Consider the following 72,089-nt stretch of genomic DNA (forward strand, 5'->3'; position numbering starts at 1 on the left):
CAGTAGAATCGCAGAACAATTAAATATGGAAAAGACACCAGTGTAAAATTGCCAAAAGGCCAATTATTGAATGAAAGTTACATTTTTATAGCACTTTTCAAGACACCCAACGAGCTTCATAGAACCAATGGGGAATCACTTCACCCAGAACCACTGTGTAGCCCCCACGTGGATGATGCAACAGCAGCCATTCTGTGCCAGTATGCTCACCATACACCAACTAAGGTGGTGAAGGGGCAGGAGAGAATTCACCAATTAAATATGGGGGATGAATAGAAGAGCAGATTTGACAGGAAAATAGTGGGCAATTTCAGCCAGGACATCAGGGTACCACCCCCATTCTTTCATAAGATACCCAAGGATCTTTCATGACCTCAGAAAGTCAGGACTCAGTTTTATATCCCATCCAAAGGATGGCACCAATTTATATAGCACAAAGACCCAATTACTACACTGGGATCCATACTTCCCACAGGGTGGGTTAACCTGTTGGCCACACCTTCCAGCAACAACACTGCTTTCCTAGTTGGTCTCCCATCCAAGTGCTGGTCAGGCCCAACCCTGCTTAGCTTCAGATGGATTACCTGGTCTGAACTGCAGGTGGTATGACTGCTGAACCATAAAGAAAAAAATGAAACACATTAAAGGAAGTGCTGACGGGACGAAGGCTTGAGGGATGGGCTCGTTGGCTGTGAAACTTGCCAAGCTTGCCGGCACAGATTAGCAGAATGACATTATATCATTTTTATTATGTGGAAAATGAAAGACTGATCTGCGCCCCAGATTAAATAATAAATTATAAACATGTCACGGGCTGGTACTTTGAGATGTCTTCTAAGTGGTGAATAAGTCGATGAAATCCCTCATTGTCCCTATGAAAAATGACTGATCGTTTAATGCAATCATCTCCTTTATTTTAGTAGTTGTACCTTTAACTCTGGTGGTGTTAACTCTGAATATTAATTAAGTTTATATATTGGACAATAATATCAACCAAGACTGACACATCGGATCATTGCCAATACCTTGATTTTTAATGAATATAGGCTGATACCAATATGTTAGCCAGTATGTCGTGCATCTCTAAAGCAAACATTACATATTTATCTAGCTTGTTAGCTACAGTACATCAGAGTCATGATCATCACTACCATAGCTTGCAATAAGAACAACTTCCTTTTATGAATATTAATGAGCCTCTGTCTGCAATCCTACATTTCAGAAATTTGTACGCATGCCCTGATATTCTGTGCATTTACCTAAAGCATGTGAATGCAAGGGCATGCAACCCAGAAGGTCGGAGTATCTTTATTTTCCCCCAAAAAATTGATTCTGACATTACACATCAATGCACCACTTTAATAACTGATTCATCACAATGCATTGATACATCTTTTGTCATCTATTAGGCACCTCAACACAGTACCAGGTATGACACCCTTTGTCTGTATGTATTCAGCTCCACGATTTGCTGACCTTTCCTCAGATATTTTCACCATGCAGGCTGAACTCCTCCAGTATAATCACTGTGGTTTATGAAAACAGATACTTTCCCCTCTGCTTCACAGTGAGGCCTGCAGAGTAATTTATTTTTCTGAGTGATCGATAGGAGCTCTTCACTGTAACAGAAAAGGATGTCACGTTCTCTGGACCTTCCTTTTCTAAATGGCAGATGCCTCACAAGTATTTGATTTGTCCATTATGTCATCCTTTACGCTGGCTGTAAAAACACAGTTATATTTTGACATTGAAACACTACAAATCTCAGTATATAGATACACAGATTTAAGTGTGGTTTTCGGTAGATAAACCCCATAACATTTTTAAAGAAGTTAACATGAATGATGCTCTCTGTTTAGCAAATCATGCAGGCATACAGGATGTAAATAAGCCAATGTCCAGGTGATTTTATCTGACGGACAACCAATCAGGAGGAACCATATGCAATCAGGAGGAGCTGTAATGACATGCAGCACTAGGTCTTGCCATGCACTAGCTCCCCCGGGGGGGGGGGGGGGGGGCGTGGCAGACAGGTGGGGGGAGTGGGTGTGTTGTGAGTAGGAATGCTGATTACATCTTACCGGGCTGTGATCGCTCTGTGTTGTCCTCAGCCAGTTGACACAAGTACACTAATCCTATTGGACAGCATTTCCCAGAGGCAACATCCTTTATTTCAGTCCTTTTTATTATGAATATGGGACTGAATTTGAGATGGCAGTATTGTCCTGCAGTCTGGAGACAGGAAACATGTAATTTCGAAACATGTAAATGTCTCTACTGAATATAAGTACCAATACATCATTTTACATGCAGGTATTATCTCATAATTCTTATGTCTCTATAAATATTCTTTTATTTATTTAAATTCAGCAATGCAAAAAATACAAAAAAGAATAATATTAATTCTGGGTGTTCTCCTGTCTTGTGACCTGATCTGTCTGGAAGACACAGTAAACCTGTACTGAAGATGTGATTGGATGATGAAAGAATGGATGGATGGATAGACGGATGGAGGAACATCTAGCCTAATATGACATATCTATATTGTTACGTTTCGGTCTAGGATCAGGCCATAACTGCTTTGGCCTGTAAGTGTAAAACACAATATCATTTAAAAAAACTCAACAATAACAAAAACACAACATTAAGGTAAACATGGGGGTATTTTTCGTACGTGGATTACTCGTTTAGCCGGATGTAATTATTGACGATTTGGCATGATCCTGGATCCGATTTTTCCAAACTCTTGTTGGATGTGTTGTCATAGCAGCACATCCAAATCCTCAAACCTGCTCGGAGCAGATTTGTTCTGTGTAAACAAGGATTACCTCCGCACATGTAATCATGCAGTGTCCGTCCAATCAGAAATCCAATCAGTCATGGCCTCACCATTCATGAATGAGCGACCAATTGATATCGGTGTGCAAATTATAAGAGAATTTCATACAGAGAGGGTTTTGCGCGTGTCAGCCTTCTAAGTACAATAAATCCCAGTTGCCTGACGTCCTGGCTGATTCGCCTGCTTCCCTGTTCGCCTCCGTTGCCGAACGTAATACATAGCCCTACCACTTGACATGTTTTTATATTTCATCTTGACTTGCTGCCACGTACGCTTTCCACTACTATTGCATTTGAAATATGATCAGTTATTGTTAACATTAGGTTTACATTATGAGTAACATTACAGTAATGGAACTTCAGGGAGCATTACATTACTTAGCAGCATATAATGGGTAACTTCTGAATTGTGTCGCATCTATTAAGCCTCTGTAATTATTAACAGTATTTAAATTCTTTTCAGAAAACACGTACTTCATTGTCTAATACTCGGTCATGAGATATTTTAGACCACGTTTTATGACTGTGAAAATATACGTATGCATTTTCTCCGTCGTCAATACGTTGCCAACAAGCCTGCCTGTTTTTGTTGGCTGCAGTGGTATTGGACTTTCTTTATAGCGTTGATTTAAACTCCTCATAACCCTGCATAATTAGTATGAAGTCTTCCTCCGTGTAACATATGGATATTGCGCTATGAGTCAAACGGTGCCTTGCGTTGCCGAACGTGTTCCATATATGTGAATATGTTTTAAAATTAATTAAATTTTAATACATTATTATTTAATGAAGATTATTAATTAATTGATATGCCGAATGGTCGGCTCCTCCAAACTCAATTGCAGTATCCCCGTAAGTCTGTTAATGTGAAACTTCAATGTGATTCACTAATTACCAGTATCGCTTAGTAACCTGGGTTAGAAGGTTCGTCCAGTGAGCTGCATCACCAGGTAATGTAAACAATTGGTAGCGAAGCTCCTCTCACGGCCAATGAGAGTCTCGCGATATTTCAGGGATAGTTCAGGGAGCAGAAATATAAAGTACATATATTTTATGGGTTCCACTGAAATAAAGGTAGCTGATTACGAGAAAGATCTCGGTGTGTATGGTGATGCTTCCATGTCCCACTCTCGCCAGTGTGGGGAAGCAATAAAAAAGGCCAATAGAATGTTGGGTTATATCTCTACCCAGCCAACACATCCATGTGGGGCCCGCATGGGATGCACTTGGGCTGACATGGGAAACCCAAGTGGGGCCCAGTCAATTTTATCCGCAGTTTCCATGGTGGCCCCAAATGGGTTAGCCCACATGGGCTAATGATGAGCCCTTGATGGGCTCCATATACACTGAAAAAAAGAACATGTTGGATTTACTTAATTCAATAGTGGACAGTGGTTGCACAGATGTTTTGCTTTGGCAGCAACTTAAACAATTGAGTTAAAGTATTAATCTTTATTAACTCTAATAGTGTTTCATTTACAACACAAGGTAAGTCAAGTCAATGAGTCTCCACCTCCAAACATCTGCCCCATTTTAATATAGTCATGAGGATCAGAAGAGCCAGCCCAGATTTACCCACCATCATGAGAAAGACTCTGACCAAAAAGGACCTTACAGCTTTTTCTTGTTTTATTTTGAAGCTTTGTTGGTTTAGTTCTGATTGTTCCTGGAGATTAGAAAGCTGTGGTCCTGGTGATTTTTTTTTTTCCTGATGTGTGGTTTTATCTCATATTGATGTTAAGTCAGAGGAAAAACTTTAGGAAACGTACTGGGCACGTCTCCTGAGTGGTATATAGTTTAAATGGATAGGCGTGTATTTGGTTGCTGGTCCTGCCCTTAGCTGATTAACATATGCAAAAAGGTGTCAGGACATTTGTAATACCCTTTCTGTAGAGTTCCTGGAACCGCCTACTCCCCTGTAGACCAATGGTGCTGGGTGTATATTTGCATAGCATGATACGGTACTGTCTTTGAGTGAATAGAGTTTTTTTTTTTTTTAACCCACCACGATTGCGATGAATAGGGCAAGAGAATAAAAACCACAGAAATGGCTCGTGTGTGCTACCTGGTGACTAGACTAAATGGTTTTTGCCTCTATGGCTTAACTAGAGAATGCATGTTACTATGAAAAATCAGTTATTTTGTTTGTAGGCTCTCTAGAAAAAACATTTGTACCTCTACAATTGAGGTTTCTGTGGGGATGCACATAGATAAGTACTACAATACTCAGACAAATTAGCATACACAGATAACCCAGAACAACTAATAATAAAATGTGGTAAAGACTAAATATCAGTGCCATACCATCCTCAATTGTGGTGGGTTTCTAAAAATGAAGCTTAATGAAGATCTGAAAATTAAATGAGCAAAGTGATTAGATTTGTTCTTCTATCCCAAGCTGTGGTCTAAAAGCAATAAGGCCACCACACATTATACATGCTTTACCAGAAATACACTCCTTCGACCATTAAGATAGCTCTCACCTTTCCTCAGCCCTTTTATACCAGAGATGGTTCTCAAGAAAGCTGGTTCTTTCATACCCTAACTGAAGACACCTTATTGATGCTTGAATAAATACATTTATAACAACAGCTTTTCAATATACTCCAACTTACATGAGCACAGTTCTTTGGGTATAAAGAGCTGAACTGGGGGGTGGACTTGCATAAAAAGAGAAAAGGCTATGTTGGTCTGAATCTTTCTCATGATGGTGGGTAAATCTGGGCTGGCTCTTCTGATCCTCATGACTTGTGTGCATATTAAAATGGGGCAGATGTTTGGAGGTGGAGACTCATTGACTTACCTTATGGTGTAAATTAAACACTATTAGAGTTAATAAAGATTAATACTTTAACTCAATTGTTCAAGTTGCTGCCAAAGCAAAACATCTGTGTACAACCACTGTCCACTATTGAATTAAGTAAATCCAACATGTTCTTTTTTTCAGTGTATATGGAGCCCATCAAGGGTCCATCATTAGCCCATGTGGGCAAAATTGACTGGGCCCCACTTGGGTTTCCCATGTCAGCCCAAGTGCATCCCATGCGGGCCCCACATGGATGTGTTGGCTGGGTAGGTGTGTGGAGATTTAGTCAAGGGAGGTGATGTTACATTTATATAATTCCTTGGTAAGACCCCACCTAGAATATTGTGTGCAGGTTTGGTCACCATACCTTAAGAAGGACATTGCTGCCTTATAAAAGGTGCAACAGAGAGCTACGAGAATGATTCCTGGTCTTAGAGGAATGTCTTATGAGGAGAGGTTAGCTGAGCTGAATCTGTTTAGCCTTGAGCAAAGGAGACTAAGGGGGGATATGATTCAGGTCTATAAGATTCTAACGGGTCTAGATGCTGTTCAGCCAAATGGCTATTTCAATATTAGTTTAAGTACTAGAACTCGTGGCCATAAGTGGAAATTAGGCGGTAAGGACCGGAAATGCGATAAGTGACATCAGACGCCGGAGACTTGGTGGAAAACTTGAATGAACAGCGAGGACAGCGAGGGGAATTTGGAATCACTCGAAGAATACATTGACTGGTACTTCGACGCTATAGTCATGAAGAAGAACCTAAATACATCTTCCCCGGGCAAAAGCGAGACGCCGTCATCCAAAAGAAGTCACCCGGCAGACTCCCCTGGAACAACTTCGCCGACTAGTAAAGACTTTGCTGACATCCTGGATTCAATCAACAAGCGATTGTCCAGCTTCGACGCGAGGTTGTATCTGGTCGAGATTTTACATCAGGAGTTCAAATCCCTGAGGGAGTCTTTGGAATTCAGCCAGCAACAGGTGGAAACACTTGCTGCTGAAAACACCTCACTACGGGACTCCGTTAAGAATGTGGCTCATCTAAATGAAGACAATAAAAAAATAAAAGACTGTCATCGATCTCCAAGCCCGTAGCATGAGAGATAACCTGGTGTTTTCAGGCATCCCGGAATCTGCTGAAGAGGACACAGAAGTTACTGTTAGAACATTTATCAAGACCCACCTGAAGCTTCCGGAGGACACTGTGGAAAACATCTGCTTTGAAAGAGTCCATCGGCTGGGAGCTAAGAGGCCTGGTGCCCTGAGACCGTGTCCTATCGTGGCTAAATTCGGAAGCAGCAGGTGAAGAGTCGCGGCAGGGAGCTGAAAGGAACGGACTTTGGCATAAACGACCAGTTCCCCAAAGAGATTCTGGAGCGACGCAAAGTTCTGTTCCCAATCCGACGCAGCTCCATTCAGAAGGGCTCCCGAGCTGTCATCGCCGTGGACCGGCTCTACGTGGATGGGCAGCTCTACAGCGACCCTAACATCACTCCCTGGTTATATTAACGACATTCCAGATAAAAACCCGTTATATTTTTCTTCTTTTCCCTAATCCTCTTCCATTCATATCAATCTACCTTATACATGTTAATTCACTAATTTAATGTTATGTCATAACATAACAAATACACTACTGTCAGTCTCCGTAGCGCTACAGTGCTAACAATGTTTTCGTTTCTCTGTCTTTCACTTACAGTATACCCTTACCCGCGTGCCCCTTTGTATGTCTTTTTCACTTCTCCCTGCTTTCACTGCACCGATCACCTGCTTTAAATTTCTACTCACAACACCCTCGATCTGTACACATCTGCACGGCACGACCATGTTTATATCTACTAAGCGTCACCACAACCACTCCGACCTTATAGTGCACACAGACATATAGGATACACACACACACAAGCGCTCACACGCTTGCTCAGATCTCACTCATTTGCACGTGCAATATTAGCTACACACACACGTCTATGGGCACACTAAGGCTTGTCTCATGGAATGTTCATGGCGCTGGCTCCAGAGAGAAGAGGTTAAAAATATTTAGCCACCTTGAAAAACTAAAGGCAGACGTTGTTTTATTACAAGAGACTCATAGCCCTGCCACAGCTACAGATGAACTTAAAACACCTGAGTTTCCTAATGTGTTCTCAGCCTGTTATAACTCTAGGCAAAGGGGGGCAGCAGTTTTAATACATAAAAATGTTAATTTCACAGTACTCAACACAATTATAGATCCAGAGGGTAGATTTATAATCATTAAATTATCTAAACTTAACAAAAAGTTATGTATTGTTAGTATATATGGTCCAAATGTTGACAACCCTTCATTCTTCCACGTTTTCTTTACCGCACTCTCTGAACACCTAGATAGCGCACTCGTTGTTGGGGGCGATCTGAACTTCGCACTAAACAAAGAAATGGACAGGCTCAGTACAGCTGCTCAGCGCAATTGGGAATCCATAAATATAGTTAAGCAGTACATGAGCGACTATGGTCTTCGTGATGCATGGCGTTCTCTTCACCCCAACCGTAGGGAATATACTTTATTCTCACACGTCCATCACTCGTATTTCCGTCTGGATTATTTCCTAGTCAGCAGCTCACTGCTGAGTGACATTTCAGACACTGAGATACACCCTATAGCTGTCAGTGATCATGCTCCTGTATCTTTAACCCTAATAAATAAGAAGGCTCTATTGCCCCCCGCCACACTCCCTGCTGGTGGATGAGGCCCCCGGCTGCCGATGCGTTGGTGGTTCTCGATGTCCAGGGCTGGATGCTCTGGTGTGTGCTGGCTCACTCTCTGCGGTTGCCTGGCGGGGCCTGGTCCTTCCGGCTCTGTCGGGCCCCGGCAGGGGGGTGGGGGGGCCCTTGGACCTCTGAGCCCGGGGTCCGGTCTGCCCTCGTGTGGCCGGCCGCCGACGGAGCCTGCGTGCTCGCCGCCACGGCCCCCTGGGGCTCCTGTGATGTGGCTGCCGGATGGCCCCCCTCCGGAGCGCTCCTCTGCCCTTTTCTGGGTGGGGGCTGCAATTGTCCCTGTGGTGGTCCTGCTGGGGTTCCCGTGCCCTGAGGGACCTCTGGAAGTCTGGGGCCCGGGTCTCCTCCGTGTCGGCTTCATGTCCTGGGTGGGTGGGGCTGTGGCTCCCCACACACACTACTAGACATTTACATGGAGAAACCTTAGGAACACCAGCGCGCTGACACACGCAGGTGTGCACACAGGTGCTCATGGACACGTGCTCACGGACACACACTGTCTTGATCGGCTGTTGCTTCTGGGCATGTGTTGTAATGCTGGTTGTGTGTGCTGTTCAACAACATTTAACGTTTGATGGTCGCTGTGATTAGTACAGATGTTGTATATTGTCTTTCTCTTTTCAGCAGACATGGAAGCAAATTATCTGTTTTGTTTTTTTTTCTTTTCTCCTTTTTTTCCCCTCTCTCTCCCTCTCTCTCTTTCCCCCTTCTTCTCCTTTGTTCCCCCCCCCCTCTCCCTCTCCTTCTTTTGAGGAAGTAAATAAAAATATAAAATAAATAAATACAAATAAAGTAGTCCTCCGCAGAGGGGGGGTGGAGGAGGGAATATAAAAAAAAAAAGTGGAAATTAGCGGGAGAACATTTTAAAACAAATTTGAGGAAACACTTCTTTACACAGCGTGTAGTTAGAGTATGGAATAGTCTTCCTGCTAGTGTAGTGGAAGCTAAAACCCTGGGTTCCTTTAAATCAGAGCTAGATAAGATTTTAACAACTCTGAGCTATTAGTTAAGTTCTCCCCAAACAAGCTTGATGGGCCGAATGGCCTCCTCTCATTTGTAAATTTCTTATGTTCTTATATAAGTGTTCCAGTGTAATTGGTAAAATAGGTGATACTCCGTGAACATGGTTATAAGGGTGGCACACAAAACACTAAGATTGTCTAAGGACACATACAAACATAATCTATATGTATATTGAGACTAGTAGTCATGAGTAAATCAATATACAGGGTATACAAAAGCCAAACTTTAATGAAACTTTCTTTAGGGTGTTTGTCTGTTGGGTGAGTGGTATGCAAGGCAGGATGTCTGGGGAGGGGGTTGTGTACCAAGTCGAGGGACCCCTGTCCATTAGGTCCACTCTGCTGTCTGTAGGTCCCTAAATCTTTGGGCAATAAAAGTTGGAGTGCTGGCCTCCCTTGTTATCTGTGTGTGTGTGTGTGTGTTTGTGTGTGTGGGGTCACTAACCCCCATTTGGTGCCTAGGCCAATGTGTACCTCTCATACCAGGCTAGGCCTTGTCTCAGGCCACCTGAAATGTAAGCTCTGTCATATTTGCATGTGTGATCCTACAATAACGAACGAATCTTGGCAGGACCAATCAGACTTGCTTTTGTGGATGATGTGCACTTCTGTTATCACAACTAATACGACCAGAGGTCAAACAATATACAGAGGGGAAAATAAGTTTTGAACACGTCACCATTTTTCTCAGTAAATATATTTCTAAAGGTGCTACTTACATGAAATTTTCACCAGATGTCGGTGAAACCAATGCATGTCAGGTGATTGGCTGGTCCATTCATGCAGCTTTATTTTCTTTCTCTGAGACCAAGTGAGAGTTTCCTTGGCTGTGTTAGGGATCATTGTCTTGCTGAAATGTCCACCCTCGTTTAATTTTCATCACCCTGGTACATGGCAGCAGATTTTTATCAAGAATGTCTCAGTAGATTTTTCCATTCATCCTTCCTTCAATTACATGAAGTTTGCCAGTGCCATATGCTGAAAAACAGCCCCACACCATGATGTTCCCACCTCCAAACCTCACTGTTGGTATGGTGTTTTTGTGCTGCGCCATTTGACCTCCAAACATGGTGTGTATTATAGCATCCAAAGAGTTCAATTTTGGTCTCATCTGACCAGACTATATCCTCCCAGTATTTCACAGGCTTGTCTAAATGTCTAAATGCAGCAAACTTTAACCGAGCTTCAATATGTTTCTTCTTCAGCAATGGAGTCTTGCGTGTGAGCGTGCAAACTTATTGTTTTCTTTGAAACAATTGTACCTGCTAATTCCAGGTCTTTCTGAAGCTCTCCACAAGAGGTCATTGGCTCTTGGACAACTCTTCTGATAATTCTTTTGAGTCCTCTGTCAGAAATGTTGCGAAGAGCACCTGGCCGTGGCCGGTTAATGGTGAAATGATGTTGTTTCCACTTCCGGATTATGGCCCCAAAAGTGCTCACTGGAACATTCAGAAGTTTAGAAATCCTCCTGTAACCAATGACATCAGTATGTTTTGCAACAATAAGGATGCGAAGGTCTTGAGAAAGTTCTTTGCTTTTACTCATCATGAGATGTTTCATCAGTTGGGACTGAACCAGCTGATATTAATTTGCACTGAAAAGGGGCAGGATTGCTTTCTGATTACGGATAGATTTCAGCTGGTGTCTTGGCTTTTGTTGCCTTTTGCAACTCCATTTCTTCATGTGTTCAATACTTTTTCCCTGTGTCATTCCATTTTATTACACATAAGTTAATTTATGGACATCTAAGGTTTGATGTCATGGATAGCACTGAGGAATCCCCATCGTCGTCTCAGCCACGCCCCTCCGGGGGTTCCGATCGATAGGGCTTCCCCGAGGTTTCGCGTCCTGTCAAGCAGTTTTTCTGCCCGTACCGGTTGCTCCCGTTCCAGACACTCCACTCCCAGCAGTGTCTTGTTTTCCCCGGTTTCGGTTTCACTATATCAGGCAACTCGGTTCTATGATCAGTGCGAGATCTTCATGGTGTGCCCTGAGTTCGAGCGTTTTCTCCGGTGTGTGTTTCCCTGTGTTCTGACCTCTGCTATGTTTCCTAGACTCCGAGTTTCTGCCTGCCCCCTTTCTGGACCGACGCCAATCGCACAACCTCAGCCTGGACCCTCGACTGTGTTTTTCGCCTATGCCTCTTTCTGGACCGACGCCGATCGCCCGCCCCCTGCCTGGATTCTCGACCGTGTTTTGCGCCTCTCCCTCGTCTGTACCGAAGCTGATCATCCTATCTCCCCGCCTGATTTTCAGCTACGTTCTCGGGCTCAGCCCCGGGTACCTCTGACTTCTCTGAGGAGAGTATTAATAAAACAACAGGACTTACAGCTTTGCCGCGTCAGTGTCCGTCTTATTGCCTTCACAACAGTTTGATTAATATATATATATATTATGATACTTCTGAACAGCATGTAAACATCCTGTTTCAAAATCTCTCTGCAAATCACCACAGTATTTGCTGTTACTATATAGTATAGCTAGATATTTCTTGAACTTGACCAAGAGCTATATTTAGTTTGGCTTATCAGTACCTAAGGAAATTTCTTAATGAATTACATTAATGAATGAAGTGAGCTGATGGTGAAATTTAAGCAGCATATGAAATAGGACAGTGGTGCAGTGGTTAGCACTGTTGCTTCACACCTCTGAGACCAGTGTTCTAGTCTCTGCCATCACTCCTCATGTGTGACATTTGCTTGTTTTCTATATCCTTGAGGTTTTCTCTGTGTATTGGAGTTTTCCCTCACAGTCCAAAAGCACACTGAAGTGAATTGGTGTTACCAAATTGCCCATAGGTGTGAGTGTGGCCTGTACTACGAAGCGGGGTTACTGGCTTATTGGGGTAACTTGTTGGATTTAAGGGGGTCTGGGCAAAATGTAAGTGAACAAATATGAATGTGATACCTTAAATCTGACAAGTTACCCCTTGTGCCCATACAAGTAATCCCTTCCTTGTGCCCATAGGCTCCAGACCTCCCGTGACCCTGAATAAGTTGCTTACAGAAAATGAATGGAATGTTCCTGGAGAAAGGTTTGAGAACCAAAGAAGTGTTCTTCTAGCCGTCCAATAAGATGTCAGTCACCTTTTGTTGTACAGAAGGAATAGTTGTTGTTTTTATTGTGTTCATGTTGATTTGCATATATACTAACGTTAAATGGTGTATTTTTCTGAAGAAATATATACTTACTGCCCCGATAAATAGCTTTATACATTTTCTTTAACTGCATAATATTTGTACAGTATTGTATGAAAGTTTCAATATATATTGTGCATGGTAGAAAGGTATACTGAGAAAGCAACTGGTCAGCGACTGGAGTTAAAAAGCTTATTTATGTCAGTAGTTTGTCACATAATAACTCAACATCACACAACAAACAAAAGAATGTGTTACTATGGAATGGTTCATAATCATACTATTAAAGAGGCAGCTTTTAGCTGGTTGCCTAGCAACAACCCACTCCAGAACACTAAACACTAAATTAAACATTCTCCATTGTGCCTGTCATCGTTATGATGTTTACTTTATCTGTACAGAGGATGCAAAGTGCACAAGTCGAAAGTTGGAGCATCTGTGCAGTATTTGAAAACCTTGGTGTAAAAACATAATTTTTAGCAGGCTTTTGAGTTGAAATATCACAAAAATCATACTGATTAATTTGAGAATATGGTTTGAAATCATGTATAGATCTTTGTCTGTACTGAAATTTCACAATGAATAATAATATCATATTTCATCCCAAATATGCATTTTGCACAGAGAAGTCAAATACAACAAAACAACCTGAATCAGAATTTTCATTTTATGGCATTTACATTAAGTACAGTATTGTGCAAAAGTCTTAGGCAGTAAAAGGAAGTTCAAAGCTATTTATCTGGGTAGCAGCTGTACATTTGCTCAGAACAAAACTGAGGAATTTAACATAAGAACATATGCAACTGAAGCAATAAAGTTAGCTGGTTCTAATGTTATGATGAAGGGATGAATGAAGGAATATATGGAGTAGAGAATTATTATTTCAGTATGACATGTGAATAATGTGGATAAAAGCTTTAACAAAAGTAAATCCTATTTGTCTAATGTGGAAACTGGCTTGAAAAGGAATAATCAATCATTGGACTTCTAGGGGAGGATGGAGGGATGAATGGAACAGAATTGTCAGATAGATGTGTGCTTTCAGTATAAAAAGCCATTAAGTGCCTTTTACTAGCTGAGTCCATCTCTGGTGGCTTTACTTTGACAACTGAAGTAGCTGTCAAATCAGTGGGTTTATGTGGGAGGATGGAGTGAATGATTATGAGAATCGACTGAGGGGTTATACACTTGAGTACAATCAATAAGAGGCTAGTAAGACTACAAACGGTCATTGGATATGCGTCGGTATTTTTTTTCCGTTAAAGTTTGTAACACCCCCATGTGTTTTGCCTGTATGATAAGTATAAATAACAGTTGCAATTCACACAGCTAGACAAACCCTAGCTGAAAACTGCACTAATCTGTGACTTTTCTTTGCTTTGTCTATTTAATCTCTCCCAACAAGGTGCCCTGAAGAGAAATGCTTTAACCATCAAAATCAACCAAAGGGATGCAGAAAAGGCAGTCTCCGAGTGGTGTAGTGGTACTCGTGACCGTGGTGGTAATCGTTCATTTGGAGCACAGTGTTCTCCACAAAACAAAACTACTTAAGATCTATGCTGATTTGTGTTAATAGAAATTATTTATTTAAAGATATGTTTGGTCACCATACCTCAAGAAGGACATTGCTGCCTTAGAAAAGGTGCAACGAAGAGCTACGAGAATGATTCCTGGTCTTAGAGGAATGTCTTATGAGGAGAGGTTAGCGGAACTGAATCTGTTTAGCCTTGAGCAAAGGAGACTAAGGGGGGATATGATTCAGGTCTATAAGATTCTAACAGGTCTGGATGCTGTTCAGCCAAATAACTATTTCAATATTAGTCTAAATACTAGAACTCGTGGCCATAAGTGGAAATTAGCGGGAGAACATTTTAAAACAATTTTGAGGAAACACTTCTTTACACAGCGTGTAGTTAGAGTATGGAATAGTCTTCCTGCTAGTGTAGCGGAAGCTAAAACCATGGGTTCCTTTAAATCAGAGCTAGATACAACTCTGAGCTATTAGTTAAGTTCTCCCCAAACGAGCTTGATGGGCCGAATGGCCTCCTCTCGTTTGTAAATTTCTTATGTTCTTATGTTCCTATTAGTTGTGCAAACTTCAGAATGTTAGTGCTAGAATTATTAAAGCAATTGTAAAAAAATTTTGAGACTTTCCCTGAACAAATGTTCCAATTATTTGCAAGGAATTCCAGTGAGATTACAGTGACTTATGTAAAATGTTTTTTATTATTTTAAAATGTTGTTTAAGTGTTATAAATGTTAATAATAGCAATAAATGGTGTTATGGTCCCCAGTCTAGGGTTGGGGACCAACAGAAAAGGAAAGGTATAGGGGAGACGAGACAAGCGGGGAATAGGAAAAAGGAACATGGGATCTTTTCTTTATTTATTTTTTTTATTTTTCACAAAAACTTCACAAACACTAAGTGTAACAGACTTAGGGAGTGACACAGGCCAAAATAACAAACAAAACACCGCTACCGAATGAAACCCAAGCTAAACTAATCCTACATGAGATAAACAAAACACAAAGAAAACAGCAATACTAATTCCTAGCTCCCTAACCAAACCAACAATTAAGCAGCGTGACATGCAGAACAAAAATGGCAGTCACTCTGTACACACCTACAGTAGGTACAAACACACAGCAAACAAACAAATCAGAGCAATGGTACCAAAGGGAGAAAGCAAAAAGGTAGCCGATAAACAGGTTCATAACAGAAAAACCAATAAACCAGGGCAGAAATACCAGAATAGGGGCGAAGCGAAAATCAGAAACCAAAAACCAAAACTGTCATGCACGATAAGTCACATCAAGAAATCAAACCGTACAATAAATCAAAAATGAGCAAAGGCTCTCAGGGTGACTAGCTGTGGCCTTTTCTTTGCGGAGAACATAGAAACAGGAAGCTGCACCCAAGATGGGAGGGGGCGTGGCCAGGGAGAAACCGGTGAATGGTGACGATGGCAGGAAGTCCGGAGAACCTGCAGCGAATCTCCAAACCGCTAACAATGGTCACTTGACATTTCTCATGTTTATGAACACTGTCACTGTCCTGTTTTCATTTGAATACTGCAGTTTAGGTTAATTAACTCTCGAGCTCCAGTTTAAGCCCATATAAAACCTACATGGGGCCCATATGGACATGCTGGCTGGGTTGTTTGAAAAATGAATCAAGCTTGTTTCATTGTCACCAAAGGGCCAAGTGTGGGCGAGGGTACTTATGGACCAGACAAAGGACAAGTTTATGGAGTTAATTTAGTGCCAAAAGTATCAATCAAATCATTAAGTATCAGAATGAAAATTTGTATTCCAAATATCAAAAAAGTCAAATAAAATAATTTTATCCTTCTTCTTCTCTAATTTGTTTTGCTTTTGGAATGTTTTTCTTTGCTTTTGGAATTTTTTTTTTTTGCTTTCGGAATATTTTTCTTTGCTTTTTAAAATTGTTTCAGAGCTGTTAACCCCTTATAGTGTGTTGCTCCATTGCACTTTAAATGGATGCAATATAATAATTAGTAACTATTACAGACAAAAATAATCTGAAAATCCAAGGGGTGTGCATTGTTCCCTGTAGTCCACTGATCAAAGCACACTTCACTAGATGTGTGCCTGTCTTATCTAGTTTTAAAGTTATTAACCCATTCATGTATTATCCCATTGCACATTATACGGATACCTTCGAACATTCAAAAATTAATTAAAAATCGTATGTAAAGCAATCTGGGAAAGAAAGGGGTGTGCAACAGTCACCATGAGCCCAAAATGCTAAACCACCATGTCATTATAGCTGACAGGGCCTATTATATTAGCTATTAACACGATTTTGCACAAATCACGAAATGGTTTGAAGCGCAAAAATAATCGGTGTGCATCGTTGCCTGTGTACTGGACATCAAGATTCTGACATTAAAAATGAAAACTGAATATCGAATATGAAGCTAACTTAACTGCGGTGCCCCAGGTAAACTTGACTTAGCCTCTCATCTTTTCAATAGCTAGAAACTTCCCTGGTCAGCGCGTTGGTGGAATAGCGAAAGTTACTGAATTGGATGGGTTGGTGACATTTTATGAACGCGAAATATGTGTTGCATACACCGATTCCTAATAAAAGTACACTATTATACAACTACAAAGATGCAATTCCATGCTGCAAACTGACTCCGGAGCTTCCCGCTATGTTGCGATGTTCTGATGCGTCATGGAGTGGGCGTGCTCAGATGGTTAAAGGCGTGTTCACTCCAAATTCCAGCTGACCAATAGACGTGTAAGCTGCTAAGGCCCGCCCACCCGTTAAAACAGTGCCAAAAGTCAAAAGCAAAAAAAAAATCCAAAAGCAAAGAAAAATATTCCAAAAGCAAAAAAAAAAATTCCAAAAGCAAAGAAAAACATTCCAAAACAAATTAGAGAAGAAGAAGGATAAAATTATTTTATTTGACTTTTTTGATATTTGGAATACAAATTTTCATTCTGATACTTAATGATTTGCTTGCGGTTTTCAAAATTTTGATTGATACTTTTGGCACTAAATTAACTCCATACTAGTTTGATTACCCCCTATTCATTTTAAACCTGGTTAACATTTACAAGATAATTTCATTAGAAGTTTTGATGTAGGCTCTCTCTCATATACACACAACTAGTAGTATTACAATGCTTGGACAGAGCAGATGCAGTCAGTGTAGCCTTTTCTTGTTTCTGCTGCTGTATACGCATTGCGTCAAACCATTAATTAACTGGGAGTGGAAGTGATAGCTCCAATTCCTTGTTGATAGTTAGAAAATAACTCACAATTACGTAAAGTAAAGAATTGTGAGAAATAAATTCAGCAATTCAGGCAAACTTCTCTTTTCATGTGGCAGAAATGGACTTCCATACACAAGATATTATACCGTGAACAAAAGACAAAAAAATATATAATTTTTGGGACTTCATTATAAAGGCCACTGACATTAGTTAAATCCCAGGTTAGACCACTAAGAAGTTGCTTTCTCTCAGACTTTTACAACACATTCTCATGGAAATGTGGTCAAAATACACATCATGAATTTTCTGTGCAAAAAATTGTGTAAGCAGTAAATGATTTGATGAAGCTTCCTTACTCATGTCAAAGCCGCTCCATGCTGTAATGATATTTGTGAAACGTGCCAGTGAAAACTACATGAACACAAGATTAATGTAAGTAATAATGTGCATTCAATAGCCAGATAATGGAAACCTATAATAATAGTATGATTGTTTACTTTTATACTGGGCTGTCTGTGGTTCTGAACTCCTAGTCAGAAATTCAGTCCCACTCCGGCCCTGAATAATTTTACTTGTTCATTTGGATAATTCATAATATCAGACAAACCAATGTGTCGCACCCTTCATTCCTGCCCCTTCATTCTCTCCCTAGTGTGGCTCTAACGAACTACGCCTGTTGATCATTTGTCTTGCCTCACGTTTCAGCCCTCGTGTGGATCACTCCAACTGCCCCTCGTCTGCTCATTGTTATGAGAGTGCCTCCCAGTCCTGTGCTCCCCAGTCCTGTCATTGATGTCTTCCTAGTGTGTGCTCCAGTGCTCGTTGAGCATTTAGTTTGATCCTATGTGTTCTGCTTTTCTTTCCCCCTTTTCCCATTTCCTTTAATAAACCCCTTATGTGTTTGTTCTCATGCCTGGTCCTGCCTCCTTTGTTGTCAGATTGTGACATAATGAACTTCTTCCTGCACGTCTAGCTGGGTTTTTCGAACTCGTATTTTTATGTCACCTAAAGGTGGGCATTTGTACTGTGGGTGAAGGGAAAAAATGCTGTGTCGCGATATATTTCAGCCCATGTTTTCTGTGTCAATGGCTTTCAATAATGGCATCCCACATAGAGTCGTTCCCATCCCAAGCAATGGTGATGACAGCCTCATATTAGCGCTACACTCCAGTCACTCTCTGGCTGTGATCGAAATGCCCACATGTTCATTCACTCACTATATAGTGTTCACTACACAGAACACTCACTAGGGGGTAAAGGTAGATGGGTTGATACCACTGATGTATATTTACTAGACATTACAGGCATGGCTCCAGCTCTAGGCCAATGGGCATAGAGTGCAACGGCATCTTAAAGAAGACGCTCCATCCACTGTTTGTATGCAAACAATATGTGACACATAATTTTCTTGCAAATATCATACAAATGAGATCACCTTTAGTTATAATTATTAGTCTATATCTGATTTATGATTTAGAAATTATTAGACATTAGAATAATTAGACATTACACAAGGCCACATTTGAAAAATAACCAAAAGAGCCTCTGGGATGCTCCAGACCTTCCACGACCCTGAATAGGAGAAGTAGTTTCAGAAGATTGACGGATGGTTCAGCAACGCCTGTTTCTAAGCGATGCTTTCTAATGTAAAATAAAACTCAGAATATCCCGCGCTTTGTCAGATCGGGTTCATACTACTGACAAAGCATTTAAACGTTATGCATCTCATTGTCCATAAATGCATCTAGGTACTACAGTACCTTATTTGATTTGTAGTTCCAAGCAGAGATTCCCTAAAGAGGCACCTGTGTGTTACCTGTCTATCTATGTGTGGTTGAAATTCTCTTATGAACATAGTCAAATACCTCTCATGTTATATTCTGCATGGATTACCAACAACGAGAGGGCCAAGACTAGGGTGGTTGTTTGTTGCTGTACTTGTTTTTTTTTGATGATGATGATGATTAGTAAGGAATGACAGCTGTTTTCTTTAGTCATGTTGGGAATGTTTCTTTTACTTAGCTGATGCCACAGTCTAATTTTAGTCCAGCTGTTCATTATCAATGAGCTCTTTTGCATTTAAATTGAATTTTCTGTCCAAATGGATTTCATGGCTGACCTCATTTTAATGATCGCAGGTCACACCGACCAGCAATGAGAAGCAAGCTTTTGAACATCCAAAATGAATGTATTCTCCCTTCTGATTTTTATTTATTAAAACCAATTATCTTTTCTTGTTTTTATGTTTTATTGTGAAAGGCCAATTTCATGGATGGAGGCAATGTCTTATGGAATGTATTATGCCCCCCCCAGAAGGGACATAGAGGGGGAAAAAAATCAATGGCTGAAAAAAAAAAGATCTCGTAATACTTTTCAGTTACTAATAACTGCCTTGGGCCCATTTAAAGTACAAAGGATCGAGTGAATGGACTAATAAGTATAAACATAAATGATACAGACATGTCCAGTTAAGTGTGCTTTAAGCATTAAACTACGGGGGACAATGCACACCATGTAACTTTCATATATGTGTTTTTATATGTATTAGTATAATTGCATTAATATGCATTAATAATTGCTCTGTGTCCATTCACCGCCACTGACTGTAAGCAAGACAGTTGGGCTATTGAACATGAAGTGCACACACAAATATTGAAATATTAATTAAAATTTGTCAGTAAAGAAATGTAGAAAACCAAGGGGTGTTGCTTGATTTGTTGAAAGAAATGGACTCACTGTTTTCAGATACACCACTGAAAAATGAGAATCATTTCTTACTGCACCATGCAGAACTCATGCTTCATTTTGGTCCAGTAATTCGGTTGTGGATTTTGCATTTTGAAAGCAAGTACACATTTTTCCAAGCAGTACGCAAGGAAGCTGCATGACTTCAAAAACCTGAATAGTACTTTGACAGAGAGGCTCCAGAGAGGCTTCACCCCTGATTTACACTGGATGCGTATCCGCTGCGGTGCAACTGCGCTGCATTCGCATTCCGTCCGAGGCCGTCCGCCAATTCATACTGGACGCACTTTATTAGGAGTTTACAAGTACTTCACAGTACAGGTTACTTTCATTAATTAAAAATCAAGTATATACATAGTTAGTTGGAAGATTCAACTTACCGTCAAATCCCAAAACTTCTGAAGTTTCACTCCACGCCTTCTCCTTTCTACTATTATCCTTGTAAAAAGGATGTCTGGGGTCGTACACAATTCCGTGTTTCTCCACCTCCAAAATTAATTTTTCCTCGTCCAAGATGTGACGGAGAATTGGCGCATGCGCTCTGTGTTGCGTTCTTGATCCGTATCCGTCAAAAATAGACTTGATGCGCATCTCGACGGACTGCCGGACGCGTGACGGAACAGAGACGTAGCGGAGACGCAACGCAGCGGATCTGGTGTAAACTGATGCATTGACTTTATTGGCGGCGATTGCCTGCGGCTGCCGTGTCGGAAACGCACCGCAGCGGATACGCATCCAGTGTAAATCAGGGGTAATCAGGGGTCAGGCTGTCAGACTCTTTACACAAAATCTTCAAATGCAACAAGTGTCACAGCAGGGCATAGTGCAAGCAGAAAGAAGGAGATGATTCACTGTGCGGCTCTAAGACATCAGGGGTTCATTAATAATTACAAATGGGACAAATAATACCGAAATTTCGAAGCTAGTTTCGCCAAAGTGAAGCCCAGCGACTCGAAGCTGGGAGTTGGAACTGGCTTTGTTTATGCAATTTTGTGTGACCAATGACGTCCGATTTGTCCTGAGGTGCAGTCACGTGCGGAGGGGGCTTGAGCACTTTCCTCTTGGGTACCCCAAGTGCCCTTTTCTTGAGGCATTTTATTATTATTTTTTTAATGTGTGTGTGCGTGTGTAGTTCCGACTGTGCCCCTCAACAATAACACTTTATTATTAATCACAATTTTGCTAAATAAGAGGATCTGACTTGCATCAGTCACATGATGAACATTAACCAATGCTCACCCTTGACGGCAGAGTGCGCTGGTTACGCACCAGGAACGAGCTCGCAAAGAGTACGCGCATTTTTTGCCAGCTGGACGGTGCAGAGCTGTAGGGGAAACAAACTGATTAATTGGGAAACAAATTAATTGGGAGATGCAGACTGATGCAACAAAAACCAGTAAGTAGGGTGTACAGCGTACACTATAGTCTATAGCACACAGGAGTGTTAGGTTATAATGTACACGTTGTTAAGTTGACATGTGGCAACTGACGAATTGAAACAAATGAGCATGCTATGTGTGCACAGTGTGCAACAGCGCGACAAAACATTACCTGTCCTTTTATTAACTGCACAAGTAGTGGTGGTCATTAGCCGCTAGCTAACTGGGTAAGGGTGTCATGGGTCTGTAACTCTGTCTACCGTTTTAGGGAACATATTTCGTTTTAAAGTAAGTTACAGGGCTTTTCCCTGCCTTTCTGGAGGGCTTATATTTCACTAAAACGTTTTTTTGCCCTGCTAATATTCTGATTTCAGTTTATTTCCCACAGTTTTTAATCTGTTGCCTTATGCTGTCACCAATCTTTGCATTGTATTATTATCTCACAGCACTTGTTTAATCAGCTACCATCTCTCCTATGGACTTTTTAATGTCTACAGTTTCAGATCAACACAATCCTCTCGTCCAGCACTATCAGCAGCAAGAGCAGCAGCAACCCCTCAATAGCAACAATGTGCCCCATCAGGTAAAACATAGGCTACGTTTGCTTTGCATTGTCCCACCCCATGAAAGTGATATAGTATGATGTGATTCCACATTAGATTCTTGATGAATGTGGGTTGTTGTTATTCAGCCTGGTTCTATGTGCCCCTTTTTAACTTAAAGCTGCAGGGATTTTAGGAACTGTGGCAGCTTGGATCAAAAACTGGCTAATTGACAGAAAGCAGCGAGTAGTTATTAGAGGCACAATGTCACAGTGGGCCTCCGTTCATAGTGGGGTACCGCAGGGTTCAATTTTAGGACCACTATTGTTCCTAATTTACATTAATGATATTGACACAAATACATACAGTAAACTGGTTAAATTTGCAGACGACACCAAGGTGGGCGGGGTAGCAGATACTAATCTAGCAGCAGAGAGGCTTCAACGGGATCTGGATTTAATTAGCGAATGGGCTGATACTTGGCAGATGAAATTTAACACAGATAAATGTAAGGTAATCCATGCAGGGAGCAGAAATATAAAGTACAGATATTTTATGGGTTCCACTGAAATAAAGGTAGCTGATTACGAGAAAGATCTTGGTATGTATGTTGATGCTTCCATGTCCCACTCTCGCCAGTGTGGGGAATCAATAAAAAAGGCGAACAGAATGTTGGGTTATATCTCTAGATGTGTGGAGTTTAAGTCAAGGGAGGTGATGTTACACTTATATAATTCCTTGGTAAGACCCCACCGAGAATACTGTGTGCTGGTTTGGTCACCATACCTCAAGAAGGACATTGCTGCCTTAGAAAAGGTGCAACGAAGAGCTACGAGAATGATTCCTGGTCTTAGAGGAATGTCTTATGAGGAGAGGTTAGCGGAACTGAATCTGTTTAGCCTTGAGCAAAGGAGAATAAGGGGGGATATGATTCAGGTCTATAAGATTCTAACGGGTCTGGATGCTGTTCAGCCAAATGACTATTTCAATATTAGTCTAAATACTAGAACTCGTGGCCATAAGTGGAAATTAGCGGGAGAACATTTTAAAACAAATTTGAGGAAGCATTTCTTTACACAGCGTGTAGTTAGAGTATGGAATAGTCTTCCTGCTAGTGTAGTGGAAGCTAAAACCATGGGTTCCTTTAAATCAGAGCTAGATAAGATTTTAACAACTCTGAGCTATTAGTTAAGTTCTCCCCAAACGAGCTTGATGGGCCGAATGGCCTCCTCTCGTTTGTAAATTTCTTATGTTCTTATGTTCTTGAGCAGCCGCCCCTTCAAACATCTCTGCACGGCCCTGCTGAGGTGTCAGAGGTTTTGAATCTTCAAAACTTATAAAAGCGAGATGAAACCTTTGGGCATCTCGGGTTTTTTTGCGATTGGAGAGATTGGCTGCTACAGTAATGTGAAAAAATTAGGACACCCCATTAAATATTTAGTTCTTTATTAAGAAATATCAAAATATCAGTATTGAATATTCTTTCAAATTATATCTGTAGATAGAGCTGATGTAATTGCATCAGCTATGCAAAAACTAGAAACATATTCACTTATTTAACAAAGGAAATTAACTAAGATGCCAATTCCTACTGAGGAAAAAGTTAGGACACCCTGTGCCCTAATAGCTCGTATTTCCCCCTTTAGCTGAAATAACCTAAATGAGACATTTCCTATAACCATCTATCAATCTCTGACATCGACTGGCAGGAAGTTTTCCCCACTCTCCAATGCAGAATTCCTTAAGCTGTGTGATGTTTGAAGGGTGTCTTGCATGCACTTCCGCTTCAAATCACCCCACAGCATCTCAATAGGATTCAGATCCGGGCTTTGACTTGACCATTCCAGAACTCTCCATTTATTCTTGTAAGCCATTCCTTGGTAGATTTACAGGAAAGTTTTGGGTCATTCTCATTTGCATGGTCCACCCCCACTTCAGCTGCAACATCTGGACAGATGTTTTCACATTGTCCTCAAGCACCCTATGATGAAGAATTCATAATGGATTCTATGATGGTGAGCTGGCCAGGTTCTGCTGCAGCAAAGCAGCCCCAAACCATGATATTTCCACCGCCATGCTTCACAGTTGGCATGAGGTTCTTTTGCTCAAAACATGTCTTTGGTTTACACCAAACTGTCCTCTGTTACTGCGCCCAAATAATTAAATTTCAGATTCATCTATCCAAAGCACATTGTTCCAAAAGTCCCAGTCTTTGTCTAGATGAGTCTCTGGCAAACTTCAGTGTTGCCCAGATGTTTTTTTGACAGCAAGGGTTTCCTCCTTGCACAGCTCCCATGAAAATCAAACCTGTGTGTCTCTTTCTGATGGTAGATGCATGAACCTTGACATCAACTGTAGCAGGAGCTTCCTGTATGACCCGTGATGACATTATAGAATTTTTGGAGACTTATTTCAGCATCTTGCGTTGTGCTCTTGGGCTGAACTTCTTAGGACAGCCTGCCCTGGCCATACTGGCAGTTGTTTTAAATGTTCTCCACTTGTAAATTATTCTCCAGACAGTGGAATGGCTGATTCCAAACTCTCTTGAGATCGTTTTATATCCTTTCCAGACTCATATGCATCTACAGGCTTCTTTCTGAAGGGCTCAGACAGCTCTTTGGATCTCACCATGGTGATCCCACTCATTTCAACAATCAAGAGCAAACCAAACTAAATGTCTATGGTTTAAATAAGACAGGCTCCACAAAAAAGCTCTGTAATAATGTTCTAATCATTTTCACCTGATATGGTGCCACCTGAATCTAATTCTAGGAATTTTAAATAGTGATGAATTTGAGGGGGTCCTAACTTTTTCCTCAGTGGAAATTAGGATCGTAGTTGTCACGCCCCGCTCCGTCCGCTCCTAATGTGTGCCACGCCCACCTCATTACCTCCTGTTTCTCCCCGATTGTTATCACCTGTTACCCATTCTTTCCTGCTTGTCTTGTGTATTTAGTCCACGTCTGAGTTAGTTTCCCCAGGTCTGTCATTGACGTCGTGTGCTGTGAAGCTCCCCTGCATTAATAAGACATCCTCAAAGAGCTAAATATCTTCATTACTCCTGTGAGACTGTCACGGTACACCCCAAGGGGTCACAACACCCCATTCGTTTCCCCAGTTTAAAAACCCCAAAAAGTAAAACCACAAGTAAAGCACCACAAGGGGGCAGAAATACACACAAGGACAGTGGACCACGGGTGGGAGAACGAAGACAGAAAACACTAGGAATACCAAAACAACCAACACTGAGGACAACAGACGTCGAACAGAAAGCCCAGAACAGCCGAGGCTAGGATTTGCCAGCCTGAAACCCACATCCTGCAGGTTCACAGCAACGCAGTGGTCCAGGACCCGGGAGAAACACAAGGGTGAAGGATACAACTTCAGAGGGGAAACGAATGGCCAGTAATACCTGCTGGCAAGATGTGGAAGAGAAGAAGGGCTGGGTCAGAATAGGAAATGTCCATGACATCAAGCTGATCAGTTTGATAGCTACTTGTACAACCTTGGCATCCAGGAAGCTGTGGGATTGACAGGCATCCACGAGGCCACATTAGTGACACCAGCTGTTACAGTGGTTACAATGACATGGGATACACCTTTGGAAAAACTGCACAAACTCATCTAATATTTATTTTGTAAATGAAAAATACCAGTCAGTGCCCTTGGTTGACCTCTGTGTGCACCGCTTCCTTGATTCTCATATGTTATATGTGTGTAGCAATGTGGAGGCCCTGGTTGGTTCTGTTGTTTGTGGCAAGTCCGTGGAAAGGAATTCTGCAATCTCTGCACTGCACTCCAAAGGGCTTAGCTTTTCCCTCAGCAGCTCAGTCCGTAACCTAGGTGTCGTCTTTGATACAAACCTCTCATTCAAATCACATGTGGATGCAGTATGGAAGGTATTGTCATCACCCTCCCACCCAACTACTTGTAAACTTTGCCCCACGCACTTATCAGATGCTCCCTACTGCTACACAACTGTGACGATTTCTTACTATTCAAGACACAGAGAAATTAATACATGCTTTTGTTTACAGTAGCTTTGACTACTGTAATGCTCTGTTATCTGGGTGCACACACTGCACACTAAATACCTTGCAGCGTATTGAAAATGCAGCAGCTCGAATTGTTGATATCTGGTGGGCGTGAGCTCCAGAGCCGTGGAGCAGAGCGACTGAAGGCCCTGTACCCCATGGTGGTAAGACGGGCAGAGGGAACAGCCAAGTGAATAGAAGACGATGATCTGAGGGTGCGGGATGGGGTAGCAATGTGAAGGAGATCATGCAGGTACGGAGGTGATAGCTTGTGAATGGCCTTGAACGTTAAGAGGAGGGTTTTTAAGGGTCGCCGGGGCCCCGGGTCCACTCCTTCCCACACGGCGGTGGGGGGCTGGGGTGCCTACTGAGCCAGCTGGTTAGCTGGCTCTCTTTTTCCAGAGGGTGAGTAACCTGCCCCCTGCTCTTATGAATCCCAGCCCCTCTGCCCCCTCATTCAACAACACAACACGCACACATGTAGAATCTCTGGGTGGGCGTATGCCGGGCCATTTACATGGCCTTATTCACTGTGCTGCGCAGCCTTCTGCCTCCCCCTGTTTTAATTGCACTTTAGTCATCACATACCAGTATACACACAGGGCTTTGGGGGGTGGGGGCACTACTCAGAGGCTGGTGGTCTCACTCGCCTCTGCACTGCTGCCGCCCCTCAATTTTACTCACAGCATATACATTGAGGATCTTGGTGTGGGTAGTGCTGTCTACTGGGTGCTGGTCGGCTCCGGCTGCCTGGGGTCCTAGGGGTCCTGGCCTTGGCTCATACGGGAGCGGTCGCCCCCTCACGGGGTCGACTGCCTGTTGCCTCTGGTTCTCTGGGGTTCATGCCCTTTTGGCTGCGGGGGCTGACACACACAACACACGCACACAACACACGCACAAAACGCACGCACACAACACATGCACAAAACACACGCACACAACGCATGCACATCTTGCCTACACAATTGAGCATGCATGTACATACACTTGCACACGCCCCTCCAAGCACACACAACAATTTTGTATGTTTGTATAGCTGTGTTACTTTCTTTATTCTTTATTTTTGTTTGTGTTTATGTATTTATCCATTTTTGCACTTCTTTCAGATGCTGTTGATCTTTTGCCTTTTTTTTTTCCTTCCCTCTCCTTTACAGGTGCACCAATTGGAGATTATGTGCTTTCTACTTTACTCATATCGTTCTTGACTTATCTTTCTCACTTACTTTTTTTTTCTTTTTTTTTGTTCTTTTCTTTCTTCCCCCTCCTAATCTGTCCCTCCTCTTCGGCCAGCTCAGCCACTGCAATATTTTACATGTGCTAAAAATGAAATAAAATAAAAAGAAATCGACCAATATGAGGGGCCTATACAGAGTTTATAGAACCCCTCATGGTAAAGCAAACATGTTTGGCACAGCAGTGCATTCAGACCATGATTCTGCTTGCTAAAGCTGCCGGACAGGAAAAAGAGAGAGAGAGAAGGGTTTTGAGTTCAATACGTAACTCGACCGGGAGCCAGTGAAACTCCAGCAAGGTGAGTGTGATGCTGTGGAGGGATGGTGTTCTGGTAATAATCCGAGTGGCCGAGTTTTGAACGAGTTGTAATTTGCGAAGGGTTTTTTGGGGAAGACCTAGGAGGAGGGAATTATGCCACACAAGATGAAATCTTCCTTGGGGCCCAAGATCCAGGGTGATTGACAGTTATTCTGTCTTTCTTCCATTTGCAAATAATTCCACCAACAGATGTCAGTTTCTCACCAAGCTGCTCGCTGATGGTCATGTAGCCCATTCCACCTTTGTCAAGGCCAACAATCTTGTCTCTGACATCCTTAGACGGCTATCTTGTGTCTCTCATGGTGATAAGATTGAAGATCTAGAAAGGTTAGTGACCAAAGAATACTGTTTAAACAAAGTAATACCATTAAACGTGAATGTTGGCTTGGTAGAATGTTAATTCTACCAATTGGCTTGGTATCTGTTAATGCTTAATTAAGTACTACTTGTGTTGTGTTAATTTCTTGCTGACTTGTAGGGGATCAAATACTTATGTCCCTAGACAAATTGATTTGTACCTAAAGGGACTGCATTTCTATAGCACTTTTCTACTCCTACGAGTACTCAAAGCACTTTACAATTTATGCCTCACATTCACCCATCCACACACACATTCATACACCACTGGCAGAGGCTGCCATGCAAGCTGCACACCAGGAGCAATTTGGGGTTCAGTGTCTTGCTCAAGGATACTTTGATGGGGTCTGGAGGAACCAGGGCTCGAACCTGCAACCTTCCAGTTGCCGAACGATAGCACTACCTCCTGTACCACCATCTTACCTGCTACATAATGATTTTTTTCTTGTTTGTTTTGTTGAAAATCTATCTTCTTATGTTGAAATAAACATACCATTTAAAATGTACACTTCGCATTTCTTTATAAATGGGTGAACTTAAGAATTCAATGGGGGTCAAATTATTATTTCCCTCATTGCACATAAACTACTGAAAGACTCTCACGTAATCAACAGAAAATGTATTTATTCACATGCACAACTGAAGAGCTCTAACAAACACTAGTGAAACCTTCCACACATACTACTGAAACGCTTTCACACACAAGAGTAAAAGGTGCTTACATACACAAGTAAAAATTTCATCTTTGCTAGTGTGTGTGAATGCTTTTCAATAGTGTGAGTAAACGTTTTAATTAATTTTTGTGAGAGATTGTCAGTTGTTTGTATGTTCAGTAGTGTGTGAATGTGTGAATGCTTTTCATTTGTATATGTGCAAGGTTTTCACTTAAACTGGAAGCCCTTTTGGAGAATTTCTTGCTTCCAACTTTGTGGGAACAGTTTGTGGATGGCCCCTTCCTGTTCCAACATGACCTCACACCAGTGCACAAACCAAGGTCCGTAAGGACATGGATAAGCGAGTTGGAAGAACTTGACTGGCCTGCACAGAGCCCTGATCTCAACCCGACAGAACACCTTTGGGATGAATTAGAGCAGAGACTGAGAGCCAGGCCTTCTCATCCAACATCAATGCCTGACCTCACAAATGCTCTCCTGGAAAAATGGTCAAAAATTCCCATAATCACACTCCTAAACCATGTGAACAGCCTTCGCAGAAGAATTGAAGCTGTTATAGCTGCAAAGGGTGGGCCAACTCCATATTACAGTTTGTAGAAAAGTGAAGGGGTCACTTTTTGAATATTGGTTACCTGTGGTGTTAATGTAAATGTGTTTTGTATTCTGTCTAATAGTAGGAATGGTAGCACATTACCTTTGCATAAACTACATTTCCCATCATCCCCTGCTCACAGAACAGTAAAACTCCACACAGCAATTTACTGCTCAGCTCATTTATTTATGGCCACATTTTTGTGAACAGTGAGGTACCCACTGTTTCAGCTTCATTGACCTTCCATAGCAAACTTAGAACCATATGCAAACATGCAGACAATTCTCACCAACTCACACTGTTTGCTGCTCTCCCTGGTCCCTCGGTATACCGGTTCCCTGCGGACGCGCGCCGCAGTGGAAAGGTTCCTTTATAGCCAATTGTGGAACAAGGGAAGGGGATGGTTTGGCACAGGGGGGTGAGTGATGTTATATGTATTATTGTTTTGTTGTGCAATGTTTGATGTACTGCTTGAAATGTTAGGGAAGATATGTGGCCAATGGCCAGCTATTCTGTTCTGTTTGTGGGTAAAACTGTGTATTGTAAGATGTAATCAGATGATACTCAAATTTGTTTCCCCCTGTGTTTTTAGGTTGCCCCAATTAACTGAATGGGAACTGGTATATAAGGAAAGGGGGCTAGAGTAAGGGAGTATTCCCCCCCCCGTCTAACCCCCACCTTTTTCACACAGTTCTTTCCAATCATTTTTTTTTTAATGTCTCAATACCATGTCCACTATTTCGAAACACTTAACACATGCACCATACCATTGGACCATGTGAGCTAAACTATGTATACGTTTGCATTGCTTTGACACAATATGCATTCAATCACCAATTCCCCCAAATTTCATGAATACTTCTCTCAGTCAGTGTTCGCCACCAGCAAAACTTTATACAACTACAGCTGATTTTTCAGACGTTTAGATAATCTGTTCAAAACAGTTAACTTTCAGGTCAAAACCAGAGGTGGATATTTCAGGTCCAGAGAGTACAAATCCAGACCAAGAACTAGTTGAGTATAAAGAGTCACAGTCTCAGAGTACTCAACTGGTTGGTTAAAATAAAATCTTAATAAATATACTGCATTTTGACAGACAAAGGACACTGTGCACTTACCGTACACTAACACAAAAAAATTGCGCTTCTAGCAATTTTGTTTTTGTTTGCTTTGTTACCATCTATACATAGGAGGTCATGGAGTGTCCCTTTCCTTTATGCATCACAATGTATCCTGTGCAAAAACAGTGGGTATGGCAACACATATATTACAGTAAAACAGTTACATTTATTCATTTAGCAGGCACTTTTATCCAAAGTAATGTATCTACAGGGACAATCTCCCTGGAGCAAGTTGGGGTCAAGGGCCTTGCTCAGGGGCACAATGGTGACACCCCCTGGGAGTGAACTCACAATCTTCCGGTGTTCCTAATGGGAGCCCAGCCAGATCCATAACCACTAGACCACCACCATCCCCCTAGATCACCGCCAAACATTTTACAATGCTTGAAGCTGGAAAGCTGAATGAAAACACATACCTGCAAGTAATTTCAGTAAGCACCTATCTAGGAATTTGTGTGGTTACAGTTTTTTCCAATCATTTTCACACTTGTCTGAATACCATGTCTACTTTTTCACAACACTTCACACAGTGGGCTGTACCAATACACACCTGAGCACATCACTTAAGCTTTGGTGCAAAATGCACTACAACCACCAAAACGTTTCACAATTCACCCAAAAGTGACTCATGCTGCCATAACAATAACAAATGCTGTCAGCCAACAACACTACTGGGGCACTCAATGTTCAATGAGCTAAAAAAGACTAACACCTTTCAGCATTGCAAATTGCATATATAAAGTGTGGCTGTATCCTCCAGTTTGGCACGAATTACTGTCATGTTGCATTGTAAAAATAAAGTAAACAAGAACTATTTTTGCATGTAAAAATTGTAATATCAACCAATTCTGAAATGCTACAATATATTTAATTAGAAATACAGTTTTTCTCGATTGCTAAAACACTATAACCAATCTTTTGAACTAAAATTTCAAAACCATAATGCTATTTTTCAAAAAGCACACCCACTTCCCTGAACTATAAACACTATTCCCCTGCTTTAACACATGAGTCAGATTTGGTGAACTGTTACTGCAAAACTCTACACACAAATCCCTACATTTTTCAGTGCTTACACCATGTGGTCATTTAGAAAGCACTAGCATTCAATAATGTTAACTTAAGTCAGCAGAGTTTAAGCTCAGTTAGCACACAATTAACCAAGTGGAAACACTAGGAGTCAAAATTTATCACACAGCAATCAGAAACTTTGATGGATAGATAAAAGGGCCAAAGTCAGCTCATTCAGGTTTGAAACAATGGATCCAAAGAGATGCAAAGGAGGAGGTCGAGGAAGAGGAGTAGAAGGAGGTCCAGGACATCAGGGAGGAGGAGGTGGAGGAACATAATTGGCCATCGGGCTATTGTAAATGTCCCTAGTCAGCGTGGAGGGAATGTCACTATGTGCGCAGCCATCAGCCAACGAGGGGTACTCCACCGCCATGCCATTCTAGGACCCTATAACACTATGCTTCTCCTTGCTTTTCTTGATGGTCTAAGACAACATATGTTCCAGCTGGACTACAGGGAACCAACACAGCCAGAGCAGCCTCACTACGTTGTTGTAGTGAGGCTGGATAACGTCAGCTTCCATCGCGCTGCTCTGGTTCATGACTGGTTTACCAATAACCCAAGGTTTTCTAACATCTTTCTGCCTGCATACTCTCCCTTTCTAAACCCGATAGAGGAGTTATTTTCGGCATGGCGGTGGAAAGTGTACGACAGAACCTTATGTCCGTGTTCACCTCCTCCAGGCCATGGAAGAAGCCTGCCTAGACATATCAGTAGATGAATGCCAGGGGTGGATCAGGTATGCATGAGGATTTTACCCCCGCTGCCTGGCTAGGGCCAATATAGCCTGTGATGTGGATGAGATTCTCTGGCCTGACCCAGACCAAAGACAGGATGCTGAGGTGGAATAATGTTTTTGGTGTGTGTTGTACTGTATAGTACATGAATAAAAATGTGTCACTGTATATACATTGGTTGCGTCTTTTGTGTTCATCATATGAAAAGAATTTTGAGGGGAAGAACCACAAGCAACATAACTTGCCAGTTTTGGCAATATTGTTTTTAATTTATTGCACCAATGTGTAAGACTATGTTGTAGTGTGTGTGTTTTTGAGGCCTTGTGTGTGATGTCTGTGGGCAAAGTTTGGTTTTTCAGCAACAGTGAATGGTTTTGAGTTTAGAGCTTCATTTTGACCTGAAAATATGATGTTTGGGAAATTGGGTGAGACGTTATGGATTTGTGTTTACTGTTTTGAGAATACGAGGCATAGTTTCAAGAAGTGTGTTTAAGCAATCGAGAAAAACTGTAATATAGGTGTTGCTGTTTCTTTTTTGCAGTATGTAAATATTTCATTCCTAGCAGAAAATGCCAATCCAAAGATGGCCCATTTTGTACATATGGCAAATTAGCACTAACCAAACAAATTCCTAGATAGTTGCTTAGCTGAAATTTCAGGCTGGTGTGTGTTTTCATTCAGCTTTCCAGCTTCAACCATTGTAAAATGCTTGGTTTGATCTAGGACAGGGGTCTCCAACTCCAGTCCTGGAGAGCTACTGTCCAATAGGTTTTCTATCCTACCTGGCTTCTGATGAGTCACACCTATACTCAAGTAAATACCAGGAGCAGGTGTGGCTCATCAGAAGCCAGGTAGGATAGAAAACCTACTGGACAGTAGCTCTCCAGGACCGGACTAGGAGATCCCTGATCTAGGGGGATGGTGGTGGTCTAGTGGTTAGGGATCTGGGTTCCTATTACTGTAGGAACACCGGAAGATTGTGAATTCAATCCCAGGGGGGTGTCACCATTGTGCCCCTCAGCAAGGCACTTGACCCTAACTTGTTCCCTGTAGTTACCGTACTTCACTATAAGATGCTTTTGATAAAAGTGTCTGCTAAATGAATAAATGTAAATGTTTTACTGTAATATATGTGTTGCCATACCCACTGTTTTTGCACAGATTATATTGTGTTGCCTTGCAAAAAGGAAAGGGACACTCCATGACCTCATTTGTATAGATGGTAACGAAGCAGCAAACAAAAACAAAATTATGAAATTTCTGCTAAAAGCATAATTATTTGTGTTAGTGCAAGTGCGTAGTGTCCTTTGTCTGTCAAAATGCAGCATATTTCAATTGAGAGTGCTCTAAATTTCAAATTTAACTGAAAGTTAACCTTTGAACAGATTATCTAAACATCTGAAAAATCGGCTGTGGTTGTACAAAGTTTTGCTGGTGGCGAACACTGACTGAGAGAAGTATTCATGAAATTTGGGGGAAGTGGTGATTGAATGCATATTGTGTCAAAGCAATGCAAACGTATACATAGTTTAGCTCACATGGTCCAATGGTATGGTGCATGTGTGTCAGCTTCGGGGTGGGACGCGAGCACGGAAGCAGGCGAACGAAGCCAAAAGGTCCAGTTGAAGGGTTTATTGAAGGCTAAAGGACAGGTGCAGACAACGACGGACCATACAACGATGACAGATCTGGGGAATACAGACTGAGACTCGGACTAAATACACAAGACTAGGTAACAGAACGAGCTACAGGTGGGAACAATTAGGGCGAAACAGGAGGTAATGAGGTGGGCGTGGCACACATCGGGAGCGGACGGAGCGGGGCGTGACATAACCCCCCCCCCAAAGGCGCGCACACCGGGCGCGCCAGGGAGGAGGCGACGGACGGGACGAGGGAACAGGACCTGAAAGACAAAACAGAACGTCAACCAAACCCAGGGAACAGGACGGAGACGCAAAAGACGAACAGGGACGAAACGAAGGACAGGACCTGACAGAGAACAGGGAAGGCGGAGAGACAGACCCAGAAGGGAGACACAGGGGGAACACCCACAGGCGACACGAAAGGGCCAGGGGTGCCAAAAGGAGGGACAAAGGGACCAGAAGGAGAAACAGGCGGGACGAACGGAAAGGGAGGAGGAACAAGGGGAGCACGAAAAGGCCCAGGCGGGCGACGGGCAGCGGCCGGAGGGGCCGCAGGGGAGAGGGAGAAGGGAGCAGGAGGGGACCACCCAGGGACCAAGGGGACGGGACGAGGGAGTGACGGAGGGGACCAGGAGGGAGCAGGAGGGAACACCCGGGAAGGCAGGCAGGAGGGGGAAGCCGCGGCAGGCGGAGGCGCAGCCGCAGCCGGCGAAGGCGCCGTCCGACGCCAAGCCGGAGCAGGGGGGCCCGGAGGCGGCCGACCGGGAGCCGGAGGCGGGACCGAGGACCGGCACCAAGGGACCAGGGGGGGACCCGGTGGCGACCGCCGACCCCGAGGCGCAGGACCCGCAGGCAGCCACCGAGCCAGAGCCAGGTGCCGAACGGGCGAGCCAGGGGGCATGGCGGGCGGGACCCAGGCCCGACGCCTGTGACCCCGTCCCTTACGGGACACTGACAGGCGGGGTCCTGGGCGGTGTTGGTCTGGCCGGGGTAAGGGCGAGGGAGTCTCAAGGGAGGTCAGGTCTGGGCAAACAAGTGTCACGGCCTCTAAAGAGGCAACAGGCGGGGTAGCCAGAGCCTCGGGTGTGGCCGCAGGCAGAGCGGCGGCCTCAGGCGGGGCCACGGGCAGGACTGGAACGGCGGCCTCTGGCGGGGCCGCAGGCAGGACAGGAACAGTGGCCGGCTGGACAGGTGAGCAGGGCTGGGCCGGCTGAACAGGCGGGACGGGCAGGTCAGGTGAGTCGGGCTCGGGTGTGCGGCCCGCAGGGGGCGCTTCATCGCGCGCCACCAGCACGCGGGCAGCAGGGGGCGTAACCGTGGCAACCTGAGGCAATTCAGGTGCCGGTAGGACAGGTAGTTCAGGTGCCGGCAGGACAGGCAGTTCAGGTGCCGGCAGGACAAACAGTTCAGGTGCCGGCAGGGCAGGCAGTTCAGGTGCCGGCAGGTTGGGCGCTGCCCTCCCGCGGCCAGCCGGGGGCGCTGCCGCGGGGCAGAACCCCCCCCCAAAGGCGCGCACTCCGGGCGCGCCAGAGAGGGACACCCCGGCGGGCGCCACCAGCACGCGGCCAGCAGTGGCCGTCTCGGCGGGCGCAGCCTCCACGCGGCCAGCAGGGGGCGCCTCGGCGGACGCCACCGGCACGCGGCCAGCAGGGGGCGCCTCGGCGGGCGCAGCCTCCACGCGGCCAGCAGGGGGCGCCTCGGCGGGCGCTGTCACCCCGCGGCCAGCCACCGGGACTGCAGGCAAGCCAGGCAGGACAGGCGGGTCAGGCAAGACAGGAGGTGCCGCTGACAAGGCGGCGGAAGTTGCAGCAGGCGGTGCCGCAGGCAGAGCGGCGGCAGCTGCAGCAGGGAAGACAGGCAGGACGGGCGGTGCCGCTGATAAGGCGGCGGAAGCTGCAGCAGGCGGTGCCGCAGGCAGAGCGGCGGCAGCTGCAGCAGGGAAGACAGGCAAGACGAGCGGGTTCAGCGGTGCTGCGGGCATCGCGGCGGTTGCAGCAGGCGGGGCTGCAGGCAGCACAGCCGCGGGCAGATCGGCGGCGGCAGCAGGCAGCGCAGCCGCGGGCAGATCCGAAGCGGCAGCAGGCAGCGCAGCCGCGGGCAGATCGGCGGCGGCAGCAGGCAGCGCAGCCGCGGGCAGATCCGAAGCGGCGGCAGACAGCGCAGCCACAGGCAGATCGGCGGCGGCAGCAGGCGGTGCCGCAAGCAGTGCGGCGGCATCAGCAGGCGGTGCCGCAGGCAGTGCGGCGGCATCAGCAACCAGCGGTGCCGCGGGCAGTGCGGCGGCATCAACAGCCGGCAGGTCCGGATCGAACCGGTCCGGTTCAGGAAGGAGGGGTGCTGAGCGCGTGGGCGCCTTCCCTCTCAGGGCTTTAGGAACCCGGGGAATGCTGTCTCTCGCGGCGCGAATTCCGCCTTGCCCCAGACGCTCCGGCCGATAGTGATAAGCCTCCATCGGAGGAGGCTGCTCCGGATGCGAGCTTGCCAGGCTCGTAGCGCTGGTGTCGGCGAAGGCGGGGAGGAGATAGCAAGCTCCTAGGAAGAGCGACGGAGTCTCCTCCTGTTGCTTCTCCCCTTGCTCGGCGAGTCGGCGTTGTAGCCGACGGAGGCATTTCCGGGCTTTACCCAGCGGGTACTCCTGCCCCGGCGGGCGCTCCTTCAGGAGCATGTCCCGGCCCCGGCTAGCCAGTACCAGGGCTAGCGGGTCCTCCTGTACCTCGGGCTGGGCGTGCCAGTACATGAAGTCCTGCAGCAGTCCGAGCCGGTGATGCTCGGACTGCTGCTTCATGCTTTTCGGGAGATCTGTCATTCTGTCAGCTTCGGGGTGGGACGCGAGCACGGAAGCAGGCGAACGAAGCCAAAAGGTCCAGTTGAAGGGTTTATTGAAGGCTAAAGGACAGGTGCAGACAACGACGGACCATACAACGATGACAGATCTGGGGAATACAGACTGAGACTCGGACTAAATACACAAGACTAGGTAACAGAACGAGCTACAGGTGGGAACAATTAGGGCGAAACAGGAGGTAATGAGGTGGGCGTGGCACACATCGGGAGCGGACGGAGCGGGGCGTGACAATGTGTTAAGTGTTGTGTTTTTTTTTTTTTTTTTTTAAATATTCCAGGGTTTCTGCAGGTTTTCTAAGAGTAAATTTAAGACTTTTTTAAGACCTTTTTAAGACCAAATAAAGAAAATTTAAGGAAAAAAAAAATATCGTAGGGAAATTCATACGAATATATTATAATCATAAGAATTATGATATTATATTATAATCATAAGAATCATAAGAATATACGTATTCTTCGGCCTTCCAATCGCACTACATGTCTAAATAGCGCGCTTTAGAAGAAAGGGTTCATCTGCGCATGCTTGTCAAGTTCTTCTTCGGGTTACTGACAGATGAAGCAGCACATAACGCCATCTACCGTTCAATGAATATTGAGCGATCTAAGCCATGTAGCACAGAAATTACACTTTCGCTTCTCTTTAAAATCAAAACACATGAGGAAACAATCCCTCACAAAAATTTATGCCATGATCATATGAATTTAAGACTTGCTGGTCTGATTTAAGACCTTTTCAAGGCCTTAAGTCACGAAAAAGTGATTTAAGACTTTTTAAGACCCGCGGAAACCCTGTATTCCCTCCTCCACCCCCCCTCTGCGGAGGACTACTTTATTTGTATTTATTCATTTATTTTATTAATGGTATTGAGACACACGTTAAAATGATTGGGAAAAACTGTAGTGCCAATTTTCCATATGTACAAATCTTTGGATTGGCATTTTCTATTGCCATTTTTCTTTAGCTAGTGAAAAATGGATGCAGCAAGAGGAAGAGCAAGAAGACATAAATGGAGAGGAAGAGGAAGAACCATGTTTACTGATGAAATCAGAGCCACAGTAATTGACCATGTTGTAACTCATGGTCTGTCCCTGAGGGAAGCGGGTCTAAGAATTCAGCCCCACCTGCTTAGATCCACAGAGGCATCAACTGTCAGGATTTTCAGGCAAAGCAACAGGTATTATACACTATTTAGAGCATTCTGACTGAAGGTATCTGATTGATGCATTTACTTCCTAGAGGAGGAGGGTACGAATTTACAGTACCAGTATTTGTGATTGTGTGGGACAATGTGGCCTTTCATCATACCCACCAAGTAACAGAGTGGTTTATTACCCATCCCAGGATGATGTCATTATTCTTGCCACCATACTCTCCATTCCTCAACCCCATTGAAGGATTTTTTTCTGCATGGGGATGGAAGGTATATGACCATTGGCCAGATGATCAGATGTTGCTTTTAGATGTACTGGCTGCTGGGTGTGTGGACATCCATGTGGAGGACATCCAGAGCTGGATAAGGCACTCAAAGAGATTTTTTCCTCGGTATATTGCAAGAGAAAATATTCAGTGTGATGTTGATGAAAATTTACGGCCAAATGCAAAGGACCTAATGGCTTAGGCCAGGACAACAGTATACTTGACTGTATGCAGTGAAACTTTGCTATTTGCCGATTTTTAGGTTTTTTTGTATTGAATGTAATGTACTTTCAGTAGGTGGTTATAATGTATTTTTCTTTTCCAGTGTATTGCGCAGCTGAATTTATTTACTGTATTATTTGTTTGTATTACAATGTTTAATGTAAGTAATGTCATACGTTTTTCTTTTACTTTACGAATGGGATGTCATTAACGTTCATGTGTGTGTAAAGCCAGGTGCCCCAATACTTCTGGCACTATAGTGTATGTTGCAGTTGAATGCAGGGCCTGCCATGTTGTTTGCTGCTCCTCTTTGACCACTAGGTGCTGCTACAATGCAGCGTGCTGAAACTTGCCAGCGCTTATTACCGGAATACAGTACGTTACATCATTTTTTTTTATTCTGTGAAACTGAAAGATTGATCTGCCAGATTTAATAATGAAAAAGGTCATTTGAATAAAATATAAATAAAAGGCTGTGTTGCATTTTAATCATGATCATTCCCCCTAATAACTAACAAATAATTAACAAACAGCTAACAGCTTGTTCATCCTCCATTGTTTTTGGGGGGGAGGTGTTATTTTGAATTGCGCAAAGTTTAATCTACAAGCTTGTAGCCAGGGACCAGATTCCTGAACTTCCAGGTGTGAAAGTGTCTATTTACACAGAGAACATGGTCCTAAATAAGGAAGAGATGTTAAACATTACCAATTACACACACTAGGGACTAGGAGCTACAGAGAACTGGTGAAGGTCATTAACAGGCACTAAGGACTCAAACATTAGGAGAAACTAGGAATAAAGGTGATACAGGGAAAACACATCTGCAGGAATGGTGAGTTGCTGTCATGTCAAAATGGACCAACGTCTCTGGGGGATGTTTCAAGCACATTGTTGAATCTATGCCATGCAGAATTAAGGTAGTTCTGAAAGCTAGCAAGGTGTACCTAATAAAGTGGCAAGTGAGTCTATAAAGAATATACATAATATAAATGACATTTTAGGACATGAACATTAAGACAAATAAAGAAATACAGGTAACCACCTTGTAGGATCACACATGCACATATCACAGGGCCTAAATTCCAGGTGGCCTGAGACAAGGCCGAGCCTGGTACGAGAGGCACCAAAGGGGGGTTACACACACAAACACACACACACAGATAACCAGGGAGGCTAGCACTCCAACTTTTATTGCCCAAAGATTTAGGGACCTACAGACAAGCAGAGTGGACTTCACGGACAGGGGTCCCTCGACTTGGCACACAACCCCCTCCACATACACTCTGCCTTACATTTCACTCACCCAACAGACGAACACCCTAAAGGAAATTTCATTTAAGTTTGGCTTTTGTATACCCTGTATATTGATTTACTCACGACTACTAGTCTCAATATACAGATATGTTATGTTTGTATGTGTCCTTAGACAATCTTAGTGTTTTGTGTGCCACCCTTATAACCATGTTCACGGAGTATCACCTATTTCACCCCTTTGCACTTGAACACATATAAATTTAAATAAATAGACTGGTATAGCTACCATTGTATATATGTTCTCATGGTATACCAGAAGAATCTGGAAAGTGAATGTAACCAATGTGTCCTAACTAGAGTCTTCTTTGTTAAAACCCCCCCTTCTCTTCCAACATTCCTTTGTGGTCCTTATCTGATCTTGGTGGACGGTTACCAAGTTTCTTTGTTTCTATCATGCTATGTTAAAAGAACTGAATTAAGGTGTATTTCATCCATTCTGGAGAAGATGAATTGGCATAAGCCACACCAAACAAAATATGTTGTTTCCAGATGTGCAACTTATATTGATATTACCACAAACTAACGGCCACGCCTATCTATGGATAAGATGTGCTGTTTGTAATATGAATATTTGATGTAATATCTGCACAAAGTGTAACATCTGTTGAGGTGCAACCCAAAACACCTGTATCCCATACTGATGTGAATCAGTCACATAGATAAAATAATTAATTGTTTAATCAATTAATGCAGATGGTATGAGGTATGTACCTGTGAAGCTGGTATGGCATGTTTGGTATCAAACTGATTGTTAATCACACTGATTCCGAATCTGGTCAGTGATTACCATAAAAGTGGATGTATCAAAAGTTATAACAGCTTAATGAAAATCATCAGTAAAGGTAGAATCAGGCGGGCCATAAATCCCAAAAGGACTGATACAGACCCCCTTCCGAAAGCCCGCCAAATGGATGGCCAGCCATTGGGCCAGGAGTCGAATTCCTTGTCATCCCTATTCATGAACTTTAGACCATAAAAATCTAGCACCTCAGAACAAAGGTGAGCAGAACAACCGCCAGCCAGCGCAGAGAATAACCGCCAGCCCGAAGGAGAACATCAACCCGGGAGGAGAGAAGCCCACAAGAAGCCCTCCGGTGAAGGCCCAGCTGAACAGAGAACAGCACCCAAGACAAAGCTTCACCAGGAGAGAGAATCTAAAGGGACTCCACTCCACTGCTCCAAACGCCGCGCCTTCCTGAGTGCCATCAGCTCAGCAGCTCTGCCATCAACTGCCAAGACCCCCCCCCCCCCCCCACTCTTCAACCAAGTAAACCAACTTCCTTTCATTCTAACAACTTAAGCTGTTCTGTTTAACCTGCTATAAGACTTTAGGGTCGTGTTTCCACAAACTATGCTTGCTTTGCAGAACAGTATTTCCCATTTAAGGTTACTCATTTAAATCCGGTCATTGCATTTTCATAATTACATCGTTTGTTTTATTCCGTTATTTCGTGTTTGTTGTTTGTGTTAGGTGTAATGTCTGTCTTATGTTAGTTGTAGTGTTAGTTAGGAATAAATGCATGTCTTTTACACAACTTCAGCCTCCGTCATTGAGTACTCACACTAAGTTCCTGCCTCTGTGCGATCTTGCTACACGCTCTGAACCTCAAACTCGCCTGAAACATCGCGAGTCTCTCTCTCATTGGCCATGAGGGGAGCTTCGCTACCAATCGTGTACATTACCTGGTGATGCAGCTCGCTGGACGAACCTTCTAACCCAGGTTACTAAGCGATACTGGTAATTAGTGAATCCCATTTAAGTCTCACATTAACAGACTCACAGGGATACCGCAATTGAGTTTGGAGGAGCCGACCATTCGGCATAACAATTGATTAATAATCAGCATTAAATAATAATTAATTAAACTTTAATTAATTCAAACATATTGGTGGAGAATATTAAAATTTATTTGAGCTATTAATTCCTACACACCTAATTGGTTGGGAAAGATTCTGCAAATTGGCATGTAAGTGGAAGGTGCAATGAATTTTATAGGTATAGTTTCAGATCCAGGACTGAGCATTTAGGTAAAAACACAACTTTTAACTTTCACATTTCCAGGTGATCCATTGTACAGGTTGGTTAATGTGGGATGAATATGGATTAGATGGGCGGAGCAAGAGACAAAGTTGCCTGGGGAATACGATGCTGCCATTCCTACAGCTCCCTCCCTTTCCTAGTTTGAATAATATTTTATGAGACATTATTGACACATCATAAAGTAACAAGATAAGGAGGGATGTTGGGCAGAGCAGGTTGTGACACAAGGGGCAGCTGTTTAATGGGCTGCTAAAGGAGAGCAGTCAACCAGATCCTGATCTGTGACATCACTGTCTTCACCTTAACATATTTGCCAAGGAGAGCAGGATGTTTTGTGCTCCTTAGTGTTTTAATCCTGCACTGCAGCTGTAAACACCAGGGAGAAAATGCGAACACACAAGAAGACAAATGACAAGGAGAGAGAGTGATTTGGTATGCTCTTAATATCCTTGCTTGGTTTATTGTTTATTATTGCATTTAAAAAATTAAAGATGAGTTATACCTTTGATCCAGGCCAGGTGGGTACACACATTTGTGAATATGGATGGTAAGTTAAACACCCGAAACCAAATGTAGCCATGTCCACTCTGAACCAGTCCATATACCTCCTGAGTTCCGTGGTTATCGAACACCAGGCCACCACCAGAGTCACCCTAAGGAAGAAAGGATATTAATGAGATTATTCACATACATATTAACCTGGAATCCTTCTAAGGAAATTTCTGGCCGATACTGATAGCCGATTGTTTTGAAAACTTACACCAATACTGATTGTTTGGGAGGTTCTGCTTAAATAAGTTTAAAAAGACACTCCACCCAAAAAATAAAAATAAATAAAAAAAAAATTACATTCCAAAAATATGAAAACGTATCTATACTGTCACACCCTGCTCCGTACGATCCCGATGTGTGCCATGCCCCCCTCATTACCTCGTGTTCAGCCCTGATTGTTCTCACCTGTTGCCTGTTCCGTTTACCTAGTCCTGTGTATATTAGTCCGCGTCTCCCCATGTCTGCCAGATCCGGCATTGTATTGTCTCGTGACTGTCCGTGCTTGCCTGTTTTAGTTCATTAAACCCAGTTTACCTGAAGTCCTGGCTTGCGCTCCTGCTTCCCTGCTTGCCTCCGACACCGAACGTGACAGAATGCCGGATCTCCCCCACAGCACAACGCGGGAGACCGAGCACCACCGGCTCGGTCTCCTGCAAGACTTTGTGTTTTGGCGCTCCCAACCCGAAGTATTGGAGGATCCTGTAGCCCTGGAGCTGGCCACCCGGGGCGCGGACCTCCTCACGGAGGAGCGCCCGCCCGGACAGCAGTACCCGCTCGAGCGGGCACGCAAACTCATACGCCGTCTGAGTGAGCGGCTCACGCGGCGGAGAGACGAACGCGTCGCCCGGAGCCTGGAGGAAGTGTTCGCGGTGGCTCCGCTTTCTGCTGCAAGTGGCAAGAGGCGGAACAAACAAAGAGTGCAGCAGGAAGAGGCTCCGTCTCTCTTCCTGGGGGCTTGCACTCTGCTCCCCGCCTGGGAGTTAGCCAGGGAGCATGAGGGCTCACCGCTCCCCTGGGATGACTTCGCCGCTACCCGCCTGCTCAGCGTCCACGGTGAGATGCCGCCTCCGCGGGAGGCATATCCGTACCGGCCGGAACGCCTGCACGGAAAAGGGATCAGCCCGGTGAGAGACGCGATTCCCCGGGTCTCTGGAACCCTTAAAGGGGCAGTCCTGGACCCGTCTGCTCCGGACGTACCAGCAGCGCCTGCTGCTGCTGTCGCCGCCGATCTGCCCGCGGCTGCGCTGCCTGCTGCTGTCGCCGCCGATCTGCCCGCGGCTGTCCTGCCTGCTGCAGCTTCTGCCGCTTTGCCAGCGGCACCGCCTGTCCTGCCTGACCCGCCTGTCCTGCCTGACCCGCCTGCCCAGACAGCGGCGGCTCCTGCTGTCCATTCGCCTGACCTGCCCGTCTCGCCTGTCCTGTACGGCCAGCCCTGCCCGCCTGTCCTGCTTGACCCGCCTGTCCTGCCTGCTCTGCCTGCGGCACTGGCCGCTGCGGCACCCCCTGCTGGCCGCATGATGGCGGCGCCCGCTGCGGCGCCCCCTGCTGGCCGCGTGATGGCGGCGCCCGTCCTGCCGGCACCTGAACTACCCGTCTTACCTGTCCTGCCGGCACCTGAACTGCCCGTCTTGCCTGTCCTGCCGGCACCTGAACTGCCCATCTTGCCTGTCCTGCCGGCACCTGAACTGCCCGTCTTGCCTGTCCTGCCCGGCCAGCCCTGCTCCTGCTCGCCTGGCCTGCCGGCGCCTAAACTGCCTGAGGTGGCCGCGGTTGCGCCCCCTGCTGGCCACGTGATGGCGGCGCCCGCCGAGGCGCCCCCTGCTGGCCGCGTGCTGGTGGCGCCCGCCGAGGCGCCTGCAGTGGCCCCTGCTCTGCCTGCAGCGCCCCCTGCTGGTCGCGTGCTGGCGGCGCCCGCTGAGGCGCCCCCTGCTGACCGTATGCCCGAGGCGCCTGCAGTGGTCCCCGCTCTGCCTGCAGCACCCCCTGCTGGCCACGTACCTGACTTGCCCGTCTGGCCTCTGGCTGCACTGCCTGCGGCCATGCCCGCGGCTGCATCGCCGGCTGCTGCCGCTGCTCTGCCCGCGGCGTCCCCGGTTGGCAGCTCGCCTGTCCAGCCCTGCTTGCCTGTCCAGCCGGTCCAGCCCTGCTCGTCGGCGGCTCCGTCTGCTGCACTGGCCACACCCGTGGCCCCGCCTAAGACTCAGACTCCTGTCCCCGAGGGGGACCTTGAGTGGGATCCCTTGGGGACCGTCCTGTGGACCCCAGATCCCTCTCCCTGCAGGGGCCCACGCCCCTTAGGACCCCGCCTGTCCGTGTCCCGAAAGGGCCGGGGCCATAGGCGTGGGGCCCGGTTCCCGCCCGCCCTGCCCCCTGGCTCGCCCTCGCTCGCCTTGGCTGGGGCTCCGGGGCCGCCTGTGGTTCCTCCGGCTCGGGGTCGGCGGTCGCCTCCGGGTCCCCCCCTGGTTCCGCAGTGCCGGTCCTCGGTCGCGCCTCCGGCTCCTTGTCGGTCGCCTCCGGGCCCCCCTGTTCCGGCTGAGCGTCGGACGGCGCCTTCGCCGGCTCCGGCTGCGCCTCCGCCTGCCGCGGCTTCCCCCTCCTGCTTGCCTTCACTGGGGTTCCCTCCTGCTCCCTCCGTGTCCCCTCTGTCACTCCCTCGTCCCGTTCCCTTGGCCCCTGGGTGGTCCCCTCCTGCTCCCTCCTCCCTCTCCCCTGTGGCCCCTCCGGCCGCTGCCTGTCGCCCGCCTGGGCTCCCTCGTGCTCCCCTTGTTCCTCCTCCGTTCCCGTCTGTCCCGCCTGTCTCTGCTCCTCGTCCCTGTGTTCCTCCTTTGTTCACTCCTGGCCCTTTTGTTCCGCCTTTCACCCCTTCTGTGTCTCCCTTCTTGGTCTGTCTGTCTGCGTTCCCCGTCCTCTGTCAGGTCCTGTCTTTCGTTTGGTCCTTGTTCTTGTTTTGTGTTTCTGTCCTGTTCCCCGTCCCTCGTTGATGTTTTTGCTTTTTGTCTTCCAGGTCCTGTTTTCCCGGTTCGTCTCGTCCGTCGCCTCTCCTCTGGGGGGGGGTTCTGTCACACCCTGCTCCGTACGATCCCGATGTGTGCCATGCCCCCCTCATTACCTCGTGTTCAGCCCTGATTGTTCTCACCTGTTGCCTGTTCCGTTTACCTAGTCCTGTGTATATTAGTCCGCGTCTCCCCATGTCTGCCAGATCCGGCATTGTATTGTCTCGTGACTGTCCGTGCTTGCCTGTTTTAGTTCATTAAACCCAGTTTACCTGAAGTCCTGGCTTGCGCTCCTGCTTCCCTGCTTGCCTCCGACACCGAACGTGACATATACATTTTTTGGTAAGAAAACACCAACTCTGGCATGCAGTCCCAGAGCACTGTATTTTATAACTGTATACTTATAAATGTATCTGATATATTAATAATTTTTATAACAAGTAAGGACTGATCAAGTGCAATCAAACGCTTATGTTACTGACAAACTAGTGTTTTTGCAGCCTTAATTAGAATGCATTTGTTTTTCAGAAACTCTTCATACTCTCCACTTTCCCGCCTTAAGGTGAGCAATCAAATTTGTGTTGAAATTTTTATGAGTAGATCCTTTAGCAATATCTGCAAAATGCATCTCTAACGACATTAAAATAAATCCACACAGCAGACATTATTCTAACTGTTTAGTGCAAAGCAACATAGGTCAGCATTTTAAAGGGATTTATCGGCAGTAATTATCGGCTCATTTTTAACCGATGGCTGGCCGATACAATCGTGCATCAGGAAGATCTCAAACATCCAGTTCATGCAAGACAACCCAAGAATTTATGGGACCTGGAGACTTTTGACAAGAAGAATGGCCAGCGTTACCACCTGAGAAAATCAAGGGGCTCTTGCATAGCCATCACAAAAGACTGCAAGCCATCATTGATACTAAAGTGGGTAATACTCACCATTAAGAACTAAGGGTATGCAAACTTTTGAACAGGGACCATGCCATTATTTCCTTTATTGCTATGCTTTGTTTAATGATTGTGATGTTCTGTGAAGCCCATTAAAAATACATGAAATGTGTTTTGCCTGATCACTCATGACACACACACACACACATATACAGTGTATATATATATATATATATATATATATATATATATATATATATATATATGAAACTCAGGCCAATTTGTAAACCTGACAGTAAAAAATAAATCAGATCTTCTTAAGATTTTATGTACTATACTGCCACTCATAACATCCAGCGTAATAACAAGACTTACGGGTCCAGTTTGGTGATTCCGGTCCCCAGCACAGAAGACATCACCAGGTTGTTTGTCAAAAATGTTAAATCCTAAAAATGTACAGTTCCTCACTTGAAGATTCACACACTGCAAATGTTTAGGAAATCCTCTCCAGAATCCTGCAAAATAAGTGAAAGAGACATTTTGCTTTAAACCTGCCAAACTGCGAATGGCATCTTTATGCATTGTGTACTTTTTCTTACTCAGTGAACCCATGCCAGCAACACGGAGGTCTGTTTTTCCTGGGGGAAGGTTACTGGGGTTACATCCAGTTGGGAGATGAACAGGCTGCACTTTCAAAGCGGCCTGACTCAGTTGAAGCAACATAATATCATTCTCCATGTTTGGATCATCAGGTGGGAAGTAAACAGTTTTAACAGGAATTGTTTTTGATGGTCCTACCGCTTTGTCACGGTATCCAATGAGGACTGTTATATTTCTGGAAAAAAAGTATGTATGGATATATCTGTATAAATATAAATAACACAAATACACCCGCAGTGGGGTCCAAAAGTCTGAGACCACATTGAAAAACTAGAATTTCCTTCATATAGTCCTGGAGATAAATAAAGACATACTAGCATTTCACACTGCAAATGAGTCCCATCTACTGATGAGACCAAGTTTGAGATTTTGGGCAGCAATGACCTCACCCTCATTGAACATCTATGGGGCATTTCAGTACCATCAAATATTCAGTAAAATCACAATATGCTCTTTGGAATCATGCTGGGATGACATGGATCATCAGGTTTTACCCAAACTTGCAGAGTCATTGCCATCTCAAGTGCAATCTGTCATTAGAGCGTATCAAATACTAAGAAATTCTGAAATTCATGTACATTTTTTCAATGATTCAACCAATCAAATTATTATGCTGGTAATATAATTTGGAATGAATATTATCATATTTATTTAGAAAACAAAACAAAATAGAAACACTTCCACCAGTGCTCTCAGGTTTTGGACCCCACTGAAGTAGCAAAAGACTAACATCAAAACTATTTGAACGTATTACTACACCATCGTACAGAGCTTGAAACTATGTTCTAAAGACAACTGTGATACTACAGTACTGTGCAAAAGTCTTAGGCAGTCCAAAGAAATGTTTAAAGCTGTTTATCTGGGTAGCAAGTGTACTTTGGCTTAAAACAAAAAACACAACTTAACATTAGAACATGTGCAAATTAAGAGTAACACAATAAAAACTAGTAATAATGTCTTCTGCTTTCTAAAAAGTTACTGATATCTAGTTGGATGGCTAGATGAACACCGCTTCAGTTCCCAAACTTCTCCTCAGGGGCACCTCAGCCGTTCCATGATTTTGTTCAATTTCACCAACAGCTCAATTAAATAATTTAATAAATTGGTTTAAAAAGTCAGTGACAGATTGACTAGCTGTATGAGGTGTGCTAGTGGCCAAGTCAAAAAATACAAGGCTGCACTGGACGGTCGCTGCAAATACTGGGGTGATTTTAGCAGAGGTTCTGAAATGGCTACGCTGACACACTTTGACAGGCATAATATCATAGTTTTACTCCAACACGAGGATAATCTAAACATCATTTTCTTTGCCTGTCCTAAGACTTCTGCACAGTACTGTATATCTGAAACCACTCAAGAGAATGTCCTGACCATAAGTTCAAGTGCAAGATCTTGAACCGCAAGCAAAGCATGACCTTAAGCTATTACGAGTGACAGTATAGTATATAAAATGTCACATGTCAGGTTACTGTCAGATTTACAAATTGGCCTCAGTGTCATATGCTGGAAAATGCTTCATAACATTGTATGGCTGACAAAAAGGAACGAGGAGGGGGGGGGGGGGAGTGGAGGGTGGATATTACAGAACTTACGAGCCGTTACAGTGAGCAGCGGTCAGTACCCAAGTATCACTGAGGAGGGAGCCACCACACCAGCCATCATCACTCTTCACACCAACATAATACTGGGCTTCATTGTTTTTACAGTCTTTCCCTCCATAGATCCAGGATGAAATCTTGTTTGGGGAGGTGTGCACTGAAATTATAAAACAAAATACATGAATGCCCCTATTACAGTTTTTCTCAATTGCTAAAACACTATAACCAATCTTTTGAACTAAAATTTCAAAACCATAATGCTATTTTTCAAAAAGCACACCCATTTCCCTGAACTATAAACACTATTCCCCTGCTTTAACACATGAGTCAGATTTGGTGAACTGTTACTGCAAAACTCTACACACAAATCCCTAAATTTTTCAGTGCTTACACCATGTGGTCATTTAGAAAGCACTAGCATTCAATAATGTTAACTTAAGTCAGCAGAGTTTAAGCTCAGTTAGCACACAATTAACCAAGTGGAAACACTAGGAGTCAAAATTTATCACACACCAATCAGAAACTTTGATGGATAGATAAAAGGGCCAAAGTCAGCTCATTCAGGTTTGAAACAATGGATCCAAAGAGATGCAAAGGAGGAGGTCGAGGAAGAGGAGTAGAAGGAGGTCCAGGACATCAGGGAGGAGGAGGTGGAGGAACATAATTGGCCATCGGGCTATTGTAAATGTCCCTAGTCAGCGTGGAGGGAATGTCACTATGTGCGCAGCCATCAGCCAACGAGGGGTACTCCACCGCCATGCCATTCTAGGACCCTATAACACTATGCTTCTCCTTGCTTTTCTTGATGGTCTAAGACAACATATGTTCCAGCTGGACTACAGGGAACCAACACAGCCAGAGCAGCCTCACTACGTTGTTGTAGTGAGGCTGGATAACGTCAGCTTCCATCGCGCTGCTCTGGTTCATGACTGGTTTACCAATAACCCAAGGTTTTCTAACATCTTTCTGCCTGCATACTCTCCCTTTCTAAACCCGATAGAGGAGTTATTTTCGGCATGGCGGTGGAAAGTGTACGACAGAACCTTATGTCCGTGTTCACCTCCTCCAGGCCATGGAAGAAGTCTGCCTAGACATATCAGTAGATGCATGCCAGGGGTGGATCAGGCATGCATGAGGATTTTACCCCCGCTGCCTGGCTAGGGCCAATATAGCCTGTGATGTGGATGAGATTCTCTGGCCTGATCCAGACCAAAGACAGGATGCTGAGGTGGAATAATGTTTTTGGTGTGTGTTGTACTGTATAGTACATGAATAAAAATGTGTCACTGTATATACATTGGTTGCGTCTTTTGTGTTCATCATGTGAAAAGATTTTTGAGGGGAAGAACCACAAGCAACATAACTTGCCAGTTTTGGCAATATTGTTTTTAATTTTTTACACCAATGTGTAAGACTATGTTGTAGTGTGTGTGTTTTGAGGCCTTGTGTGTGATGTCTGTGGGCAAAGTTTGGTTTTTCAGCAACAGTGAATAGTTTTGAGTGTAGAGCTTCATTTTGACCTGAAAATACGATGTTTGGGAAATTGGGTGAGACGTTATGGATTTGTGTTTACTGTTTTGAGAATACGAGGCATAGTTTCAAGAAGTGTGTTTAAGCAATCGAGAAAAACTGTAACACAGACATCCTCTGCAAATTCTAGACGCTGTACTGCAAGACAATGACAGGATGGTGGCTCTGATTCTGGGATAAACATGTCTGACAGAAACAGTCATAGCACCTTTAAAAAACTCTTAGGTTACACAAATTGTCCATTCTAAAGCTTAGTCAAACAGTAATTTCTCCTCTTTATCCTGTCTTTGTGTGGTCACATGGTCCTCTAGTTGTGGGAGAAGGCTGCACCAATAAATTACATGAGAATGATTCATGTAAACTTACACACTCATAAGAACATAAGAACTATACAAACGAGAGGAGACCATTCAGCCCATCAAGCTCGCTTGGGGAGAACTTAACTAATAGCTCAGAGATGTTAAAATCTTATCTAGCTCTGATTTAAAGGAACCCAAGGATTCAGCTTGCACTACGTTAACAGGAAGACTATTCCATACTCTGACTACACACTGTGTAAAGAAGTGCTTCCTTAAATCCAGTTTGAAATGTTCTCCCGCTAATTTCCACCTATCGCCACGAGTTCTTGTATTTGAACTAATGCTGAAGTAACTATTTGGTTGAACAGCATCCAAACCTGTGAGAATCTTATAGATCTGGATCATGTCCCCCCTCAGTCTCCTTTGCTTGAGGCTGAACAGATTTAGCTCAACTAACCTTTCCTCATATGACATTCCTCTAAGACCAGGAATCATTCTTACATTTGTCTATGTTAAATTTCATCTGCCAGGTATCGGCCCAGTCACTAATTAAATCAAGATCCCGTTGTAGCTGCTGAGCCGCTAGTTCAGTATCTGCTACACCACCCACCTTGGTGTCATCTGCAAATTTCACCAGTTTACTGTATATATTGGTGTCTATATCATTTATGTAAATTAGGAACAATAGTGGTCCTAAAATTGAACCCTGCGGTACCCCACTATGAACGCAGGCCCACTGTGACATTGTGCCTCTTATAACTACTTGCTGCTTCCTATCTGTTAACCAGTTATCAATCCAGGTTGCTACAGTTCCTAAAATACCTGTCGCTTTGAGTTTAAGTAAGAGCCTCTTGTGGGGGACAACATCAAAAGCCTTTTGGAAATCTAAGTAGATGACATCATAGGCCTTCTTATCATCGACTTCCTGAGTAGCTTCCTCAAAAAACAGGAGCTTCCTTAAACAGGATCTACCTCTCCTAAATCCATGCTGGCTATCCCTCAAAATGTTATTTGAGTCCAGGTAATCTACCATTTTCTCTTTGATTTTAGCCTCCATAACTTTACCAGTTATACAAGTTAGACTGATTAGCCTATAGTTTGACAAATTACTTCCATCCCCTTTTTTGAAAATGGGCGTTATGTTGGCATGCTTCCAATCAGAAGGTACCACACCTTCAGATAAGAAACAGTAAAATTAAAGGTCGGCAAATAATATCCCTCATCTCTTTTAACACTATAGGTAAGATGCCATCCGGGCCCTGTGATTTATTTATTTTGAGCTTAGCTAGGCTTTGCAAAACATCAGCTTCAGTTATATATATATTAGTTATAGACGATGCTGGATTAGTAATAAGAACTGGTAAGTTACTAGTGTCCTCAACAGTGAATACCCGTGCAAAACTATCATTGAACTCATTTACTATATCAATGTCATTTTCAATTATAAGACCCTTACTATCCTGCAGATTAGTAATTTCAGCTTTTAGAGCTCTTTTAGAGTTAAAATACTGGAAGAAACTTTTAACGTCATCCTTAGCCTCCAATGCGATCTTCCTTTCGACATTCCTTTTAGCTTGTCTAATATCATTTTTTAACTCAGCCTGTAGATTTAGATACTCTTGCTTTATTCTGTCATCATCAGTTATTTTCCATCTCTGGAACAAAGCCCTTTTCCTCCTTACTTTATACTTTATTTCCCTAGTAAACCACCTAGGTTGCAATTTCCTAGATTTATTCTTGTTGGAAACAGGTATGAAGTCCTCCAACAAAAGAACAATGAATATATGAAATATGAGATTTAGACCTTGAAAAAAGACTTTTATACTACAGGATTGGTTACAGTGTGTATGATTCAGGACTGCACTGTCAATGGGGTAACTATGAAAAGACATTAGAACAATGTTAAAGAATTCTTACCTGCAAACCCCAACAACAACAAAAGGATCAAAATCATTGTCGATTTCTCTCCTGCGTGAAACCGTTAGGAAATATGATCACTGTCAGGTGTATATAATGAAGCCAAGCCACACCCCAATTATCTGATTGGTTAGTGCTCAGATATGTCACATTTTTAGGTGTACATGCTATATGGCTTTTCTAAGCATCTCTCACTTCATGTTCCTTTTCCTTATGTCAGTTAGCTTTTCTAAACTTACTACTCTGTTTACTAAAGCTTAGGAAATAATGACTACATTATATTTGCCGATGAAATCTAAAAGTCATTAACAATAACTGTTCAAAGTGTTAGCAGGCAACAGTGATAAGCATACGTTTTTCATGGGGTCAGATTTGGTGAAACACTTAAACCAGTTCATGGGAATCTAGGAAGGCCAGCTCACATGGTTCCCATAGCTAAAAACACTTATCGTAATAGAGATCTCTCATTGTACTGCAGACCCTATAAGGTGAAAGGCCACTTCTGAGTCAACGTAGCACATGCATTTTTTTCAGAAATTTATGTTGTGAAACAGCCAGTGATATGGATACATTTTTGTTGTATATTTCAGGGAGCACAAATAAAGGATAAATGATTGGATTTTGGGGTGTATGTGTATGTTTCTACAAACTCCAACACAGTAAATATTCCTCCAAACTACTGATGCATGTAATCTGGTGGTGTCATCTATATGTTTATCTTGCATATTTTTCATATGGTTTTCTTTAAACATATTTTCATATTGCTTAACAAATAACTGCTAATAATTCAGGATAGGGTCATTGTAAAACAGCAGTTGTTTTAAGGGCCCAGTGGCAAAATCATTTTGCTGAAAACAGGCTTTGAACCAGCAGCCATCCAATTGCAGGCAAAAGTTCTAACCCACTGAACAAATACTGCCCCTGAAATTAAGAGAGCATTTAATGGCGGTTTACAGAACTTTTTCTTGTTAAACCACAGCTTTTTTTGAATATTATTTTTTATATTAACCTATACATACAGTCAAAACAGTCAAAGCCATTGTGGGGACCTTTACATATTCATACTGAAATGTTTCTGCACGGGTCTGTACATTCCAAATGAATACAGCAAATGAGTAACCTTTTTGTGCCTTTGTATGTTTCCCCTGAGCAACATTCGGAAAGGGGCAGATGAAGCTGCACCAATACACATGTGTGCGTGGTTATGGCAGAAACAGATAAACCAGTGTTTGAAGGTACATTTTTTTTGTGTGTGTGCCTTAATGGATACTTGTTGTTTTGATTTAACTTGAGAGAATATTTATTTGGTAAACTTACATAAAGTGCACTTTCATAATGCATTCATTATGCATTTACAAAACATTCATAAGCAGCATGCAAGTACACCTTAACATCCTACCATCCCTTACCAGCTTTAATATACATTAATAACAAACATTACATGATTATACCATTATAATGTTTGTTATTATTATGTAATATTTGTCATTAATGTATATTACAGCTGTTAAATGAGTTGGACCGCATTATTTAATTACATTTAATAGCTGTAGGTACTAGTGAACGGTATTTAGCAATATACATCAAAAATATCTTCAAGATTCCAATATGGAAGATAACCAACAAATTTTTGCAGATTTCATATGGCAAGACACCGCAAGGAGTGCATTCGATCCAGAAATGGCACCGTAGTCCCAGATAGGAACTAAAGTGAGCGGTGTTTAGCTACATACATGCTGTGCATGACGACTCAGCTCTAAACTCACCACCGGCGAAAGGGCGATGCCCCCAGCGGCTGCTATTTCCTGCTCAAAGGCCTCACACTCAGCCTGCAGATCAGCCGCGTTGCCGTCCAGAATGTGGGCGTTGGCCGGCTCAATGTCGATGTGCTTGAGTTGAAGTTGTTCCACATGTAGGAGTGATAGCTTTCTGGGTGGTCCCTGGGCAGCCCTGAGTTTCAGAGAAACACTTTAAATGACCCCTCCAGGAGACCTGAGTTTTAGAGATGTGGCCCCATATTTTTCACTTACAAATGGCATGTATTTAGGGTGCAATTAAGCTGCTACTAAATGTGCCAATTTAAGAAGAAAAGTCTACACAGAACAAAAAAAGGTATTTGATTTCAGAATACCCAGTTTTATAAATGGGTAAATGTTGGTCTTTACCTTAGGTATAAATCTTAGGTGGTTACTTTTTTTCTGTATTTATTTTGTGTATTTTTTGTGCATGTTTTTGCTCTATGCTTTTTAATGAACATTTCACCTCATGCATTATTAACGTTTGTATTCATAAATTTACATTTCTGTTTTAATTGCAGATGTTGTGTGAGAACTCATAGGTACTTTCAAGTTCTGTGTTGTTTTTTTAACACATAGGTGAAATTCATGTCTATAAATATGACACTGGAGGTTGATGAGATACTGGAAACAGATGGTTGTGATAAGAAATGTCAGTTATGGGCTCTCACTTGAGACATTGTTTCACACGTGGCTTTTAGGTGACAAGTACATTTAACAATCTACAAGACTATGGCCCTCTATAGTATTTTGGTGCACCACTTGCAAACTTCTTTCTCTTGTCTTTAAGAGACATTTGCATTTACAGTAGTATTTTTTTTTTCATTTATGTTCCTTTCTTTCAGTTGATGTACTATGGTTTTGAGCTTTTCCAGCTGTAGCCATTAGATAAATCATCTCTTCCTGACCATTATAAACTCAATGATCTAAACCTTAAACCTTCCATACATGTCATAACACAACCATACATTGCTGATTCACCTTAATTTTTTCCATTAGTTTACAACCTAACTAGCAAAAGCCCATTTTATTTGGTTAACTGCCCAATTGATATCTATCAGACTAAAACTATCCCAACAATCATAATCCTACTGCTAAAATTAACAGCATGCAGCGTAGCATGTTTATTAAATATCATTCTTTTTCATTTAAAAATAACTTGGCATGTCATTTTATGAACCATGGAGTGTAAATTGACATAAAGAGTAACAGTACTCAAGGTAACAGCCATGAATTGCTTCAGGTAATGTCCAATATTCTATGGTCCAACTATTTGCAGTGTTAAACTACATATATTTCATCTGGAGATTAAAACACGAGTGTCCATTTGTAACTGCTGCATTTCATTTATGAGTTTAACATCAATTCTGAGGATGCAAAACAGATCCAGTCACACCCAGTACTATACTGTACTGTGACCTGCCTGGAGAGCGACAAATTCCAAAGAGTACCTCAGAGTACTGTTCCAAGTGTTGTAAAAAATGTAATCAACCTCACAGAGCATTGTGTCATTATAAAAACTCTGAGGGGATACATGTTTGCTGGAGATGGCTTCTGGTAGATGAAGCACGCTCTTATAGCACTGCCTTTACACATCACATTGTGAAAGGCAGGGAATGTGCAATAATTTGTTCGAGCAGCACCAGTGCAATGCACAGCATTAGTGAGCAGGACTGACCAAGGTCACCTGAGCACATTAGTAGGGCTCAGTCTCTATCCTCAAGTGTGCAGCCTCCCAAAATATATATATGAGACTAGAACATAGACTAGGAAGCAGACTTCTGGAACTGCCCAGGCTGATTTATACTTCCATGTCAAGTCTACAGCGAGTTTACGTCATGGCCAAATGGCTATGGCATACGTTATGCAGCTATACCCAACCTATGCTGTACCAACGGTGTAGGTTTACAAGCAAATTTATTTTTGTATAGTGCGTTATGACAACATGACATCGTCTCAAAGCGCTTTACAGCATCCCCACCCAAAGCCCCCAGTGAGTAAGCCATAGGCGACAGTGGTAAGGAAAAACTCCCGAGAAGGAAGAAACCTTGGGAGGGACCAGACTCAAAGGGGGAGCCCATCCTCCAGGGGCCGGCAGGGAGAGTTAAATCGGAGAGATGGCTAAGTGCAGAAGTATAGATCCGTCTTTAGCATGAAGCCCTTGGAGATGCATTTAAATTCCAAAAAAGAAGGTGGCGCTGACTTCGGCACTGGTCTTCACTGTAATTACATTATACAACAGGATTTTTGGCAATTAAGCAGAGTCTCATCTCAGGTTGCATCGGTTAGATCCTGGTGCTGGGTCTGGGGATGGTGCCTTAATTTCTCTGGCCCTTCATGCTGCATAGTGGATCCACCAGCCTGTTGTGAATATGCATCAAGCCTACAAAAGACCACATTGTTTAGAGAAGTTAAAACTGATGACTATCATCTGTGAGTGTGTTCAAATACTGATGAAGGAAGTTTCTCCGTCTATGAAGGGACATGTTTAGAAAGTTGATTCAAGACATCTATGGGTTCTTTTTGCAACACAAGGACCTGCCTCTGTTGAAAAAGTGAACATTTTTGAAATTGCATTCTTACTTAATACACTGTCTGTAAAAGAATGTGTATAGAAAACGGATTGGCTGTTATTGTAGATAATCTTTTATTAAGTGAATTTCAAGCAATTAACGATGTAGCAATAGAAGTATGTGTAAAAGCCATCCAACAAAAGCATTTATTGGATAACGAGACACTGGTGTATTTTAAAAGAAGAAAGCACGTAAACTTGTATTTAACCAAAATGCTTAAAGAAGAAGAAGAAAAACTTTAGTGTTATTTTTAAAAGAAAGAAAAGCCAAGAGCAGGTGGATTTTAAACAAGTACAAACATACCCGAACGAAACCAGGGCTCTCAAGTTTTGAAGACAGGCAAGAGTGACATTCCACACGATGCCTTTTCATTGGTTGTTGTGTTGCATTTTACCCAGATACAATAGTACTGTTTTCTGATTGGCTATTGTGTAGGCCCTTTTTTTTGATTGGCTGGTAAGTGACAGGCTCTAATGGTGCGTTTGTTTTTTTTTGTTTTTTTTAAAGCAAACAGTAAGTATACAGCATATAAACAGATGAAGTATACAACAGAATACAGTAATATAAACAGCCAAGGGTGTTAATTATACAAATAAGCGCAAAGATTTACATATATAAATCGTTTTGAGAGCCTTTAGGTTAGTAGAGTCTGATATTGATTTTATATACAACTCCACATCCTTAAGGAAATAAAGAAAAGATGGGTATTTTATTAATAAATTTACATTTGTGGATAAAAAAAAATTCCCAGAAGAATTAACAAATTTATTATAAAAAAACATTTATTATTCTTTTTGGGGATCTTCAAGAAACAAAATAAGACATTCTCCCACCGTAAGGAAAAGTCCCTTAAAATATGGTTCACAACAAACCTGCTAAATTCCTTCCAAAATCTCTGTATGAAAGAGCAATACCAGAAGAGATGAGTTACAGTTTCTGGATGATCCCCACAAAAACTGCAGTTAATACTTATTTCTCTTTTAAATTTTACCATATAGTGCTTAGCTGAATAACATTTATGGAGAACTTTAAATGACACTTCCTTCACCTTATTTACAATTAAATATTTATGGGGGATCATCCAGACTGTTTTCCAGCTGATATCTGGAACATAACGGTTCCAATAAGAAGTTACATATGGGAGAGAGACGATATCCCTTTGGAACAAACTGCGCACTCTCTTATTGCTATTACTAAGCTCCTGTGAAAGACAGATTTTTCCCACTATTGACTCAGTTGGGTCAGGGAGGGCGACTGAAGTAGATAGAGAGCTGTCAATGTTTTTATACAGCATTAACGTCCCTGAGGGTATGGCCCCAAGCACCATTGAAAATTCCCGGGGACTAACTGGAAAATTGTATAATGAAAGGAATTCCTTGAACGTGAGTAGTTGTCCCTCTTTGTTAATTAGCTGGGCCACCAAGAGGATACCATTTTGAACCCATGATTCAAGGAACAGTGATGTATTTTTATATAAAAGGTCTTTGTTGTTCCAGATGAGGTATTTATGTGATGAGAAGTTGTGTTTATAAATGAGGGTCCACGCTAAGAGGACCTGCTTATGGAAGGATGAAAGTTTTACAGGGAGTTTCTCAACATTGTAATTACAATTTAAGATAAAGTTAAAGCCACCAAAACGAGAGAAAATATAATGTTAATGTTAAATATAAATATAATAGGTTCCAGATAGAAGCAGGATTTTTAAGAAAATGTTTAGCCCAATTAATTTTGAATGTGTTATTCAAGGTAGTGAAATCCAAAAAGTTAAGCCCACCTGAGTCGGTTCTTCATCAGGACAGTTTTCCTAATATAATGTGTATGAGCAGGGGCGGATTGGCCATCTGGCAATTCTGACCATTTTTTAAATGTGGGCTGGTCAGTTTTTTTTTTTTTTTTTAAATATGTATTGTTTTACATGCAGGCAGCTTTTATCTCTTGCAAGATGTGAATATTATGATGATGATGATGATGATGATGATGATGATGATGATGACGATGATAATAATAGTAATAATAATAATAATAAATGTTAAGCATTTGGCCCAATCGGCGACAGCCGGCTGGTTTCGAGATGGGCCGACCCAATCCGACCCAATCAGAGGTTACGCAGACGTAATCAAAATCTGGCAAGAATGTCAAACAGTAAGTGCAACACAAGCTAATTGTCAGAGATGGACTGTAAGAAAAGGAAAGGCGGTGCCGAAAAGCTCAGAGAAAGCAAAAAAAAGGCTCTAAAATCAGACGCTGCCAAATGCATAAAATTAACTGAAATATTCCCCAAAGGTTTAAATTCGGCTGCTGCATCGGAGGACAGTAGCGCGGTAGAGGAGGTAAGAAGAAAACAGAAAATATACTTCTAAGTCATTATACTAAAATATACTAAGTAGTTTTCACACCATTCACGCTACTTCTGACAGTTTTTGACAGTAACCTACACTGTGTTTAACAGTTGTAAGCTTAGCGTAGAACTCCCGTACATTTTAAAATGTCATTATCAGCAGATAACGTGGGATTTAGGGTATACAGACTGCTGTATGCTACTAGCAATATAGTCTAACATGCAAAAGAACCTATAGCTATAGCCATAGTACTGTAGGCATTTGTAGTGAACTCTGAATACATAGCTAGTCTTTAAAGTAAAACATTAAATACATGCATAGGTTACAGTATGTAATTAATCCTTTGGTAGGGTGGAACATAGACTTCTATTACAGGCAATAGTGTAATATATCTACTGTATGCAATAGTTAGACAATGTAAAATGAGACATTGGCTTGCTTATGTTCTCCCTTGACTGAATCGTGTGTTCATCTATTCAAAACTAGAATGTTTCTGGACCCAGTGCAGATAGCTCAGCTGCTGCAGCAGAGTCAAGTATCATGGAGGTAGGAAGACAGCAATGAGAGAGACACACACTGACACAAATGCTGAGAGTTTCTTAATACTGTGTATAGAAAACTGATATAGAAACCAGTTAGGGGTTGCCAGTGGGGGACTAGTTCACCACAGATGTCCGATCAGAGACAATGAGATGCAATCAATCCAGAATTCTTTTGATTCTTTATTCTTTCCACAAAGTTTCCAACAAGTACTGAGCATGCAAGTGCTAACAATCACTTTGGGGTATCCATGTGGGTTGGTGTGTATGTGTGGTCTACAACAAATTAGAATAAACAAATTAAGGAATCAGAAAGGTGTGTGTGTGTGTGTGTGTGTGTGTGTGATACACATTCACAGGTTACTCCTATCATAAGTAATAGCAGACAAACGGCATAAACAGACAGCACACGGACTCTACAAGATTCACAGATTGTTTTTGTTCCAGTCACATACATTGCATGTTTAAATATCTATTACATATGGTACTGCTTATATTATTTCACCATCTGTACACCAATATAAGTAGTGAATGTGCGTGTCCGTGGGTGGGGCTGTGTCAGTGTGGTAATGTGGGCTGGTGTGGCTACAGTGCCAGGGCTGAATTTTTGTCCCAGTCCGCCCCTGTGTATGAGGGATTTGATTTGCATTCCTTAAAAAAACCGTGGTGTCATCAGCTAACTGGCTGATGATGATCTCCTTGTCAGCTATTGTGATTCCTTGTATGACACTGTTGGAGATATGAGTTGCAAGAATTTGTGTACAAAGTAGAAATAGATATGGTGAAATGGGACACCCTTGGCGAATACCACGTTTCAGGTCAAATCTGGGGATGGAGCCATATCTCATTTTAATAGAACTATTACCATTAGTGTACAAAGTTTTGATAGATTTACAAAAAAATTCCCCAAAGCCAAATTTTTCCAAAGAGTGAATAATAAATTGATGTTCAATTGTGTCAAAGGCCTTATAGAAATCCAGAAAGAGAAAGTAGCTATCATCAGGTACCAAGTTGGAGTAATCAAGTAAATCCAAAATTAGTCTAATATTGGGGCCATGGGAGGGGCCATAGGGGTCGGGTGCGTTGTGAGTTGGGCAGTGGCCAGAGGCGGGGACCTTGGCGGTCCGATCCTCGGCTGCAGAAGCTAGCTCTTGGGACATGGAAGGTCACCTCTCTGATGGGGAAGGAGCCTGAGCTGGTGCGCGAGGTTGTGAAGTTCTGTCTAGACATAGTCGGGCTCACCTCGACGCATAGCTTGGGCTCTGGAACCAGTCTCCTCGAAGGGGGTTGGACCCTCTTCCACTCTGGAGTTGCCTGCGGGGAGAGGTGCCGAGCGGGGGTGGGCGTACAGATCTGGCCATTAAAAATGCGTCTATTTTCACGCAGCAGCCTGCAATTCGTCACGCGTGATCACGGGTCTCCCTGCAAGCGCTTTTTCAGATTTTTTTAAAACATTGTTGCGCTTCATATAATATCCACCAGGTGGTGCAAGGAACAACATTCTGTAGCCAAACACCATGGCCAGCTCTAGGGGGCGTTGGTCACAAATACCATTGTTAACAATAGTTCAATGATTCCATCTTTCCTGAAAGTATGGTTCAAACGGACATTCACAAATAGCATTGCAAACTTACGTGGTTGGAACTACAGCTCTCGACCTGTGGTTATAATCATAGTTTCTCATTAGTACGATGTTGAATTGCTAAAAAATTATGCTCTTGGGTGCAACAAACAAGCTAACATGCTGTACAATCTACCTGTACTGTATATCAGGAGTGGGGAACCTTTTTTTCTATCAAGGGTCATTTACACTTTTGCAATATCCTGTAAGGGCCATACTAAATTATTGAACATAGATGAAAACATAGATAGTGTGGTGAGTGTTGTGGAGAGTATTTGCTGTGTGATTGTTAATGGGTTGCACCTGGAGGGGGGGAGGGTTGCCTTTTTAAAGGGGGTTGGAATAGATTGTGGGGTGTTGTTTCTTTCTTGGGTTGGTTTGGTGGAGAAAGGACCGATGTGGTTCGGGAGGGGGGGAATCCCTTGGCTGTCCGCGGTTAATGTTGGGGAAAATGTGGTGGGTCCGTCGCTGATATTAGATCGGCTGCGGGCGAAGATAAGCAGGCAAGAGTGAGGTGGGGGGGTGAGTGTGTAGGGAAGTTAATTATGCGGGGGCGATAGGGAGCCGCAGAGCGAAGTGAGTTTTGGGAGTGGAGCCTCTTCCTTCTTTGGGGGGGGGGACGGGGGGCTGTATTGCCTCTCTCCTGAGAAGTAACCGTCCTTTTAAAGTCTGTCTTTCGTATGAATGTGTACGGTTGTGTGTCGATGACCCTCTTTTAGCCGGGGTTCGTAGTAGGGTTCGTTGAGGGTGGGGAAGGAGACTGATGGGGGTGATTTGGGTGATATACAGAGTACAGTGCTTTTTCCCTCACTAGATGTGTGTATTTATAATTATGGATTTTGTTGGACGTGACCTGCTGTTGTGGAGTTAACACGTGTGATGTATTGCCCCCTACTGTCCGGTGTTGCCCTCTGGAAAAGATTGTGATCCCCGGCTATTAACTAAATTAAATAAAGTAATATTCTATTTATACCCTTGGCTTTGGTGTCTGGACCTCCCCAGATAAATTATAAAAAAAGGTGGTGGCAGCGGTTACCAGTGAACCCGTTTAAGTTGTAGCGGACATAGGAGTTTTAGTTCGCTACACTTATTACAATATCACTAACCTCTCTTTCTTTTTTAAACAATGCAGTTAGTCCCTTTTGCTGGCCAAGCATGACTGAAGCTCAATCGGTGGCAAGGCCATTTTAACTTGTCAAATGGTAGGGGAGAGTGGGGTGAGTTGTGCCAGTTTTTACTTAAAGTGACTTAAAAGCAAGGCCATGACAGTAATACTTCAAACTAAAATATGTACATATATTTCAGGGTGTGGTGCATCCCTGGGAACAATCACTTTGGATCTGAAATACAGTATTTAAGAAATATAGGTTTCTGAAAAAAAGTGGTCCCATGGCACAACTTGCCCCCGGTGTGGGGTAAGTTGTGCCTTTGGAGAGAATACATTGGGGTAAATTGTGCCATTGATTATTTAAGTAAAACAGTATATTTTGATCTCAGAAACTGTAATTCTATATAAAAGCTAGACAAATTCAAAACAAAATTGCTCATTTAAGGTTGATTTAAAGTTATTTTACAACATCAAAGGTCAATTTTCTACAAGCCTATTGCGCCACATGAGCACATGTTCAGAATAAAATGAAATTCAAATGAAGACCAAATTGACTGCAGTTCTCTTCACAGATCTGGCCTACTACATGATATCCCACTTGTTGAAGCTATAGGGGAATATAAATTTCTGCTCCCTTCTGGCTGTACCACCAAGTTTTTGTGGTGTGGGTAGTTTCTTATGCACATCTTCTATAGGGATGAGTCCTTCATCATTGTCTTTGAAAGTGCAGATGGGCTTTCCATCCACAGACCTCTTACTACTTCCCCTTCTCCACCTCTTTCACTGCTCTGTCCATCTCATCTAGAGGAGTGGGAGCCCTGCCTGTCTTCCTTTTATAACTCCGTGGCATGATGGTCTATTTCTATTTTTGGTATAAAATTAAGAATGCCACATAGTTTTAGTGATAAAATGTAAGAATACAATGTACAATTACAATAAAATAATATGTTTAAAATATTCATAAGTTGGCACAACTTAACCCAGGCCCTTTGGCACAAATCACCCCAACACCATCCTTTTGGAAAAAATGCATCATCCAGCAGCTTTCAGCTAACATCATGCTAGCTGTATAGACTCATAGTGTAGCTTACAAAAGCACTAAAACATGTGTGAAATGTTTTAAAACTTGTGTATAACTGTTCAGACGCAACAATCAAAAAACCTTGATCATAGAAATTTTACTTTGTAAGGCAAAAAACAGTTTTTTGAACTTAAATGTGTTTACCTCTCATGCAATTACGCTCTCTTCTTTGCAGGATGAGTAAAATGACTGACCCTTCAAAAATGTGTTGTCACATGACTAATTTCTTCTATGGTTCCCTAGAAACAGGGGGTGGCACAACTTCCCCCCTGGCACAAATCACCCCACTCTCCCCTACAGTAATTCAAATTTGTTCATTGCCAAAACAACTTGCTTAAACAAATCATCACCTTTGGTATGGCAAGTATGGCTTGCAAAGACAGCAATGCCTCGGTCGTTTCAAACTCAGCAGTGATTCCGCGCTCAAAGATGGCTATTTGGGCAGTATTTGTTATGTCTGTTGTTTCACCGCAGGCCAGAGAGAAAATTGGATTTTTTTCCCAGTGTCATTGTTTCTCGCGCCATATCGTCATTATGTCTCGCGCCATATCGGTAATTCATTCTGTATGTAATGGCAAGGTATTTATAATTTCGTTTCTTTTATAAGTTAATTTAGAAAAAAAAAGTTTGGAGCATTTTTTTCGTTAAACGTAAGCTTTTTGTTTCTTAAAGTAAAGACCAAGCGGCAGACAGTGAGTTGACCTACTCTGTTTCAATTTGCCTTCTCAAATCACGAATTGGATAAAATAAAATCTATAGAGGTAAAATAATAGATATAAATAATAATAGATATAAATGTGCGCTATTAGGTGCATATCCAATCATTTGTGCGGAGAGTGAAAGGTAAAACACGTTTTTCAGACATGAAGACGCAATCGCGATCAGAAATTCATTATAAATTTCAACATTTTAAAGTGAACGGGGGTGGTGGTGGGCAATAAAAAAAATAAAAATAAATAAAGTGAACGGGAGTTGAGAAAGTTGAAAGTGAGGGCACAGGCGCATCCTCCACTGGGCTGGCAGATCCAGCTATTTTAGGCTACTTTGAACTTAAAGTTGATAAAGTAGGAAGTTGTATTATCCGTTAAAAAAAAAATATATCAGCACAGTATAAAACACTAATCTGGTTACATACAGTAATAGAAAAAAATGCAAACACTAGCCATGAGCCGTGTCCATTTCGAGACAAAACAAGGCACTGAAAAGTTTAAAGATCAGTCAGTAAAAGTTTTTTTTATTCCTCTCCAGTTTAAACAGCTCCGACTTACATCATTTTAGCCAGGAATTAGGCTTAAGTCTGGTCTGTGAAACCAGAGGGAGGTGTTTTTTTCTGAAAAGTAGCAGTTAATGAGGCCACCAGCGGCATGTACAGCATAAAGAGTGAAATGTTTATGAATAGCAGAATGGGGGTGGGGGGGGGGGCTGAATGCTGTCTCTTGCCTTGTAATCAACATATTATTGGAGACTCTTTTGGGGTGGGGGGATTCCGACTGTCTAGCATTCAGTTTCATTTCGGATTCAGCATTCAAATGCATGCCAGGGAAAAGGGGAAAGCTTTCCTCACACGCTCCACCTACAGTATGACGCACCCTCTTTTCACAAAACATCCACACCCCTGACACACTGTACGGATAAATACAGTCCATCCACGTGTAAAGTCATCTCACAATGACCAAAATCAGCAAGCTGCATTCCCAAGACATCAGGGTGATGAGGTCTGCTGGAAGTTCTACTCAAGAAATATCCCGACATCTGAAATCCATTGGTGTACACGCTACATTGAGCACTATCAGAAGACATTACAAAGAACGATCATCGCACAAACGTAATCCTCGCAAAATAACTGAGTAAGTTACCCACTGCATGAGGCGAACACAAACACTAGCCTAAATACTGGTTAATGCTAAGTGGTGGTTATGCATAAAATGTCAAATGTTTAACTATTTTCTGTTTTGCCCTTGATTTTAGGGACATTGTCCTATCCATAGAGAATATCACTCGTCAGAATGATGAACTGGTGTCACGTTCCGTGAAAAGACAGCTATGGCGTGACAGCGGAGTGGAAATAAGCGAGCGATCCATTCGGAGGATAAGGCAAAAGCTTGGGTGGAAGTATGGGAAAACTCGACATTGTCCCATGATCAGAAACAAAAATAAAGAGTTACGTCTCCAACAAGCCCACAAATGGATTGCTGAGAAGGAGTCATTTCACGATGTCATTTTCACTGATGAAACAACAGTGGCTTTGGACCGCTTTGCCACCATGTCATTTCGTAAGCGTGGGAGACACGTGTCTAAACCAAAGCCAAAGCACCCGGTAAAAGTTCATGTTTGGGGAGCAATATCCAGACTGGGTCCGGGACCGATTGCAATCTTCGAAGGCACAATGGACCGGTCTTTCTTTGAAAATGCTATTGTAACAGAAACTGCTGCCCCATACATTAGGGAAAACTTCGGAGCACATCACCGTTTTTTCCAAGACAATGACCCGAAGCACACTGCTGCGAGCAGACTCATTGCTGAACAGGGTATAAACTGGGTTAAGACTCCCGCCGAATCCCCCGACATGAATCCCATTGAAATGGTGTGGCATGCTCTGAAAGATTATATTCGAAAGGTAGCAAAACCAACTAAAAAGTCTGACTTAATTGCTGCCATAAATAAGTTCTGGTTCGAGGAACTTACAGCAATGGCATGCAACAAGTACATAAACAGATTGTTTAAAGTTCTTCCGGCTGTGGTGGAGCGTCAGGGTGGACATACTGGAATGTAACAATGTCTAAAGTTGTTTAAAAATGTCTAAGCATTGGCAAAACTGTAAAATGAAAATATACTGTACATTTCTGATCACTTGAATAAATAAGTTTTTTTTGGCGTTGTTGTTGAGAATCTGCTGTTATCAAAAACATAAAATAATAATGATAAAAATAATTTAAAAAATAACGTGTCCCGTTGTAAAGTTGTTGCCGTATTGTTGTGTACAAAGTTGTAGCAATATGAGATCCTAATAGTCTATTTTGAGAATAAAGGCATAGCATTATGTGCGTTTGAGTGGCATAGTAAAACAAAAATCTAAGAAAAAGTAATTGAGAAAACGGTGGTCTATGCTGGTGTATGACGATTGAGATCGCAAAATGGCCTTCAGAAGTTAAATTAAAAACTGCAGAGCATTGTATTTTGTAATTGCATGTTAGCCTATTCTTGTGATTCATAAAATATTACTGCGCAACTAACGAGTAACACAGCGCAGATATTCCTTGCTTTTTGGACTTTGCACCCTAGCAATACCTTATGGCTTTCACAACTCTTCAAATTACAAGATCTAACCTCACAAATGTTAATGAGAGGGGGTCGTTCCTGTCACTTTTAAACGTGCCAATTCACCTTTCACCTTCCCCCACCCTATGAATAAAGGAGAGAAGAGCAGGCTTGGCTCTGGGGGGTTAAAATGTAATTCAAGATATTTTAAATTACTGCTGGTTAAAAATACTACTTACTGGCCTAATCACAGTGAGGTGGTGCTTATGCTGAATGGCACAGACTGTATGGACTATTTAAATTGAGCAGTGCAACGTTTTATATGTTCCTTTAACTATATTTGATTTTGATAATGAACAGCTAGGTTGTCAAGTTAGCAAAATATATTGCGTGTACCGGAGCCTGCGTGATCACTGCATTTTTTAGCCTTCGATGAGAAGAGACGGTTACTCTGTAATTTATGGTCATACAGACAGAAGCTAAACATAATTCAAAACTGTAAAGTATTTCGCGAAATATATTTTTTTCTGTTTTATACCATTTCATTGATTGATTCGTTGTAAAATAATGCTTTCATTGTCCTTGAAATAGGCTATAGGAATTAAAAGAATCCATAAAGGCTTGCTTTATGTTATGTTTGTTTATTAACCCGTGTTTTTTTTCATCTACAGAAAAAAATAAACAATGTTTGATGGTTAAGCGCCACCTTTTAGCGAATGTTTTAACGGGTTTTCAGCTTTTAAAATGTATGTTTTCTAACAGGAAATAATACACCCCAACATACCCCTTATATTTAACGATCAAAAAATGCTCCAAACGTTTTTCTAAATTAACTAAAAAAAACTAAACTAAATTAGACTAAATATAATCACTTTGCCAATACATACAAAATTGAACTAAGGGGGAAAATATTTTTGTCCCGTCAATTGCTTCGATATCACTGTCAGTCACCGCTCTTTCGAGAATGAACCCAGCATAAATATGCAGATGTACTGTAAATATATATATTTAGCATAGCCAAATGTAGCCTATTATTTTAAATTACTGCTGGTTAAAAATACTACTTACTGTACAGGCCTAATCAAAGCCTAATCACTTACAGGCCTAAAGCACAGACTGTATGGACTATTTAAATTGAGCAGTGCAACGTTTTATATGTTCCTTTAACTGTATTCGATTTTGATAATGAACAGGTTGTTATATCAAGTTAAAAAAGTGGAACAGAGCTCTGGAAGCGGAACAGATACCTACGAGATCAAATGCGGATATCGCGTTATTCACACTCACGTGCTGTGTTGCTGATAAACATGATAGTTTCAGTTCTGTTGCTTTTATATGGAAATAAATACAATACACAAGACACTCAAATTGCTTGCCATTTAATTTCATACGAAAGGCGTATTTATCATCCATTTTTTACTTTAACACAAACATGTATTTTAGATTTTGATATTAATATGAACCAATGAGCAATAAACTGCATGTGTCCTCAGCCAGTCGTTTCCCATCGATTCCGCGCAGATTTGGCTCATCTCAAACGAGCCTTTTACTGTACAGTAGCTCGCGGTGATGTTCGCTGCCGCTTCTGTTCAGTGCGTTACATGACTGCCCCCTACTGATCATGTCTTTCCTGTGTCAATGCATTTTCTGTGTTCCTGGGAAATACACCGGTGTCACGCGAGATCACTTTCCTTCCCGCGCGCAATTTGGATGGCCAGATCTGTACTTATTGCCCCCTGGCTGGGCGCCTGTACATTGGGGTTTACCGTAGTGGACAAGAGGGTAGCCTCCCTTCGCCTTCGGGTGGGGGGACGGGTTCTGACTGTTGTTTGCGCATATGCGCCGAGCGGCAGTTCAGAGTACCCACCCTTTTTAGAGTCTCTGGAAGGGGTGTTGGAGAGCATTCCTGTAGTTGTGTCGTCGGACTTGCGGCCGCATGTCTTGGACACTCAGGTGAAGAGAGGGGCGGAGCTGTCAACTGATCACTACCTGGTGGTGGGTTGGCTCCGCTGGTGGGGGAGGAAGCCGGCCAGGCCTGGCAGGCCCAAGCGTATAGTGCGGGTCTGCTGGGAACATCTGCCGGAATCCCCTGTCAGGAGGAGTTTCAACTCCTACCTCCGGCAGAACTTCTCTCATGTCCTGGGGGAGGCGGGGGACATTGAGTCCGAATGGGCCATGTTCCGCGCCTCCATTGTGGAGGCGGCTGACCGGAGCTGTGGGCGTAAGGTGGTCGGTGCCTGTCGTAGCGGCATTCCGCGAACCCGCTGGTGGACACCAGTGGTGAGGGATGCCGTCAAGCTGAAGAAGGAGTCCTATCGGGCCTTTTTAGCCTGCGGGACTCCAGAGGCAGCTGACAGGTACCGGCAGGCCAAGCGGGATGCAGCTTCGGCGGTCGCTGAGGCAAAAACTTGGGTTTGGGAGGAGTTTGGTGAGGCCATGGAAAATGACTTCCGGACGGCTTCGAGGCGATTTTGGTCCACCATCCGGCGGCTCCAGGCGGGAAAGCGGTGCAACATCAACACTGTTTATGGTGGGGATGGGGTGCTGCTGACCTCAACCCGGGACGTTTTGGGTCGGTGGAAGGAGTACTTCGAAGACCTCCTCAAGGGGCTGTCCTGGTTGACACGCATCTGCAGCATCTCATGGACATCGGGGGCAGTGCCTCTGGACTGGCAGACCGGGGTGGTGGTCCCCATCTTTAAGAAGGGGGACCAGAGGGTGTGCTCCAACTATAGGGGGATCACACTCCTCAGCCTCCCTGGTAAGGTCTATTCTGGGGTGCTGGAGAGGAGGGTCCGTCGGATAGTCGAACCTCGGATTCAGGAGGAGCAGTGTGGTTTTCGTCCTGGCCGTGGAACAGTGGACCAGCTCTATACTCTCGGCAGGGTCCTGGAGGGTGCGTGGGAGTTTGCCCAACCAGTCTACATGTGCTTTGTGGACTTGGAGAAGGCATTCGACCGCGTCCCTCGGGGAGTCCTGTGGGGAGTGCTCCGTGAGTGCGGGGTGCCGGACTGCCTTATAAGTGCTGTTCGGTCCCTGTACGACCGGTGTCAGAGCTTGGTCCGCATTGCCGGCAGTAAGTCGGACTTGTTCCCGGTGAGGGTTGGACTCCGCCAGGGCTGCCCTTTATCACCGATTCTGTTCATAACCTTTATGGACAGAATTTCTAGGCGCAGCCAGGGCATTGAGGGTGTCCGGTTTGGTGACCTCAGGATTAGGTCTCTGCTTTTTGCAGATGATGTGGTTCTGTTGGCCTCATCAGACCGTGACCTTCGGCTCTCACTGGAACAGTTCGCAGCCGAGTGTGAAGCAGCTGGAATGAAAATCATCACCTCCAAATCCGAGACCATGGTCCTCAGCCGGAAAAGGGTGGAGTGCTCTCTCCAGGTCGGGGAGGAGGTCCTTCTCCAAGTGGAGGAGTTTAAGTATCTCGGGGTCTTGTTCACGAGTGAGGGAAGGATGGAGCGGGAGATCGACAGGCGGATCAGTGCGGCGTCAGCAGTGATGCGGGCGCTGCATCGGTCTGTCGTGGTGAACAAGGAGCTGAGGCAAAAGGCAAAGCTCTCGATTTACCGGTCGATCTACGTTCCTACCCTCACCTATGGTCATGAGCTGTGGGTAGTGACCGAAAGAACGAGATCGCGAGTGCAAGTGGCCGAAATGAGTTTTCTCCGCAGGGTGGCTGGGCTCTCCCTTAGAGACAGGGTGAGGAGCTCGGTCATTCGGGAGAGACTCAGAGTAGAGCCGCTGCTCCTCCGCATTGAGAGGAGCCAGATGAGGTGGCTCGGGCATCTGCTTAGGATGCCTCCTGGACACCTCCCTGGTGAGGTGTTCTGGGCATGTCCCACTGGGAGGAGGCCCCGGGGAAGACCCAGGACACGCTGGAGGGACTATGTCTCTCGGCTGGCCTGGGAACGCCTCGGGATCCCCCCAGAGGAGCTGGAGGAAGTGGCCAGGGAGAGGGAAGTCTGGGTTTCCCTGCTGAGACTGCTGCCCCCGCGACCCGACCTCGGATAAGCGGAAGTAAATGGATGGCACTGTCCATGGTGCTGAAATCTCTACTTGATGGGCTGGTGCTGAACGAATAGGACGGCTGGCCAACGTATCTCACTGTGTGATTCCATAGACTGACACCTTCTAAATTAGAGGTGGACGATAAATAGATTTTATCGATTAATTCGAATTTACAGTTAAAGACGATTTGTTTTTATGAATATCTATTTTATTACTTATTTTACACGCGAGCGCCAAAAGCGGAACTAATGCGATGCACCGTTCTTCACGGGTACATTAGCGCGGCGCACCCAAACACTGTAGCGGATTTACAAACAACATGGCAATGGTCCGGTTTTGCGCCATCGGACACAAACCAAACAAGTTCTCGTTGCAAAGTCTGTTTAACAACTGTTCCAACCAAAGGAACCAGCAAGACAAATTTATTCCAGCACCTAAAGCAGAGGCATGCAGCAGAGTGGGAGAAGTGCAGGTCCCAGCGAAATGAAAATAGCCGCAGCACCAGCACGACATCCAAAGTTAAGCAAGCAACCGTCCCTGACACGTTTTCGAACTGTGTGCCATATGATAAGAATGGGGCACGGTGGAAGGCGTTAACAAACGCTGTCGCGATGTATATTGCAAAAGACATGGTGCCTGTTTTATGTGTCTTTTTTCTATTCAAGAAAGACAGACAGCTGAGACTAACTTGACTTCACTTTAATAAACTTGTGAGTCCTATACACACTTCACCTGAGCCTCTTCATTTCCTAAAACAGTGTTACACTTTTTCTGGCCCCTCCTACAACAGGCATAAAACAATTGTTCCTATTGTTACAGTGCCCATACATACTGTGGAAAAGCCGGGATTCATTAACATGCTAAAAGTTTTTACAAGTTTCTAAAAGTCTTTACAATGGCGTGGTCTGCCATCTCACAATCTTTTTTTGGCTTGTCAAATTGCACTTTAACTCTAAAGTAAAAAAAAAATAAAATAAAGTTAAAACTTGTTTTGAACCATTTATTTGTCATCTGATTTTGAGTAGGGGAGGGGAAAGTCGATTAAAATCGAAAATCGGATTTATTGTGAAAAAAATCTGAGATTTTATTTTTAGGCCATATCGCCCAGCTATACATCTAATGTATGTGATTTTTAATAAGGAGGAAAATAATTTTTAAAAAGTTATTACAGGAAACAATATTTACATGCCTCTAGTGTCACGATCGGTGGTGCAGGCGAGCAGGCAAGCAGACGAACTGACCAAGGAAGCAGGGTAAACGTGACTTTATTGCACGCAGACAGGACCGGGGAAAACACGACAGCAACGTCAATGACAGAACTGGGGACTACTGACTCAGACACGGACTAAATACAAGAGACAGGCTAAGGGTAACGAATCACAGGTGAGAATAATCAGGGAATCACACGAGGTAACGAGGTGGGCGTGGCACACATCGGGATCGGACGGAGCGGGATATGACATCTAGCTTTGAGGGACTCCTTGTTGGCACCCCCCGCCAAATAAGTTCATTTCCTATACTCCAGTTCACCTTTGATGGCCAGGCTATTACTTTCTCCTCCTCAGTTACTAATCTGGGGGTACGGTTTGATCCGCAGTTGACCTTCAGCGACCACATAAAATATCTGTGTAAGACATCTTAGAGAGATGGATAATACCGCTTTTGTCAAAATGACAGGTTCGGTCAAAGGTCAAAAAGGTCACATAAATCAAAAATGACA

At 43.4% G+C, this 72,089-nt stretch overlaps 1 long non-coding RNA gene across 2 annotated transcripts; it reads right to left on the reverse strand.

Moving 5' to 3' along the window:
- Positions 1-42,074: 42,074 nt before the first annotated feature.
- LOC140582676 (uncharacterized) lies at positions 42,075-52,096 on the reverse strand. Of its 2 annotated transcripts, XR_011985485.1 has the most exons (5): positions 52,041-52,096; positions 48,289-48,451; positions 46,636-46,871; positions 46,412-46,551; positions 42,075-42,248 (listed from the first exon to the last, which is right to left on the reverse strand). It is a non-coding gene; the product is annotated as an uncharacterized lncRNA (long non-coding RNA). The 2 variants fall into 2 exon arrangements; XR_011985486.1 differs by lacking the exon at positions 46,636-46,871.
- Positions 52,097-72,089: the final 19,993 nt, after the last annotated feature.

Source organism: Paramormyrops kingsleyae, chromosome 25 (assembly GCF_048594095.1).
Source record: "Paramormyrops kingsleyae isolate MSU_618 chromosome 25, PKINGS_0.4, whole genome shotgun sequence".
Lineage (NCBI taxonomy): Eukaryota > Metazoa > Chordata > Actinopteri > Osteoglossiformes > Mormyridae > Paramormyrops > Paramormyrops kingsleyae.